This window comes from Phodopus roborovskii, unplaced genomic scaffold (assembly GCF_943737965.1).
Source record: "Phodopus roborovskii unplaced genomic scaffold, PHOROB, whole genome shotgun sequence".
In the NCBI taxonomy this organism is placed as follows: domain Eukaryota; kingdom Metazoa; phylum Chordata; class Mammalia; order Rodentia; family Cricetidae; genus Phodopus; species Phodopus roborovskii.
Genome location: NW_026126585.1, coordinates 18,031,874 through 18,099,493, shown reverse-complemented (window position 1 = coordinate 18,099,493; position 67,620 = coordinate 18,031,874). Strand labels below are relative to the sequence as shown.

General features: G+C 53.5%; 4 protein-coding genes across 6 annotated transcripts; 2 read left to right on the top strand and 2 right to left on the bottom strand.

Annotated features, from left to right (window-relative positions):
- Positions 1-12,569: 12,569 nt before the first annotated feature.
- Gpr37l1 (G protein-coupled receptor 37 like 1) lies at positions 12,570-17,136 on the top strand. The gene is made up of 2 exons (XM_051204075.1): positions 12,570-13,291; positions 16,327-17,136. The coding sequence occupies exons 1-2, from the start codon at positions 12,662-12,664 to the stop codon at positions 17,134-17,136; spliced, it is 1,440 nt and encodes a 479-aa protein (XP_051060032.1). The 5' UTR covers positions 12,570-12,661.
- A 3,905-nt stretch (positions 17,137-21,041) lies between these two features.
- On the bottom strand, positions 21,042-30,108 carry Arl8a (ADP ribosylation factor like GTPase 8A). The gene is made up of 7 exons (XM_051204001.1): positions 29,760-30,108; positions 24,523-24,603; positions 24,182-24,255; positions 23,084-23,177; positions 22,899-22,966; positions 22,531-22,601; positions 21,042-22,121 (listed from the first exon to the last, which is right to left on the bottom strand). Exons 1-7 carry the CDS (start codon positions 29,880-29,882, stop codon positions 22,072-22,074), a joined length of 561 nt encoding a protein of 186 aa, XP_051059958.1. The 5' UTR covers positions 29,883-30,108; the 3' UTR covers positions 21,042-22,071.
- Positions 30,109-31,880: 1,772 nt separating this feature from the next.
- On the bottom strand, positions 31,881-43,658 carry Ptpn7 (protein tyrosine phosphatase non-receptor type 7). Of its 3 annotated transcripts, none has more exons than XM_051204085.1 (10): positions 43,530-43,658; positions 42,374-42,550; positions 41,717-41,900; positions 41,424-41,508; positions 40,216-40,292; positions 38,798-38,935; positions 38,384-38,494; positions 37,348-37,502; positions 34,957-35,070; positions 31,881-33,510 (listed from the first exon to the last, which is right to left on the bottom strand). In XM_051204085.1, exons 2-10 carry the CDS (start codon positions 42,496-42,498, stop codon positions 33,417-33,419), a joined length of 1,083 nt encoding a protein of 360 aa, XP_051060042.1. In that variant the 5' UTR covers positions 42,499-42,550; positions 43,530-43,658; the 3' UTR covers positions 31,881-33,416. The 3 variants fall into 3 exon arrangements, with proteins under 3 accessions (XP_051060042.1, XP_051060040.1, XP_051060041.1); XM_051204083.1 differs by having other exon boundaries at positions 42,374-42,499; positions 43,530-43,572; XM_051204084.1 differs by lacking the exon at positions 43,530-43,658 and having other exon boundaries at positions 41,424-41,505; positions 42,374-42,851.
- Positions 43,659-47,513: 3,855 nt separating this feature from the next.
- Positions 47,514-66,644, top strand: LOC127236426 (receptor-type tyrosine-protein phosphatase V). The gene is made up of 35 exons (XM_051204054.1): positions 47,514-47,586; positions 47,982-48,098; positions 48,990-49,057; positions 49,423-49,471; positions 49,640-49,912; positions 50,107-50,376; positions 50,584-50,847; positions 51,506-51,760; positions 51,865-52,113; positions 52,239-52,514; positions 53,457-53,729; positions 54,811-55,074; positions 55,245-55,511; positions 55,798-56,079; positions 56,386-56,526; positions 56,740-56,950; positions 57,380-57,447; positions 59,218-59,344; positions 59,453-59,500; positions 60,972-61,065; positions 61,224-61,314; positions 61,424-61,500; positions 62,527-62,661; positions 63,264-63,386; positions 63,849-64,009; positions 64,129-64,264; positions 64,595-64,662; positions 64,798-64,885; positions 64,967-65,045; positions 65,129-65,205; positions 65,363-65,491; positions 65,608-65,724; positions 65,832-65,995; positions 66,232-66,367; positions 66,585-66,644. The coding sequence occupies exons 3-35, from the start codon at positions 49,001-49,003 to the stop codon at positions 66,642-66,644; spliced, it is 5,109 nt and encodes a 1,702-aa protein (XP_051060011.1). The 5' UTR covers positions 47,514-47,586; positions 47,982-48,098; positions 48,990-49,000.
- Positions 66,645-67,620: the final 976 nt, after the last annotated feature.

The following is a 67,620-nucleotide window of genomic DNA, read 5'->3' as shown; positions in this document are numbered from 1 at the left end:
TCGCAAATCTCTGAGTTACCATGGTGACATCCCCTGCCCATCTTTATGGAGGCTTTCCCCGGGATCTGGAATTAGTTTCTAGAATGTTTATCCACAAATACTTTATTGTTGCCAGTCAGTCCAGGGCGGGTCATCCAGAGCTGAGGGAATGGCTTTTGGCTTTCCTAGGTCACAACCTGCTAAAATCACTCCCCAAGAGCATGTCCTGTTTCTGTCACTGAAGGTCTAAGGAGTCGGTCGGAGTGTGATGAGCTCAGGGTAAAACCAGCACACATTGCTGGGAAAGCTACTCTGAGGGCACGTCCCACTGACCTGGAGTCAGCAGCCTGTAAGCGTCACTGCCAATGCGGGGAACATTGTCCGTCTGGGTTGGCAGGCAAGAGAAGGCCCTAAAGATAAGGCAGGGCATGAACCCGACTCCACGACAGCCCATTAGCTCCGCTCCAGGAACCCAACCGCCGTGACTCACCCACAGCCAATCAGGAGGCCCAGCCAGGCACCACTTTCAGCCAGACACACCTGTAGCCTGCTGGCCATCTGTTGGACCACACCCTTGCCCCAGCCATTCTAGAAAGGAATAAAAACTTATACAGCTGCATGTGTGGAGCTCTGTAACTCTAAGATGGAGGGAGCTGCACGCTGGTACAAAGTGATTCTAGGCAGACACACAAAGTGCGTAGATGTGTGCCTGCATAGCTCAAAACACGCCATTTATAGCCCTGTTCTTTCCTGTCTCTGCCAGGGTTGCCACCATCTCCATTCTCCACCCCCTACGTCAGAAATGGGTAACACAGATAAAACCTATGATACTGTAATTGATGTAGACGTCTCTTCCAGCAGTAGCTTCTTAGGAACGTTTCCCGTTAAAGTCTCCCTCATTCGTGGTCAGCAAATACACCGAACAAAGTAAGCAACAGCAACTGAAGTCATCCAGAGAGGTTACTCTGGGAACACTGCACTGGAAAGACTGTGAGAGCTCTGGCAGAGCCTGCTGTTACAAATGGGGATTCAGGCCCAGAGGGTGGGGTTCCCAATGCTGAGGAAGGATCTTCTCACTGATAATTGGACAGGTTCTCTTGCCAAAGTTCCAGGACGGAGTTGAACACTGGCTGCTGCTGGGCATGATGGTGCCCAGCTGTCAGACCCAGCACCCGGGAGGCAGAGGCAGGCCGATCTCTGTGAGTTTGAGACCAGTCTGGCCTACAGAGCGAGTTCCAGGACAGCCAGGGCTCCATAGTGAGACTCTGCCACAAAACAACAGAACATTGGCTCCTACCTCAGTGGCAGCTCTCCTGGATGGGTACTCCACTGCTGGTGATACATCACGCATGACCAGACGATGGCCTGGGGAAGGGGCACTGAACCCTGCTTGTACTGACCTCTCCACCTCCTTGCCTAAAACCGGCACGTGCAACTGGGGAGAAATGTTAGGTCAAAGGCACTGGGGCTTGGTGCTGTGTTACACAGGGCATTCAAGCAAGCTAGCTGGGACTGAACCTTAGGCCTTGATGGGAGCCTGACTCACCCTCCAGCAGAGGCCTGTAGAGGCAAACTAGCAGTGCCTACGAAGTCCATGTTTACTATGGATTAACTGATTGTGTCAGCGTCAGAGTCAGGGGCATGTGCAAGTGTTCCGCCACCGAGCTCCATCCTGGGCTCAAGTTCGCACTTCGTGTCTGTCAGTCGTCATAGGGAGGCAGGGATGAAGGAGGGGCTTCTGTCCCAGAGGTTTGCTCGAATAGGGGGTAAGCATGGCAGCTTTAGCAAAACACCCTTCCGCTGTCTAACCCCACGATCCCAAACCCAAGCCCAAGGCAGTAGAGGAGTCCTGCATCCCCATGGGACTTTGGTGCTAGATTTGACAGAACGGTCCAGAAGAGGGAGCTAGCCTGGGGTGGCATGGTCCAAAGCGTTAGCCTGGTGTGGTTAGGGCCCAGAGCCATAGGGAAGAGCCAGGGGAGATTTCACCTCGAACAGGCAGGTGCACAGCAGGCCTTGGTGCAGAGAATTTGGTCTGTGGCTGGAGATCATCCTGCCCTGAGAGTTTGGGCAGCCAACCTGAGCCCTGCCTATTCTAGGGAACAGAAGTCGGGCTGCGATTCCAAGGTGTGACAGGATAGATCTGGGGGGGGGGGTGGATCTTTGTGTCTAACTTTAGTTTCTTTTGCATGCCGGGAATTTCCTCTGTGTTTCCCACAAGAAGGTGTGACCAGGGACCTTTGCACCCTACTTTAAAGTGCAAGCTGAGTCACAGCCACAAGGCTAGCATGGCCTACTGGGAGCCCTCCCACCTCTTGCCTGGCCAGGGGCGCCTGGTGAGGATGCACAGTGCTCAAGCAGGGTTCTTAGTGTGATTGGGGAGGAGATGGGTGTGGCACTGGGAGAGAGGGACAAAGGCTCAGAGACAGAGAGAGAAGGAGGGGTTGACATTGACTGGACACTGAGGCAAGCACATGCAATCCCAGCACTGCGGAGGTTTAGGCAGGAGCATTTGGAGTTCAAGGCCAGCCTGAGCTACTATCTCACGCCCTGGGTGGGGTAGGAAGAAGATCACTTAAGTGACATAACATAGTTGCCCAGGGCAATGTGATGCAGGCACATAAAAGCATGGCATCCAGTCTGTGCACAGTGTCCTAATCCCAGCACTCGGGTGTTTGAGGTCAGCCTGGTCTACATAGCAGGATCTAGGCCAGCCAGGGCTACGTAGTGAGAGTCTATCTCAAAAACAAACACACAAAAAAACTGGAGAGAAAAAAAAAAAAAAAGGAGTGGCTAGTCTGCAGGAAACCAAGGAATTTGTATTTTCTTTTCTTTTCTCTCTCTCTTTTTTTAATTTCTCCTGCTTTGCTTTTTGTTGTTTTGCTTTTGAGACAGGGTTTTTCTCTGTGTAGCCCTGGCTGTCCTGGAACTCACTCTGTAAACCTCGAACTCAGAGAGATCCGCCTGCCTCCTGGGCTGGGATCAGAGACACAGGACACCATGCACAGCCTGAGTTCAAGGCAGGGGCCACCAGGGCCCTGCTGGAAATTCACGTTCTTATGCTGTGCTCCGATTGATTTCGTGCTGTGTTCAGAGTAACCACCGGTACAGAGTAGTGTGGTGGCGACCCCCTTCAGCCCAGGGGGGGCTTCGGAGCACGTCCATCTTTCCCATCAGCTCTCACTAAACCTGTCATGAAGGCCGCCCACGTTGGTCAGATGCTGCTAACCCTCCTCTTTGGCTCTGAACTGCGTTCCTTTGTGCTGAGCTCTGGGGCTGGCAACTGAAGGTGGGACCATCAGAGCAATAAAGCAGAAAGGCCAGGGCCAAGGCCCTTGGCAATCGGTAATCTGCTCACCCCAGCCGGCCCTGTAGCCCTGTGGCTGCGTGGTGCTGGGTGGAAGGGGAAGATGGTAGCAGGGGAGCAAAGGGCTCAGAGGCTAGCCAGCTGACCGGAGGTCTGGGGCTTGCTTCACTCAGCTCGGTTACGATCTAACACAAACACCGTGGTAGCTAGAATTCGGCCCCTTCTAGCTGCTGCCACAGCATAGGACACGGCTCTCCACTGAGACTTTTTAAACAAATAATTTATTTGTTTTTATTTTACATCCATTGGTGTTTCGTCTGTATACATACCCGTACAAGGGTGTCAGGTCCCCTGAGACTGGAGTCATAGACAGCTGTGAACTTGCATGAAGGTGCTGGGAATTGAAACCGGGTCCTCTGGAAGAGCACTCAGTGCTTTTAACCTCTGAGCCGCCATCTCTCCAGCTCCGAGTTTTTTTCTCTCTCTTTTTGTATTTGTGGGTATGCTCTTTTGTTTGTTGAGACAAGGTCTGTACCCGGCTAGCCTGGAAACATTATATAGAGTAATCTGCCTCTCCCTCCAAAGTGCTGGATTATAGGCTGTGCCATCATTTGAAAGATTAAAAGGACTAGGAGGTATGGCCTTGTTGGAGAAAGTGTTGGGGGCTTTAAGGCTTCAAAAGCCCAAGACAAGCCCAGTGTCTGTCTTTTCCTGCTGCCTGCAGATCTGGATGTAAAACTCTCAGCCACTCCTCTAGTACCTTGCTTCCCATCAAACGATAATGGACTAAGCCTCTGAAGCTGTAAGCAAGCCTCAATTAAATGCTCTCTTTGTAAGACTTGCCGTGGTCATGGTGTCTCTTCACAGCACTAGAACACTGACTAAGGGTATAGTATAGAAATACACCACAACACTGGGTTTTTCCGTATGTCTCATGTAGCCCAGGCTGGCACTTAGTTTGTATCTGAGGATGCCTTTGACTTTTGATCATCCTGCATCTGCCCCCTAAGTGTTGGCGTTATGACGTGTGTCACCATACCTAGCTTACCCAGGATTATTGTCCCCCAGCACTGAACATTCAAGGCAGGAAAGCCTTGCGCGTGCTAGACAGATGCTCTACCGCTGAGCTGTGTCTGAAGCTATGTCAGCTGAGACTTTTATTTTTCCGGCTCTCTCCACCCTCCTCACAGATGTAGAACCAGGTTGTAGCTTCCAGAGGATCCCTGAAGCAGACCGAGTTCACAAACCCTCTCCAGGCCTCTGCAGAGAGGCGGAGACATGGCCTCTGCCCACTCCATCCCTGACTGGGCTGAGAGCTACATCTCCAACCCAGAAACAAATACTTTGGAGTAGCGCCTTGCTTTGTTTTCTGTTGACCACAAGCATTTGGGACGGGAAGGGTTTGTTTAACTCACAGTTAGTTCCTCACCACAGTCAGTCTTTAAGGGAAGTTAGGCAGGTACTCAAGCAGGAACCTGGAGGCAGGAGTTGAGACAGAAGACACAGGGGAGCTGCTTACTGGTTTGCTTCCCATGGTTTGCTCAGCCTGTCTTCTTGTAACACCTGGCACCACCTGCCCGGGGTGGCCCTGCCTACAGTGGGCTAGGCCCTCCCACATTAAGTATCCATTAAATTAAAAAAGAAAGACAGTGCCCCACAGACTTGATTCCAGGCCAGGGTGCTGGAAGCATTTTCTCAGTTGAGGCTCCCTCTTCCCTGATGACTGCAGCTTGCATCAAATTGACAAAAATCTATCTAGCACAAAAGGCACGTGTCTAGTACTTGATACATATTCTATAAGCTGTGGACATTTTTTATTTTATTTTATTTTTTTGAGGCAGGGTTTCTCTGTGGCTTTGGAGCCTGTCCTGGAACTTGCTCTGTAGACCAGGCTGGTCTCAAATTCAGAGATCCATCTGCCTCTGCCTCCTCAGTGCTGGGATTAAAGGCGTGCACCACCAATGCCTGCCCATTTTTTATTTTTTAAGTGTTTTTAACCTGTATTTTTATTTTATGTGAGCGAGCATTCTGACTATATGTATGTCTGTACACCATGTGTGTGTTGGATCCCCTTGGGCTGGAGGTACAGACAATTGTGAACTGCCATGGGTGGGAGCTGGGAATTGAACCAGGTCCTCTGAAAAGGCAACCAGTGCCCTTAACCCCCAAGCCATCTCTTCAGCTCCTTTATATATATATATTTTTTTTTGGTTTTGGTTTTGGAGACAAGAGTTTCTCTGTGTAGCCCTGGCTGACCTCTCCTGGAACTTGCGTTGAAGACTAGAGTTTCAGGACTGGAAAGGGCTCAGCAGTTAAAAGCACTTGCTGGTTAAGTATAATAGCACGTGTCTTCAACCCCAGCACTTGGGAGGCAGATGCTGGTGGAACTTTGTGAGTTCCAGGCCAGCCTGATCTACATAGTGAGAGACCCTATCTCAAAACAAGCAAACAAACAAAAACCAAAACAAACAGAGTTATTTGTTGCTTTTGCAAAGAACTCAGGTTTGGTCTCTAGTCCTCACAACTTCTAGTAACTCCAGCTCCAAGGACCTGAAGCCCTTTCCTAGCCTCTTTAGACACACACAGACAAGCAGGCACACATGCATACATATGAATAAAGTTAAACAACAACAAAATCTGCTTTTATGCCTTCCAGGCTGGTCTCTAACGTGCTCTGTAGCCGAGAATGATTCTTCTGGCTCAGTCTCCCAACTGTTGGGACCACAGTCATTTGTCACCACACCTGGTTACGGGTTCTTAAGAAACCATGGGTAGAACCCTACATGCATGCTAGGCAACCTCTCTACCATTTGAGCAACATCTAGCCCTTTAGTTAATACTTGCTTTGAAAAAGAATTTCCATGGCATTTATTTGTTTGTGTATGTGTGTTTGTGTGTGGGCACATATGCAGCAGCCAGTGTGGACATGAGCAATCAGTCGGCAGGACTCAGTTCTCGACTACTATATGGAGTCCAGGGATGAAACTCAGGTGGTTGAGCTTAGAGGCAAGCACTTTTATCTGAAAAGCCACGTTGTGAACATTTTTTTTTCTTTTGGTTTTTCGAGACAGGGTTTCTCTGTGGCTTTGGAGGCTGTCCTGAAACTCGCTCTGTAGGCCAGGCTGGTCTCGAACTCACAGAGATCTGCCTGCCTCTGCCTCCCCAGTGCTGGGACTAAAGGCGTGCGCCACCAACATTCGGCTACGTTGTGAACATTTTAAGTGTTTACTGAGTGCCAGGCATTGGGGACCCACACAGGAGGACATGCTCACCAGATGTTCAGGGACACCATTGTCTGGATTCTTCTAGGATCAGTATACTTCTCCTCAGGGCTATGCTCAAGACCCTCTGATTGAATATGACAAGAACATCTTACATAGTGGATTTTGAACTCCAGCTTGGATCAGAGCATCGTAAAACCCTAGTTGGCCTCTGGCCCCACCCTAACAATGCCAGCCTGCAGGAGCAGAGTGATGCGTAGGAAGGAGCATTGCATGCAACTTGTCAGGTGTTTATGCCCTTCTACACTTTGTTAAGTACTGACGCTTCATTGTCATAGAAGGTTTACCGTTTAAAGTTCTGTTTAATTTTGCCAGGTATGGTGGCACACTCCTTTTCAATCCCAGTGCTTGGGAGGCAGAGGCAGGTGGATCTCTGTGAGTATGAGGTCAGCCTGGTCTACAGCGTGAGTTCTAGATCAGCCAAGGCTATATATATCGAGACCCTACCTCTACTTCAAAAGAAAAAAAAAAAAATCCCTGCCCCTCCCCACAAGCAGAAACAAAACTCCCCAAATTTATTTATTTTGAGTTTTTTGTTTGTATTTTTTTTTCTTTGGTTAGCTGGGGATAGAACCCTGGGCCGTGTGCATTGTAAGCTAATTACCTTCCCTCTGATCCATCTTAAAGTGACAGTGTCCTGTGAGACTCCAAAGCCAGGAGAGCCCTCTGCCTCTTGCCAAAGACTAAGTGAAAGGTGGGGAGGTCCCATGAGTTTTTGTTCCCCCCCAACCTTTCCCTCCATGCATTTCATTATAATTTATGGAGCTTGTTCTCAACTTGTGGGTTGTGACCCCTTTGGGGCCACATGTCAGATAGCCTGCCTATTACATAGTTACATCAGAATTCATAACAGAAGCATAACTAATCTTTCACAGTTATGAAGTAGCAACGAAATGACTGTGGTTGGGGGTCGCTGTATTAAAGGGTCAGGAAGGGTGAGAACCACTGGCTTGTGGTGTTATTGGAAATTAGTGTTTAGTTGCTGTGTCCCTCACAAGGAGGTGAACTTCCCGATCCCTCCCTCTCTTTTTAAAACTTTATTTATTATTTCTGTGTGAATTTGTGCTTGCGCATGTGAGTGTAGAGCCCTTAAAGACCAGTAGAGGGCGCTGGATTCCCTGGAACTAGAGATACAGATGGGTGTTAGCTGCCTGATTTAGGTGCCAAGAACTGAATGTGGGTCCGTTCCCCTGAGAGTAAATAAATGGATGCCCTTAACCGCTGAGCCATCTCTCCAACCTTCCCCTTTGTTTTTCTTCTTGAAACAGAGTCCCGATATGCAGCCCTTGGCTGGCCTGGGGTTTACTGTAGAGTCCAGGCTGCTCCATACTTTGGGTAATCCCCGTTACTGGCATGCACTCTGACACCCAGGTCAAAGGTCAAAGGTGAGTTTCACCAGGCAGGGGGCACCCTCTGCTCCCCACGCTCCCTGTGAGCAGCCAGGACAAAACCTAACACAAAGAGAGTGCTCAACAAATGTGAGAATCTGTCATATTTGACTTTAGTCCTGCCTTTCTGCTTGGATTCCCAATCCTTTTAAATGAAGAAGATAAATAGTACCCTATCTCATGAGGGAAGTCATTCTTGCTAGTGGCTGGCTTTTTCTCTTTTTTCCAAGATGGGGTTTTTCTGCATAGACCTGGCTGGCCTCAAACTCACAGAGATGCGCCTGCCTCTGCCTCCCGGGTGCTGGGATCAAAGGCGTGCGCCACCGCCTGGCTGTGGCTGATGTTGTAGAAAGCGAGTCAGACTTTGCTCCTTCATCAGCCATCTCCTCAGGAGTCCATTGCTGCCCCTTGTGACAGAGTCCAGTGCAGGCTAAGGGTGTTTGCTCAGTGGAAGATGCGCTTGGATTCTTTTCCATGGTGAGGAGCCCTCGCCCGCTTCATTGCCAGGGACAGCCCCAGCCCTTTTCACTCACCTAAGCACCACGGTTTTAGCCACCGCTGGGGGAAACTCCCAGGTGGAAGTATGGGGAATTCCTGTGACTGTGGAGACTCAAGGAGACACATTCCTAGGAGTGGGGACCCTTCAGTGTCTGCCTGGGGTTCTCCAAACAAATGCTCCTCCAGCCTGGTCCACAAACAGTCAAAGGAAGAACCCTGTGCTGGTAGGGTGGACCATCGTCAGGGGAAGTGCGGGCCAATGGGCACACTGCACCATCCTCTCTCTCTGGATCTTATCTGCAGACAGCTCCCAAAAGCTCTGGGTCGGACTTGGAGACCTTGGAGAGGCTAAGACCCAGGAGGAGGACCAGGGCCTGAGACCAGCTTTAACGTCCAACTCTGAATGTTTGGCCCCACCTAGTGGCCTCTGACATTCCAACTGTCTTAACGGAGGCCAGCAAAGGGAGGAGGTGTCCTTTTAGGCACTTGAAGTGTGTGTGTGTGTGTGTGTGTGTGTGTGTGTGTGTGTGTGTGTGTGTGTGAGCATACTCACACCAGAGAAAGACAGAGTGTGTCCTGCTGTATCACCCACCTTATTCCTTTGAGGTCTCTCGGTGAATCTGGGGCTAACCTGGCTGGGCCTAGCATTCCCCAGAAATAGCTCTGCCCCATGACACCGGAGTTATCAGAACATGTAACAACACCTGAGCTTTATTTATTTATTTACTTTGTGTGTATGAATTATTTGCTCAATGCTTGTATGTACACTGCATGTGTACCTGTTGGATCCCCTGGAACTGAGGTTACAGATTGTTGTGAGCTATTATGTGGGGCCTGGGAATTGAACCCAGCTCCTTTTCAAGAGCGACAAGTGCTCTTAGCCATTGAGCCATCTCTCCGGCCCCCAACACACTGGACTTTTTGTGTGGTGCTGGGACTGGAACTCAGATTCTCAGGCTTGCACATCAAGTGCTCTTACCAACCGAGCCATCTTCCCGGTCCCTCAAGGCTGGTTGAGCACCTAGTATGAGCAGGCACAGTATGAAGGGGGATGGGCTATATGTTTGAGGATGAAGGAAAAGCCGAGCCCCAATGTTTGCCTCATTCAGCCCTGTGCTAAGACCCAGATCATCTGGCAGCTGCCCAAGAAGCAACTGAGGATCCCACAGTAGGGATGCGATGATCATTCAGTTTGTCAACTCTCAGGTCTTCAGCTTTCACTTCTAAAAGTAAGAGGCTTGGCGTGGGTCATCTCCAAACTCTTGGCTGTCACAACCCTGCAAACTACAAAGGGGCAGGCGAGGTGTTTCAGCGTTGAGAGCCACACAAACCTCCCTTTGGATCCCTTCAGTGGCTTACTAGCTGTATGTCCTTCAACAGGGTTCTTTCTTTCTCTCCGAGCCTGGTGATAAAGACCAACCAGTAATTATGAGAGTCTAGGACAGAGCCTGGTGAGTGGTGAATGCTCAGTGTGAACATGATAGCAAAGTGTCTTCACCCAGCTAGCCACAGTGTGCGTCAGAAGGTGGCGGGTTTCAGCTTCAGCTCACGGGAGTGGGCAAGGCAAAGAGAGCGGGGTGGGTGGGCATTTGCAACAGCTCTCCAGCTCCAGGAGGGTTAGAAGAGCCTGGCCCCGAGCACAGAGGGATCTGTGGTGCTCAGGGAGGGGTCTTGGCACCTCTCCTAAGTTTTCTGAGGACACGGGATGTGCAGTCCCAGCTTCTTCTCTCTGATGACATGGTCTGCGTTGTGGTGGTGATGAAGCTGATGTCGGGCTGACACGCCAGACATCACACCGCCCTCTGGCAGCTCCTCCAGAGGATGGATGCTTCTGTCTTTCTCTTGGTCTCCTCCTCCTCCCTTTTTTTTTTTTCTCCTGGGGCTCCTAGCTTTACACAGCATGTTGGGGCCTACTGGGTAGGGTGGCAACGTTCCTGGTCAGGAAGTTCTCTGGGAAAGCTGCTTCTAGCTTGACAGTCTCGGTGGGAGTGCTCCATGCTGCTGCCAGGGAGCTCTGTAAATAGCTCCCAGCCAGCCCCGTCTTCGGTTTGCTATGGCCTTTCTCTCTAGCTACAGCACCATCTCTCTGGATCCCCATCCTTGTGACCCCGGCATACAGATTTCCACCTGCACACAGCAGAGTCTGGTGTCCCCTACTCCCACCTCTGTTCTGCAGAGATGAGTGGGTGGACAGAGTCATTCACTCAGCCTCCATCTCTCCCACCCTCCCCGCAGACCCACACCTCTCCTGGAACACTGCATCTCGCTACCTTTACACTTGATTGCTTTATTCTGTCAGGAGCCCACTGCCCATCCTGGACCCCTCTGAAGTAGCTTGGTAAAGTCATTGCTCCCTTGCCTTTGGGATAATTTGTTTGAGACAGGGTTTGTCTGTGGAGCCTGTCCTGGAACTCTCTCTGTAGACCAGGCTGGTCTCGAACTCACAGAGATCCGCCTGCTTCTGCATCCCGAGTGCTGGGATTAAAGGTATGCGCCACCACTGACCATCCTGGGACAAAATCTTAATTCCCTGGTCTAGCAAAAGGCTTCTTGCTTCCTCATCTTCTGGTCCTCTTGCCTCAACCTCAATGACCTCCTCTTTATTCCCTAGTACCCGGCCTCCTGTACATTATTGCTGTTTGGCAGGAATATCACCCACTTTCACTCACTCACACACACACACACACACACACACACACACACACACACACACACACACACACACACCACCGCCACCATTGCCTGGAGCATCCTTTCATTTCCCTCTCGGAAGCCTTTAAGGAAGTCATCTCGCTTTGCAGAACTTCTGACCTTTCTGCTGGTCTCAGGCTCCTCTGACCTTGACTCTGCCTTTCATAACATCTATCATGCCAGAGGTGTAATTATCCATTTTCCTGTATTTCCTTTCAGCATTGAAAATCCTTGGTCTTTTTCCCCTTTGACTACATTTCCATAATTTTTATTTTGTTTTTATTTTATTGTGGTTCCAGTGCTGAGATGGAACCCAGAGCCTCAAACCTGCTGGGCAAATACTGCCACTGAGTCATCCCAGCCATCCCAGATTGTGGTGTTTTAAGTTTTGCTTGTTGCTGCTTTCCTTGGGGAGTTTGTGTGGCCAGGACGCAAGGAATGGGCTCTTGCCTGTTGAGATCAGCATTGAGTTAAAATCTATGGTGTCAGATTCATGCTGTGAGCCTGGTTCTGCCTTGGGTCAACTACATAGTCAATAATTAGCTACCACAAACTTCATTTTTTTTTTTTTTTTTTTTTTTTTTGTGTCTGGGAAATGGATCACAACAGTACTTTTCCACAAAATGTATTAAGAACCCAGCTGAGGCCAGTCGGTGATGGTGCACGCCTTTAATCCCTACACTCAGGAAGCAGAGGCAGGGGGATCTCTGTGAGTTTGAGGACAGCAATGTCAACAGAACAAGTTCTAGGACTGACTCCATAGCTACTGAGAAGCTCTGTCTTGAAAAAACCAAAACCAAACAGACAAAAGAACCCAGCCGAGTGGCACACCTAGCTAATTATCCAACAGTTTTAGCAATTATTATAAATCTGTTTTGATCTCGGCACTTTTTTAAAAAGCAAAACCAAACCAGAATCATGCTTTTTGTTTTGTTTTTCGAGACAGGGTTTCTCTGTGTAGCTTTGGAGCCTGTCCTGGAACTGGCCTTGTTAGACCAGGCTGGCCTCAAACTCACAGAACTCACAGAGATCCACCTGCCTTTGCCTCCCGAGTTCTGGGACTAAAGGCATGTGACACCACCCCCCAGAAACCAGGATTTTGGTGTGCAGCCTAGACTGACCTTGAACTCTTATCCTTCTGCCTCAACCTCCCAAATTCCAGGATTACAGAAATAGCCACCATGCCCGGCCTACCATTCAGGATGGGTCTTAGAATTGGGTAGTTAAGTCCACTTAGCAAACCTCATTTCCCTGGTACCAGTGATTGGAACAGGTCCCTTGGAGGGCTGTTTAGTCTGTCCTCAGAGCCTGAGAAGGTGTGTGAGGACAGCAGGCTGCTCAGTGTCCAGCAGAGGGCCCTGGCCAGACCATGGCCAACAGGATGGGAGGAAGGGCGAGCCATGCCAGCCGCCTGACTGGAGGCGGATCCAGCTGCCAGCTGCCTCTTTTAATTCCAGGCAGCCCTTAGGCTCCTTGCCCTCACCTCTCCGAGGCAGCTGCACCCTGCTTTGCCGGCCATGCGGTGGCTGTGGCCCCTGGCTGTCTCTCTTGCTGTGCTGTTGGCTGTGGGGCTGTCCGGGGCCTCTGGGGCTGTCACCTCACCTTTGGGTGGGCATAGGGCGAAGGTCCAGGAGCAACACAGTCGACCCCGAAGAGGCGCCAAGGATGAGGGGCCCAAGGAGGTCCAGTACTATGTACCTGAGGAGTGGGCTGAGTACCCCAGGCACATTCATCCTGCTGGCTTGCAACCTACCAAGACTTTGGTGGCCACTAGCCCTAACCCAGACAAGGATGGGGCCACCGCGGATAGTGGACAAGAGCTGAGGGCCAACCTGACCGGGACACCAAGTCAGAGGCTGCAGATACAGAACCCCCTGTATCCAGTGACTGCGAGTTCCTACAGTGCCTATGCTGTCATGCTCCTGGCTCTCGTGGTGTTTGCTGTGGGTATCGTGGGCAATCTGTCTGTCATGTGTATTGTGTGGCACAGCTACTATTTGAAGAGTGCGTGGAACTCCATCCTTGCCAGCCTGGCTCTCTGGGATTTCCTGGTCCTCTTCTTTTGCCTCCCCATTGTCATCTTCAACGAGATCACCAAGCAGAGGCTCCTGGGGGATGTTTCTTGCAGGGCTGTGCCCTTCATGGAGGTGAGTCTGTCTTTCCATAGCCCAGTTGCAGGCCTGCAGTTCAGGGAAGGGGCTCCAGTCTCTGCTGAGACTTAGAGAGCAGATCTATAGGTGTGTGTAATCCCTGTACTCTGGGGTTCCCACTCAACTAGCTTTCTCTGTGTCCCTGTGGAAGGAGACAAACTCTATCAGGGAAGGGGACAGACTCAATATTGGCTTCTGGGAGTTCTCAGGGAAGCAAGTCAGGCCAGATGAGTAGGCAGATGTGTAAGACCACTGGGTTGAGTCCAACCTGGGCTCCTGCTTTAGGAGTAACTGCATAGACGTTTTACCCTTTTTTTGGGTTCTCTCTTTCAGGATCCCCCTTTTCTTTTATTGCGCCTCCTGGCTGCCCTGTACCCATGCCTCTTTTTAACCCTTCTGCATCCTGACAACCTAGCAATACCCAAGGGAGACCTCAGTTTCCTACCAACACCCCAGATTGAGTCAGTGTCTACTCTCTGTGAAAGTAAACACCAGGACAGGCTCTTCCTCCCTCTTGACCAAGTTTATTGTCACCTTTAAGGTCATTTCCACTACTCTCCTCCTAAGGCACCTCTAAAAGGCAAGTCCTACCTTTGGGTTCTAGCGCTTATAGAAACACTAGTTTCAGCCCTGTCACTGTATTTTGTGTGTCACCAGACAGATCCCATCTCTCCCCATTTCCTTAGCTAGCAAGCATGGAGGTAGACCAGATGGCCCTTCAGGATGGCTTGCTCTACAATTCTAACGTGTAGCACTGAGCACCCCTGAGTGCGGACTTCCACATTAAGATAAATAGCTGGGTGAGAATGGCTGTGTAGATCACAAGGAGACACCTTAATCAAATCACTGAACACATCTACTCATGTGTGAAGGCTGCTGTGTCTACGATAGCACAAAACAGGGAGCAGCTTTCCTTTGTTTTTTTATTTTTTATTCTTAGTTTGTAAATTTTCTCTCTCTCTTGTCCTTTGTATTTTTTTTTTTTAAGGAATAGGGTCTCACTCTGTAGCTTAGGCTGCTGTGGAACTCACTGTGTAGACCAAGCTGGTCTCAAATTTACAATGGTTCTCTGTGTCAGCCTGGTTTTATTTAATTGTGTGTGTGTTTTGGTTTGCTTTTGTTGAGACAAAATCTGTTATAGCTCAGGCTAGCCTCAAACTTACTATGTAGTTAAGAATGACCTTGAGGGCTGGAGAGATAGCTCAGCAGTTAGGAGCCCTGGTTGCTCTTCCGGAGAACCTAGGTTTGGTTCCTAGTACCCACATGGCAGTTCATATTCATCCATAACTTCAGCTCCAAGGGATCTCATGCCCCCTTCTGAATTCCACGAGTACAAGGCTCACACATGGTACACTTACATATGTGCAGACAGAAATAATCATACACATCAGTAAAATAAACACATTAAAAACAGATAAACCTCAGCCATAAGGGAAATAATGAAGGGCATAATGGCTTCCCCATGAGTTGGAATCAGGATCAGGCATTTGACACAGGTCCAAATCCCAGGTTAGCTGAGATTGGCCACTCTCTGAGATATAGCCGTTGTGAAATAGTTCTTTCCTGTAGTCCTAGCCATGGAGACCATCTATTTGGTGGTCCAAAGGTCTCCCAGATTAAAAAAAGACCCTATAATCCAATGTGGCCTTCGCATCTTCCTGTTGTTTGATGGACTATGACAGTTCCCAGCCTAGAAGTCAGTGTGTAGACCAGGCTGGGCTCATACTCACCTGTCTTTGTTTCCCGAGTGCTAGGACTGAAGGCGTGTGCCTCCAAGGCAGGACCGTGGCCTTCAAACCTTACCTGTCGTCTGGTTCTCACTGCCTAGGTGTTGGTTGGTTTTAGTCTATATAGGGTCTCACCATGTAGCCTCTGCGGCTGGCCAGAATTGTTCTGTAGGGAAGACCCCAGCATGGCCCCTGGTAAGATTTGGAAAAGTTTCTGAGATGTAGGGGAAGAGAGAGAGAATGCTGTTTTGCCTGGGCTGAAGGCTGCTCCTCTGAGGGCCTGGATTCCCGTGCCAAGAGGGGGTTGGGGTTCTTACAAAGGACACTTGGTAGCAAATAAGCCATGGATTGTGTTACGCCAGCTGGAGAAGGGAAGAATTTAAGCAGCATCAGGAGGAGGAGGAAGCACAAAACCCCAGTGAGACAACGGCACCAGCTAGCAGCTCAGGACGGTTCTCCTTGCAGGCTTACGCTTCCGTCCCTGCTGCTCTGGCCTCTTTCTCTCGCTCAAGGGGGTGATTTTTTTCTGTGCGTTGCTGGATGGACAGTGCACACGGATGGTGGGCTCAGCTGCTTGCAGGGACGCTCCTCCTCACCGCCCAGGATAGCACAGGCAGGGTGAAAGCAACGGAGAGTAGGCCACATTCCCTGGCACTTAACCCAGTGAACTCACGCAAGCCTGTGTGGGAAGTAGGAGTTGCGAACTTCTGAAATTGGTCCATTCATTCTTTCCCTCCCTCCCTACTTCATTTCTTTCCTTCCTTCCATTTTCAGACAGGGTCTCGTATACCCTAGGTTAGCCCTGAACTTTTTGCTTGCTCAAGGTTGGCCTTGAACTCCTGATCCTCCTGCCTGCGTCTCTCAAGTTCGGGGATAATAGGCACGTACCATCACGCCCAGGCTAAGCTCAGAGTTTCTGTCTTCATCCTGGCTCTTCCTCAGAGGTGACTTCCAGTGTCTGAGGGACATCAGGGTCTGTGGGAGGTCGGCCCGGCACACCCTAGCTAGCTTGGGATGTGGAAAAAGGAGCAAGGGATGTGTACCCACCTCAGCTTTCCCATCCATCAGCTGTGTGGTTGTGGATAAGTCACTTTTTATGCCTGTGCGATGGCTGACGGGAGGGCTAGGCTCACAGGTGTGTACTGACTCTTCAGGGGGGCGCAGCTGAGAGTTCACGGCACATAGGGGTTGCCTGGCGGGTAGGCAATGCTTCACCCATAGCAACCATTATTACCGCTGTCGTCTCCTGCTCATGTGTAGCTCTTGTTCCTGTTCAGCCGGAAACTTCTACGTCCTTGTTCACAGGTCTCCTCCCTGGGAGTCACAACCTTTAGTCTCTGTGCCCTGGGCATAGACCGTTTCCATGTGGCCACCAGCACCCTGCCGAAGGTGAGGCCCATTGAGCGATGCCAATCGATCCTAGCTAAACTGGCTGTCATCTGGGTGGGCTCCATGATGCTGGCTGTGCCTGAACTCCTGCTGTGGCAGCTGACACAAGAGCCTGCTACCACCGTGGGGACCGTGGACTTGTGCGTCATGAAGCCTTCAGCCAGCCTGCCCGAATCCCTCTATTCGCTGGTGATGACCTACCAGAATGCCCGAATGTGGTGGTATTTTGGTTGCTACTTCTGTCTGCCCATCCTCTTCACCGTGACCTGTCAGCTGGTGACATGGCGGGTGCGGGGCCCACCCGGCAGGAAGCCCGAGTGTAGGGCCGGCAAGCATGAGCAGTGTGAGAGCCAGCTCAACAGCACCGTAGTGGGCCTGACTGTGGTCTATGCCTTCTGCACACTCCCCGAGAATGTCTGCAATATCGTGGTGGCCTACCTGTCCACCGAGCTCACCCGACAGACCCTGGACCTCTTGGGCCTCGTCAACCAGTTCTCCGCCTTCTTCAAGGGCGCCATCACCCCTGTGCTCCTCCTGTGCATCTGCAGGCCCCTGGGCCGGGCCTTCCTGGATTGCTGCTGCTGCTGCTGCTGTGAGGACTGTGGCGGGGCCGCGGACTCTTCAGCGACAGCCGGCGTGGACAGCAAGCTTAAGACCCAAGTGTCTTCCTCCATCTACTTCCATAAGCCCAGGGAGTCACCCCCGCCCCTGGGCACACCTTGCTGAGTCTGGGGGGGGGGAGCATGGGGGGGAGCAGGTGGGGAGGGGTGCCATCCCAGCTCCACAGCCTGCCGATTCTTTCCCACAGGTCTCCCTTCGGCTTCTCATCTGGCCGTTTAGAGGTGGACTTGGCCCACTTTGTCAAAGTTTGGGTTTGTCAAAGCGCCATCTGCAAACAGTGCCGGTCTTATGCTCCCAGGGACCCGCCAGCCTTGTCCCTCCCACTTGTAGGAAGAGATCTGCCTAGGCCATTAGAGTTGCCCAGAGTCTCAATCTGGCCCCGTCAGAGCCAGGGCTTGGCCCTCTCCCTTCCTCTCCCTTTGGCCTTGTGATCTGAGTATAGGTTGGCTGAGTCCGTCTCCCACCACCACTTGCCTAATGCCACCTAGGCCCCCGTCCTGGACCAGGGACCTCTTGGGGACCGCTCTCTGAAGGGTCTCCTCCCTTCCCCAGAGTGCCTCTCTCTCTGTCTTCCATTCCCCGAGGCGCCCCGGTCACAATGTCCGACCCCCACCTCCTGTTAGGCGCGTCCCTGTAGAAGGCCATTCTGAAAAAAAAGCAATAAAGTAGGTACCACAACCCTGTGCCCACTGAACTTCCTTGCCCCTAAATGAAAATATCTAGACATGCAGCCAGGCCTTTTCCTGGACCGGGCAGTCACCTTGGCCTGGGCCTGTATTTATTTGTGGTCCTGACTCGGGGGGGGGGGGGAAGTTTCCAAGGATGTTATACAGCTTTTGAGGGACAGAGAAGAAAAAGGCTCTGGGAACTGGTGAGCAAACCCTTATCCAGAGCTAACTAAACCCAGCTGCCCCTGGGAAGTCAGGCCGCTTGCCTCTGGAGTCCCCGCCTCTGCTCACCCTCTCCACAAAGCCCCCATTTGAGAAAATCCAGAGGCCTTCCTTTCGTGAGCCACAAGGGTTCTCGGCCTCCTCACTCTAACAGTGGCTCTTGTTCCATGTCTTAGATGGACTGTTTGGCTCTTAGATGGTCCAGCTGCCTACCCCCACCACCCCAACACACCACCCTTCCCAGCAGAGCTCTATAGTAGGTTCCTCCTACTGGTTCCCCGCCCCTGAAATCAAGTCCCCCAGCTCTACCCCTGAGGCACTTTCAAAGGACCCATTCTCTCTGCTGGGCTGTCGGCCAGAAGTGAAGCCCAGCCTGGGCCACCAGCATTTTTGAAAAACCATGTGCCCAGCTTTCTCTGGAGCCACCTGTATGTGGGGCTCGGCTCTGGGCCCCACGAAGACTTGCTCATCAGGCCAACCAGAACCTTTTCCAGCTTAGGTGCCCAAGGGCACAGGGTCCTGAGCAGCCCAGTTCCAGTCTTCTTTGCCCAGGCACCCATACCCTTGGGCTTCGGTCCCCTCAGTGTCCCTCCCACTACTCAGAATCTGAGCAGTCTTGTTCTCGATCCCTGACACACTCACATCACCCCCCCCCCCCCGTCCTCCCTTCTCCTGGGCCAGTGATGCTGGCCAAGACAGAGGGAGGCTGTTGCTAAGCGATGGAGCTGCCGTACGCACACCCTTTGTGCTGGAGAAGGAGACCCACCCATTTCTCCCCGGCAGACCTGCTACAGTGACCAAAGTCTCTAGCTTTGTCTTTGGAAACTCTGTGTGTGTGTGTGTGTGTGTGTGTGTGTGTGTGTGTGTGTGTGTGTGTGCCACGTCTCTGAACAGCACCAGAAAGGGGGTGCTTTCCCAACTCCTCCCCCCCCACCACTCCAGTCCGGCATGCACCAATAGCTTTCTGAGGGAGGAGGAAGTGAGCCGGGGTGAACTGAGGTGAAGTTAGGGGCATGGAGAGGATGAGGATGTTAGGCTCCGAGGGGTGGTGGTGGTGGTGGTTCTGCATCCTGTTTGGTGGCCTTTTCCACAAAGGGCACACTCTGGACCTCCCTCCTGCCCGCTGGCTGGCCCAGAGCTAAGGGGGAGAGAAGGCTCCTAGACCGTACCCTGCTGCCGCCTTCAACGTGAATGGCTTGCAAAACTACTCAGCAGGCCGGCCAGCCTTGGGAAAGGGCCACTATCCCTCCAGCCTGAGCCAGCTGGGGAACAATGTGGGGTTTGTTGCTCAGGGGTCCCAGGCTTTGGGGGCGGGGAAGCTGGCTCAAGGGTGGGCAGTGGACTTGAGCTGTGATGCTCAGAAAGAGATTCTGATATCCACGTAGGAGGGCAGTCCTAAGAGCCTGATGCCAGTTGGCAGGGGAGGGGGCGGTGTCTTTGTCCCACCTCATCTCTGCCCTTTACCCTGGGTCTTGAGTGTACCTGCTTAGCAACTCTGAGTTTCCCACTCTGGGAAACACAACCTCTCCTTCACAGAGGCCTAATGGTCGAAATGAGGCCGGGCATGACAATGTCCTGGGGTTTTGGTTTAGTGGCAGACTGCTTGCCTAGCATGTTCAAGGCCCTGGGCTCTACCTCCATCACTAAAAAGGGTGTTGGGAGTAGTGGGGGGTAAGCATCTGGCCTAATGCTTTTGGGCTCCATGCTTTTGGGATTCCAAATGTCTAGCAATATGGAGTAGACTTAGCCAGGAATTTGTAATATTTATTTTTTTTATAATTTAAAAATTGTGTATGTGTGTGCATGACTATGGGGAGCATGTGAACAGAGTACAGAGCCTATAAAGGTCAGAAGTGTTAGCTCCTTCTGGAGCCACCTGACATGGGTATTAGGAACCAAACCCATATCCTCTACAAGAGCAGGACATGCTCTTAAACTCTGAGTCATCTCTCCATCCCCCTGGCCAGGCATTCACTGAAACATCATGGTTTTTATAGATAGTATACATCATGGTTTTTTCCCTACTCAAGGACAGGTGGTTTGGACCCCTGCAGTGTGTCTATCGCCTGAATCTCCTGTGTAGGGTAATGGCTTTGCAAGTGCTGATAATCAACATCTTTTCTCATGAAATCTCATCTGGAGAACACAAGCTCCAAGAAGCAGCTCAGTGTTGAAACTTCTCAGTGCATGAGAACAGTGATCCTCTCCCAGATGCCGGCCTAGCACACCAGCTCCTGCCCGCCCTCTTAACCAAGGGGCACACCTTATACTCCTAAGCAGAAAGCACTGAGAAACAGTTAGCTGGTGGCAAACTCCATCCAGTTTTTCTTCAAACCTTCTTCTCCCCATGTAGTCAATGGAAGCCAGGGCCTGTGCTGTTGCTAAATCCCCAGACCCTGTCTTCAAATCCCCTCAGCAACAGGAAGTCCTCATAGCTGGGCATATTCACGGCTGGATAGTGGCCTAGCCCAAGTCCTCTCACAAACCGAGGGCAAAGGTGGTTGCTTTTTCTTGCAGACGGAGGGTGATAGGAGAGTGGGCATTCTACAGAGGACGACTCCTGTCTCTTTTCCAGGCTGAAAGGAGGCAGAACAAGAGGGAGTTGGGGGGGGTGCTCAAGAGACGGAGGAGATGGATGTAAAACTAGGTAAGGTTGGGTTCACATTGAACCAAGGAGGGGACCATAGACCCTGAGGCTGTGGGCCGCAGCTAGGCAGACAGTGTAGGAGTTGCATCCATAGAGTGACAGTTGGACCCTTTCTCAACCACTGGCGCAGCTCTGGCTACGGGGGGCAATGAAGCTTGGAATGGAGAGGGGCCGTGGTTGAAGCGGCTGTTAAGAAACAGCAATTCTGTCGGAACACTGCAAGCACGGGCCGGGTCTGAGCAGTCCTCAAACAGACCTGCTTAGTAGCACTTGGCAGCTGCCAGCCCACTTGAGACCGAAGGGAGTGACGGAGCAGAGGCTGTTTTGTGACAGGCCATTGTGTTGCCAGCTTGAGCACGTGTGCCCTGTGGGTGTGGCACCCTGTGGCCTTTCCTGTGTGAGGGGTGTTGCTGTCCCTGGGAATTTGCTGGTCAGTGACATCTGTGGAAAACAACCAGCACCACACACGCCCCCAACACAAAATTGGTAATTTATTGTTGTCATTATTAGGAGGCAAAAAAAAAAAAAAAAAATGTACAGTTACAAGAATCATTTCCCAAACAGAGGTTAAATATGAGCTGAAAAGTGTAAAAAGGAAGAGGAACATCACTTTACAAATCATTAAATTAAACAAACAAACAAACAAAACCCAAAAAAACCAACACCCCCTCCCCCCATGCTGAGTTCTCTCCTTGTACAACTCTGTGAAATGGGAACAGAGAATGAAACGGACCATGGAGGTGGGGGCCCTGGGTAGAGGCAGGAGCTGGGGGCCAGGGACAGTGAGGATGGGGGTCGCTGGGGTGGCCCGGGCATTGACTTCTCCCCACGTAGGCCTGGTGGTCTCTGCTATCTGGTTTCTGCCTGGTGGCCCTACCAACGATGCAGGGGACAGAGAAGGAGGCTCCTGCTGGCCTGAGTATTCAGGCCCTATAGTGAGAGGCAGAAATACTTCACCAGGCATGGGACAATCTCCAGTGGCCAGGCCAGTGCCCGCCCCAAGTGCCAGCCTTCACCTTCCTGTACAGAGCTGGCGCCCCAAGCTGGCCGTGCACCTCGTTCCCATCTTTCCAGCCTGCCCCTCCCAGGCCCTGATTGGCCCCTGCAGCATCAAATGGTTGATCTTAAGTCTTTGTTTAAATTAAAAAATTAAAATATATATACATATATATACTGTACACACAGGACGATAACAGGGTGTTGAAAAGGGGGGGAGGGGGAGGGCAGGACAGGGGTTGCGGGGCCAGGGCTGTGGAGAGGGCGAAGGGACAAAGAGGGGCAGAGAGGCTGGGGGGCCAGATGGAGGGAAATTTATTTTACAATAAAAACAGGAGTTCAAACCTCAGCAGAATGGGACTCTAGGAGCCCCAGAGGGCCCTCCCCACACTGGGTGAGGGCAAGGGCAAGTGGGTTTGGGGGGGGACAACAGAGTGGGCTGGGCGGGGAGCTCGGCTTCAGGTTAGGTGACTGTGGTCCCTGGTCCCAAGGAGCCGGGCCACAGTCTCAGCTTCTCCGTGACTTCGAGTGCTGAATAAGCCACTGTAGGGTGATGTCTGAGGGGAGACAAGAAAGAAAGGCTTAAGGCCCTCCTGTGTGCAGGAAGCTAGACACAGTTAATCCCGGCATCCTGAAACTGCAGCCAAGACCAACTCTAGAGCTGTGACCCCCTCCGACCCCACCCCCACCCCAACAGCACGGAAGCGAGCAAAGGCGGATGGGCCTGGAATATCCCATCCAACCTAAGATAATCTCAGAGGTAAAAGAGGGAGTGTGGGTGGCTCCTCCTGGAAAGCAGAACTGGGCCCTGGAGGCGCCTGCTGCATCCAAGCACTAAAGGCAAGTGGCAGGCCAGGAACTCTGCAGAGCCCCGTGCTACCACATCGGAAGTACAGCCCTCCTCTCCCTTCCAGACGGCCACTCCTGGTAGAGTGCCCGCAACTTCCCACGCGCCGCGCCGCGCACCTATGTTGTCCTTTTCCTTGCAGGAGATGGAGTAGCAGCAGATCTCTCGGTCCTGGATAGCAGACAGATTCCTGCAGGCGGGAGATAAGGAGCAAACTCTACAGGGGCCGGGGCGGCCAGGGGTAGGGGCCGGGGCGGCCAGGGGTAGGGGCCGGGGCGGCCAGGGGTAGGGCCCAGGGGGAGGAAGGGTCTTTTTCATGGTCAAAGGCTTGGTTACAGGAGGGCGAGGCTCCTGGAAAGATATGTCCTGCTGCCACCATGTGGTGAACACTGAGGATAGCAACAAGCCCAGCCCAGAAGTGTTCCTTGGACAGCAGGGGAATTTGGGGATCTGAAGCATACAAAGAAAGGCCGGGCACCCAGCTCACATTTTCTCAATCAGCTCCTTCTCATCTAGAGCTCCTGCGAGGTCTCGCTTGTTACCGAGGACTAAGACCTATTCAGGAGAGAAGCCACGTAAGGTTAGGACCAGAACGCCCCTGCACGGAGCTCCGTCCTGCCTCCAGTGACTTGTGGCCGGCCCCCTCTCCCACCCACTCCATCACTGGCTGACCGGGATGCCTTGCAGCTGCGGCTTGTCTAGCAGGTTGTGGAGCTCGTTCTTGGAGGCTTCAATCTTCTCCTGGTCTGCAGCATCCACCATATACCTGAGGAAGGGCAGGCAGGGACAGCATGTGGACACCACGGGCTGAGGCAGGCAGGAAGAGGAGCTACTGAGGGGAAGAAGGTCTGGGGTTCCTCCTCCTGAGCCTCCTGGTCACCTCTGGAGAAATGGACCACTCTGGTCTGGCTCAGACAACAATTTCTCAACCCACAGGGGCAAAGCACAGCAGCTTCTGTCCTCTGGGGAAGCTGGGCCTGTCCAGCCCCAAGTGGCCCACTTAATTTCACAGAAAGCCTAGAAAGGGCTAAAGAAAAGGGTTCCCTCCTGGGGCGCAGGGCACGGTGCTTCTTTCTTTCCTATTTCCTCTTCCTTCCTTTTTTCTTTTCTTTCTTTCCTTCTTTCTTTTTTTTTTTTTTTTTTTTTTTTTTTTTTGAGACAGGGTTTCTCTCTGTAGCCCTGGTTGTTCTAGAACTCACTCTGTAGGCCAGTCAGTCTGGCCTTAAACTCAGAGACACACCTGCCTCGCAAGGGCGGGGATTAAAGGCCAGCCACCCCCCCCCCCCCAGCTATGAAGCTTGTTTCTTAAAAAGTCTAAAACCCCAGCTTTAAGCTGGGCATGGTGTACATGCATGGAGGCTTGAGAGTTGGAATCTGTGAGTTAGAAGCCAGCCTGTCTACATAGTGAGATACAATGAGAGGCTGGCTTTCCAGGGTTGCACAGCGAGACCCTGCCAAAAGAAAAAAACTAAGCCGCGCATGCATTTCCCCCTGACTTTCCTTTTCTTTTTTCTTTTCTCTTTGGTTCGTGTGTGTGTGTGTGTGTGTGTGTGTGTGTGTGTGTGTGTGTGTGTGTCGCTCTGGAGTTGAATTCAGAACCTTATGCACACTAGGCAAGAGCTTTCCGACCAAGTTAGGTGCCATGGCCCAGAGTGTGTGTTTACTAAGATAAACAGCATGCAAATATAAAAGCAGGCCATGTCCGGGTACCGATATGCACCAGAGACCATGTCTACGTGCAGGCGCGGGAGGGCGGGAGACCCTACTTACACGATGGCGCTCACTCCTCTGCAATAGCGCTCCCACATGCTGCGGAAACGAGGCTGTCCCCCAATGTCCCAGAGCTGAGTGAAAAGGGGGGGGGGAAGGCCGCCTCAGGATCAGGGAGGCCACTGAAAGCCACCTGGGTCCCCAAGCTTCCCTTCCTCTGTCCCCGATACCCCGTGGGTCACACCTCTTTCTCTCCCATCCCTCCGCCTTTCATATTTCCAGTTCTCTGCTCCCAGCTCCCCGGCAACAGGACGTGGCTCTGCCCTCCCCTGGCTGGCTCTTCCCAGAGGCCTCGGTGCCCTCCCAAACACATGCGGTCCTCTGCAGCCCCCTGCCCTCACCTTGATGGTCACGTTCCCTTTGGTGATTTTGCGCATGTTGAAACCCACAGTGGGGATCATGTCCTCATTGAACTGTCCTGACTAGAAAGAAGAGCCAGAATTGGAAAAGATGCAAACAGCCACAGGACCCAAATATGCCCTCCCTGATGGGTTCACAACAAGAGGCTGCAGGGTGAGGTATCAGCCAGACCCGACTTGCTCAGCGTAGTCACGGGAGGTGTCTCTTGGATGTCTCCTACTTTCAAAAGGCAGGATGGCTGGTCACCGACCGAGGTACCCTCCATACCTGGAGTTCTATGGGGGAAAGGGCCACGATCCATTGGCAATCTCAGAGTCTCTCAGTCTAGGCAGGGAAAAAGGGCTTCCCAAGGTCTAACCTACACTTCTTGCTACCAGAAGCCCTTTTACTCAGTCTCCAGTTGAGCTAGGACAATAAATTACTTCTCAGGGAAAGAGGCCCCACACAAGGCACACCAAGGGAAGCAGACTTATTGTCAAACTAGTAGTAAATTGTTTTCTTTTTTTTTATCAGGAGGAGTTGAGCATGGTGGTACATGCTTTTAATCTCAGCACTGGGGAGGCAGAGGCAGATGAATCTCTGAGAGTTTGAGGCCAGCCTGGTCTACATAGAGAGTCCAGGACAGCTTGAGTTATATAAAGAGACCCTGTCCGGGTTGGGTGGGTTGGGACTAAATTCACCACCCTCGAAATGCAATGCATCTAAATAATTCCAGGTCTACTCAAAGCGTCGATTTGTTGTGCCCTACCATGGACAATCCACGATGTCTACCATTTACCTATATGTGTGTCTCTCTACTGGGTTGAAAACTTCCCGGGGGGGGGGGAGGGGTCCAGGCCTATAGTTACAGCAGCAGCGCTAGTGAGTGTCTGGGGGCTGACCATGATTCCGCTTCCCACAATCCCTTTCCATTTCTAGGGACTTTCCCTTTCCCCTATCCACCGTTTCTAAAATCTCGGAATTATTCTAAAGTAGCCACAGGCTTCAAACAAGGCCAGACCCACCTCCTCCCAGGCTATCTTCACATTCAAGGGTTAGACCAGGACAGAGGGTGGAGGCCACAGGGAAGGGGGTTGACTTCACTTTTAAGCTGACAGTGACTTGACCACATCCTTTTAGGTACTTTTTAGTGTACTTTTTAGTTGTACACTAATTTGCTTGCACCCTATACAGAGGCCATGGGCTCTACACTAGCCAAGGAGGAGGAGGTAGCCAGTTCCCACTCAGTGTCCAGAAGCCTCCGAGAGGTCGAGGACTGGACAACTGCTATTCCCTTGGACCTGCAGGGGCCACCCAAGGCCCAGGGACAAGCTATAGCGGGGTGAAGAATTTGAGAACCATAGCCGGATTTGGGAGGCCCCCTGGATGCATAACCATCCAGGGTTGGTCCAGGGCCCACCTCAATTACCCAAATCTGAAGATATTCAAGTCCCTTATATGGAAATGGCATAGTAGTGTTCTACAGGGTGCAGTACCCTCCTGAAACCCCAGCATTCAAGAGGTAGAGGGGGAAGTCAAGAGTACAAGGTCAGCAGAGGCTAAACCGTAAGTTTGAGGTCAGCCTGGGCTACATGAGATCCTATCTCAAAAACCCAACAAAACAAAACTACGCATCTTACCACATAATTTATATTTATCTATTCCCTTATCTGTGTGTGTGCACGCGCACCACAGCATGGCTGTGGCGGTCAGAGACTAACTTCTGAGAGTTGATTCCTTCCTGCAACCTTTGTGGAACCTGGTATTGAATGCAGGCTATGCTGCCAGGTTAGCTTAGAGATAATTAAGCCGCAGGACCCTCATCATGCCTGATCTTGTCTGATCTCAGGAGCTGAGCAAGGCTGGGCCTGGCTAATACTTGGATGGATGGTAACTCCGGTGTTCAAGTAATCCTCCTTCAGGACCCTAGAGTAGCTGGGACTGGGGGGCTCCTGATGAATACAGCTCACAAAGCTCTTGCGAGTGGCTCTGATGCAGCATGGGACTGTGGTCATTGGTCTTCAGGAACTAGAAGAGCCATAGGCTCCCAAATAGATGAGAGAGGACCCTTGGAGAGTGTGACCATGGATGGACAGCCAGGCCCTCCAACACACCGAGTTTCTGCTCAGTTGTGAATTGGAGCTACGCTGCAATCAGGCTATGATTTAATTTCCCCGCTAATGACTCAAATTCTTCCTGTAAGGATGGAAGCAACTTTACGTCATGGAATCTCATGCTTGAATCTACTCTAGGTCATTCTTTCTTTTCCCTTTCTTTCTTCCCTTTTTTTCTTTCTTTTTCTTTTTTCTTTTTCTTTCTTTTTTTTTTTTTTTTGAGATAGGGTATCCTGTATCCCAAGCTGGTTTCAAACTGGCATGTAGCCAGAGATGACCCTGAACTTCTTATCCTCCTGTGTCTGGTTTTATGTGATGCTGGGGCTTGAAGCCAAGGCATTATGCGTGTTAGGAAAGCTCTGTGCCAACTAAGCTACATCCCTAGCTCCTCCATTTTTAATTTTTTTTTTTTTTTTTTTTTTTAAGATGAGGTAGTCCTGACTGGCCTTCAACCCCTAATCCTACTGCCTCGGTCCCTGAATGGCTAGGACTATAGGTGTGTACCACCGTGCTAGACTTTCATTCCCTCTTGGATTACTTCAAATTATCAGAAAGTTCTTTATGACTCAAAATACATCTTCCCATGACCTCTCCCCTTCGTCCCATTGGGTACCCCAAGACTAGTTCTTCTATGGTGATGACCTTTCATATTTTAAGGCGTTTGAAATGACCCCTTTGACGGGCACAGCAACAGGAATGAGAGCTCAAAACCAGACTCGGGCCTCGAAGAAGAAAGAATGACCTTTTGTTTCTCTCGGACAAAAACCTATCTGACGCTTTCCTAGTGTCACAGCTTTCTTGGTACCGAGTAGAGTTTCGGTGTCTCAGACATGCTGCCTTGGTTCTGTGTGTACTGCCTTTCCAGTTCACATTTAACCTGCCGAGCACCTGTGCTCACTAAACTCAGTTTCTATCCATAGCCAGATCTCAGTTGGGAGGAAAACACAAGCGTTTTCCTCTGTTTGCTAAGACAAACAGAGGCCAAGTAACGGGCAAAGGCAACTCAGGAAGTCAGTGGCGGGCATGGGCACGGAGCCCAGGGGTCCCCAATCTTTCTGTATTGTAGGGGAGTGGCAGAATGCCTGTGGGGACTCTGGTGGGCCTTGAGACTGCTGGAGTTACCCGGATGCTAGAATTCCCTGCAGCCCCCCAAGGGGTAGTTAGAGTCTCTTCAGAGAAGGAAAATTTGACTTATCTTTTAGTGGTAAATTTTGTATTGAAATGGAGAATACAGGAGCTGGGGAATGGAGGTTATGTTGAACATCATACAAACTTTCTTTCTTTCTTTTTTTTTTTTTTTTTTTTTTTTTTTTTTGAGGCTAAGTCTCTTTCTCTCTACGGCCCAGGCCCAGGTTGCTCTCAGCCTTGGCATTCTGTCTCAACATCCAGAGTGATGGGTTACAGGCATGTTCCATCATGCTTAGTTTCGGAGAACCTCTTGACTCTGGCAGTAGAACCTGAGAATTTGGTTTCCATCCCTGACCTGTCATATCCTTCCATACTCCGAGGAGATGCTGGTCTTGAAGGGCATGTCCAGGCCAAGAAATTGACCTCACCTAGGTATTTGTGTATCCCTATACAAAAGCATGGCTTTACTAACACTCTCTAGGGACAGGAGGTGATGTCTAGGTTGAGTCCAATTGGCTAGTTCCTCCCTTTGAGAAATATCTAAGTCCCAAATCAAGCCACCTAGGTCTACAAAGACAGGTGGAAATCCAGGTGTTGATTTCCTGCTCTGATAGCCCAAGAGGCAAGCCAATACTAAGCCTAACCAGGGTTTTCTGATCCTAGGGGCACAGGATGGCAAACAGAAGCTAGAGGCACGTGTTAGTTCAGAAAAACACGTCCCAAACCTCAGCAGAGGTCCCGTGGAATAAAAAGAGGCACTGAGTAGAAAAGCGTATAGAGGTCAATGGCAGAGCATGTTTCGGGGAGAGAAAGAGAGAACGCCCATGCCCAATCCATTAAGTCCCAAATCCATCCAGCTTTCCATCTGCCCAATGAAGGGCTCTCCAGCAAGGATGCTGAGCTCTGTGGGGCTTCAAGGTTGGACAACAATACAATACAGTCAAGTGGTGGTACCGAAGCTGGCTGGCCACACACCTTTCCAGACCTACACATCAGCATTTTTACCGGTATCTGGCTAATTCACAGTTCTCTGGAGAAATCCATCTTTGGGAACGAGGCTAGGTGCTGGGAAAAACTATGCCCCTGTCCCAAGCTTTCCCGGGGTCCCAAAAGCCCAGTCTGCCTAGCTTTGAAATACAGGCTGCAGCCATTACTGCAGCTCGGCTCACACACCCAGGGAGCTCATCTTCCTCTTTTTTAAAGAGAAAATTTAACTCCTTCTACCCCACTCCTCTGGTACAGATATACAACCGCAGTCACCCTCACCCCGCAGCCCTGACTCCCCAAGGCCCTCGGAGCTGCTCTGTCCCCTATCCCCAGGTGGATGGCGCCCCTCCAACTCATCCTCTCGGGTCCACGGTACCTACTCCTGCAACTTCTGAGCCAAGCGGACTCTCCCAGCTTCCTTTATGGTGCCATCCTTCCTGGACCCCCGCGATACCGCAGGCCCGGGACAGGTTCCGGGGAGGAGTCTGGGCTGGAGTCAGGACCTCAGCTGACTCCTCAGCCTCTGGGGATACCTTCCCCCGCCCCAAAGGGCTAGGGCTTCCGCGTGCAGCAAGGGGGAGACGGAGCCCTAGGGTGGGGCTGGGCTGGGAGGACCCCCGGTAACACGCTCGGACCGCGCGTCCCGTGACCCTCCACGCGCGGATCGCGAGGGCCCGGGCACTTTCGCCCTGTCATGCCCCCTGTGCGCGAGCCGCGGGGGCCTGACAGCCTGCGGCGGGTCCCCGGTGCCTGGAGACCTCTCGGTACCACCAGCCCCATAACTCCAGCTCGGTCCCTTCCTTCTCGCCATCCCGGCCCCAGCTCTGCCATCCCGGCCCAGGCCTGAGAACGGGTAGCACGCCAGCTGGTCCCCCAAGAACCGTGCTAGGCCCCAAGCGCCCGGAGCCGGCTCCTCCCTGCCCAGCGCCCGGCTGGCGGTGCCCGGCCACGCCAGGCGCCGACTCGGGCTGCCCAGGGCGCGGCGCGGGCCGCCACAGCTGCCCTCGTACCGCGATCACGTTGACGAAGGTGGTCTTGCCCGAGTACTGTAGCCCCACCAGCGTGAGCTCCATTTCCTCCTTCCAGAATAGGGCCTTGAACCAGTCCAGCAGCTTGTTAAACAAAGCGATCATGGTCGCTGCCGCCGGCCGCGCCCGGTGCCGGGTCCCCGCCGCCCTCGCTGCCCTCGCGCTGCGGCCCGGAGCGGCCCCTCCCCGGTGCGGCCGGGTCCCGCGGGCTCGGTGCGGGCGGAGGCTGGAGCGCGGCGGCCGACGACGCGCTGCCCGCGGATCCGCTCGCCGATGGGTGTGGCCTCAGCGCCGCCTCCTCCTCCCCCGCCGCCGCCGCCGCCGCCCTCCCGCGGGCCGGGCCGCGTCCTGCTCGCACCCGAGCGCGCTCCAGTCTCGCGCGCGGCCTGGGCCAGCGCCCGCGGGCGGGGCGCCGGGGACCCGGGAGGAGCGTGACGGGGCGCTTGCGGAGAAAACCGTAATTTTATTTTTCTCCGTTGCCCTCGTTTGCCCCGCCCTGACTGCACGGCTGTCTGTCTCGAAGGGTTGGCCCGCCCGAGGCGAGCAGCTAGAGCGTTTCCAGACTGAAGGACGGTGGCAGGAAGATTTCCGAGAAAGGGCGACGGCGGCGGCGTATGGTTTTGCTCCCTCTGAGCATCCCTGGGTACCGAGTCCCATCCCCCGAATTGCCATGGAGAGTAACAGCCGGATTTAGAGCCTTTAGTACTCCATCTTGTTTTGTTTACCAGGCCACTTGTTTAGGAAGCCCAAAGTGAGAAGATAGATGTCTGAACTTGAATCTGATCTTTACCAGTATTGTCTGTCACCATATGGGAACAGGCAGAATTAGGGCAGGGGACTCCCAGGGAGGAACGTTGGTGGCAGAAGAGAAATGTGTGCTGATTTTGTGTTAAAAAAAAAAAAAAAAAAAGTTTCTGTAGTGGGGGGGGGGCTGCCAAGATGTTCCCACACTCCCTTGCAGGAGCTAATCCCAGGCAGGGCCTGTCCCTTTAACTGGCTGTACCTTCCTGGTCCCAGGATCCCAGGGCGGCTGGGCTCCTACAGTGTTCCCACCAAGCCTTTGGGTTCGGTTTTCAAGCGGGTACTCAGATGGGCTCTGTTGTCCTAAGTAAAGGTGCATTGTTAATATCAATGGTATGAATCAAACCTACCCAAGAGTTAGATATGACTCCCGACATCTTGGATCAGCCCATTGTTCCTACTTATTAAGGAACACCTGCCCTGCCTTTGTAAGTTCTTCTATTGTCCTGAAGGCACGTGCTGCAGTTGGATTTTTTTAAATTAAAGTTTAAGCCAATAGGTTTCATTGCTCAACATTTCTGTCTTTCCCCCAGATCCATATACTGCAACCCAACCCTCCAAGTGAGCTTATGAGGTGACTAGGTTATGAGGGTGGAACCCTCCCAAATAAGATTAGTACCGTTATATATAAGTCGAGGGCTAGAGACCACACCCATACTTCTCCCATCATGAGGCTGAAGCCCAAAGAGTGAGTCCTAACTAGACTCTGAGTATCTTGACCAGTGGCTTTCCTATCTTTTAAGCCATGAACAACACATTTCTGTTGTTAATAAGTTACTCAGTGTATGGTACTTTGTTACAGCACCCTGAAGGGGTAAGGTGGTAACCCCATGTGCCACTTCTACATTGACTGTAGTTTCATTTTGTCACCTGTCCTTAGAAACACTGGGAAAGAATGTATCCCAGGGGTAAAGATGCAGCAGCCTGTTCTGTATTGCTAGAGAGAGCCCTAGAGGCCTAAGAAGGTGGAAAAAAAGAATTAACTGGGCATCCAAAAAAAAAAAATCTTTTTTTCCCTCCTAGTGATTGCTTTTCTAGAGCCTGTGCCCTCTAGAACAAGGAGGGTGCCCATAGGGCTGGGCAATCGCTCCCTTCCAGACTGGCTCTGAGCTCATGGCAGCATCGGGTACTTTAGAAGCTATTGTGGGGGTAGCACAGAGCTTCCAGGGAGCTTCGGAATGTGGAAATCCAAGTGCCATCACCCCAAGGCTAGAGTGGAGTGCCCAGGTAAGGTGAGGCAGACCATTAAGAATTGTAACCTCAGCATCATACTACTTTTTTGTTTTTGTTTGTTTTAGTTTCTTTTTGTCTCTTTGTTTTTTAGGCAGGGTTTCATACAGCCAAGGCTAGTTCAGAGCTCTTGATTCTCCTGCCCCCACTTTCCAAGTGCGGATCACAGGCTTGTGCCACCAGGCCCAGCAGCTTTGTGTGTCCTTCAGAGAGATGCCACGAAGCAAAAGAGCACTCACCAGGACCGAGCTCCTTGTGGTTTTCACAGAGGACTTATGCCAGCCACAGCACATCCAGGAGCTGAGGCTCAGACAGCAGGAATGGTGTCTCACCTCCGTCCCCACAGTCAGCCCAAATGGGATCAAGGACGACTCAGGGTTTGTCTGACTTTCTGGTGTATATAGTTCAACCCTGAGATAGGTTCTGAAAATTGTGCCGTCCCTGAGATAGATGAAGCCTGAGGCTCGGTCTTAGCCCTGTGCTGCATGCAGTGTGACAGCCCAGCCTGTTTCTGGAGCCAGCTAAGCTATCCAGGTGTGCTCTGCAAATAAATACAGGCCCAGGAAGGATGGGCAGGCTGGTTTTCCAGAAGCAGACACAGCCCTTCGTTTCTCCTTCTCTCCTCTTTCTTTGGTACTTCATGGGTACCCAGGGAATGCTGTAAAGTCATGCCAGCAAAGCAGAGTGTGCCGAACTTCCCTGGAGAGTGGCTGGGGAGCAGATGGCAGGAAGTCATAGAGTCATAGAGGCAGCAGGAACCCTCCTGATCTCTGAATGGTCCCCATACATTACCTCTTCCAGGGAGCTCAAGAGTGATTTTTTTTTTTTTTTAATTTAAGAGGTCTTGCTATGTAGTTCTGGCTGGCCCAGAACTCAAAATGTAGACCTAGGCAGCCTCAAACTTCTGCTCCTGGGATGACAGGTATGCATCATCACACCTGGGCTCTTCCAGCCATCTCAGCTGCTAGACTGGCTTCCTCTGCATCTCCTTTTGTGACATGTGTAGAGGCAGGGTCCTTGTTTTCTTCTGAGGGGGTCACCTAGCACTCCCAGGTGGATGGGCAGCAGCAGTCTATGCGGGATGCAGAGGATTTCGCCAAGGTTAGACAAGACTTTGCTCTGTTCTTGCATTTGGCCTGTGTGGGGCCAAGGCCTTAATGGAAGAGGTACACTGCAGTGACTGTCTCAGAAGCCCCAGGAGCGGCACCACATCTGGAATGGCTTTCAGGAACATTCTGTTTGCTTCTATGACGGTAGCCAAGGACGGACTCTTTGTGTCACCAACAAGGAAAAAAAGGCCACAGAGAGGGGACACCAGCAACCCAGCTTCTTTCTCCATTCATTCCAAGTAGCAGCTCCTATCTGTAAATTCAGAGCCACCAGAAGTTGCGCTGTAGTCCACTGGGGGCCGCTGGAGGAGGCAGGGCCCCTGTGGCCTGGCCCCTGTTGTTTGCTGGGATAATTCCCTGGGGCTATTAGTATTCTCACCACTGGGGCTCCCTTTCCAGGATGTGAAGAAACAGCCCCAGAGCACACAGTCCACTTCCCCAGATCCACCGTCCCAGGCCTGAGGGGAGGTTGGGCCCTGGACTGGTGGAGGGCCAGGGGTCAGGGGCTGGGCTCCTGGGTCAGCTGGGCGGCATACAGGGCCAGTGTTTGGTGCAGGAATTGGTACTGCTCTGCAGTCTGGATCATGCCTCCTCTGTAAGCAGAAGCACAGGGTGAGGAAGAATGGGCACCTGCCCTGTGGCTGCCTGCGGTTAAGCATTCCCTCCCATGCTCCTGCTGCAGAAGCCCTGACTCTCTCCTCCCCACATACTCACCCTTCCCACTTCCTCTTTACTGCCCCTCCCAGGGCAGCCCCCCAGGAGGGAGGTGCAGGGGGCAGTACCCCATCATCGGGATGCTCTGTCCCTTATCCATCCAGATTTTGAGCAAAATCAGACCTGATTTGTCAGTTTGGGTCAAGAATGTGTTCTGTTCCCATGCTCAAGTTCTCCACTTGTTAATAAAAACCGTTAACCCAGGGCTGGGGAGACGGCTCAGTGGTTAAGGGTATTGGCTGCTCTTCCAGAGGACCCGGGTTCAATTCCCAGCACCCACATGGCAGCTCACAACTGTCTGTAACTCCAGTCCCAGGGAATCTGACACCTTCACACAAATGCACATAAAATAAATAAAAAAAGTTAACCCCACATGTGTACAGCAGGTCCAATTTCTAGAACACTCAGATAAGTAAACCCATTTCTTCTGCCAGTTAGGGGAATAGACATTACCTCCCTAGATAAAAATGGAGCTACTAAGTGCAGTGGCACATACCTTTAATGCCAGCACTTGGGAGACCAAGGCAGGCAGATAGCTCTCTGTGGGTTCGAGGCCAGGCTAGTCTACACAGTGAGCTCCAGCCTACCCATGAATGTGTAGAAAACTTGACTCAAGACTACAGAATTATGGCGACAGCTAGTGGCTCACACACACCTGCTTATCCTCCTCTAAACCCAGCGAGCATCTTAGCTACTTTGTATCTAGAACAAGTTGTATCTTTTTAGAAAGGAAATCAACAAGAGTCACCCTGTGGAGCCCACATTGAACTCCCTTCCACCTGCCTCAGCTTCCTGAGCGCTGGGATTACAGACATGCAGTATCTACCTCTCCATGACTGTGTCTTGTTCCTAGCTTTACCCCGAGGAGAGAATTTGGGGGGCATTGAGGGAAAATTCAGGGTGACATGTTTAACTCCAGGTTCCCAAGTTAACATTTCAGATGGTCTTTCCTTTCTTTCTTCCTTCCTTCCTCTTTTTTTTTTTTTTTTTTTTTTTTTTTTTTTTTTTGGTTTTCCAAGACAGGGTATTGTTTTGGAGCCTGTCCTGGAACTTGCTCTATAGACCAGGCTGGCCTCGAACTCACAGACATCTGCCTGCCTCTGCCTCCCGAGTACTAGGATTAAAAGGCATGAGCCACCAACACCTGGCTATTCATATGATCTTTCATGCATGCAGGCTTAGTTATTGGCAAAATAGGAAGCTTTTAAAATAAAACGGGTTCCCTGCTTGCTTCTAGGAGGGCCTGAAGGTGATGTGCCCAGTACCTCCGAACCACCAACGTCACTGCCAATTAACATGGCTGCCCCTGCTTCCTATGGACCCACCTGTCTAGGCGCAATTGGCACACGATGCCCAGAATGTCTACTTCCCCTCGGGCCTTCAGCTGCTGGCAGCCGATGCGGGTGGCAATGAAGCAGCCTGTCCGGCCAATCCCTGCACTGGACATAACCAGAGAGAAGACCGGCATGTCACAGGAGCACAGGCAACAGGGAGACAGGTGAGCACGGAAGGGTGGGGGTAGACGTGGAACAATGAGCAAAGAAATGGGGCTGAAGTTTACTATTGGTGGAGCGGAGTCCTCAAACCTCCAACTTCAGCATCCACGGCGTCCCTGAGGGAGGCAGATAACAGACCATCCTACACAGGTTTGTGAGCCTTATTAGCTTCATTCTAGGCCCAGCCCAGCGCATGGCTTGCCTTCTGCTTCCTACAGACTGTAAGTAATTAATTCTTGTCTTTTTAAACAGGACCTCACTGTGTAGCCCTGGCTGTCCTGCGATTCACTATGTAGACCAGGTTGGCCTTGAACTCACAGAGATCAACCTGCATCTATCTGCTTTCTGGGCACTGGGATTAAAGGTGTGTACCGCTATGACTGGCTCTATGAACTTTAAAAATTGATTTTTTTTTTTCAGATAGAGGCTCATGAGCCCTGCTGGCTTGGAACTTGCTATGTAGTCCAGGCTGGCCTTGGACTCCTGATCCAACCAAACCTCCACGTCTTAAATGTGGGGATTATATGTGTACATCCCCATACCCAGGGTTTAGTTTGGTTTCCTTGAGGTAGCCCAGGGCTGCCTGGAACTTACTATATAGCCCAGACTCCCTACTCGCTGGTTAGAACACGCTGGCCTCAAACGCACAGATATCTGCCTGCCCCTGCTTCCCAAGTGCTGGGATTAAAGGCCATGTCTGTCCTTTACCCAGGTTTTTAAAGAACATTCTTTATTCACTTTGTGTGTGGTGAGTGTGTGCATGTGTACATGTGTGCCATGGTGCATGTGTGAAGGTTAGAAGGCAACCTTCATGAATCACTTCTCTCCTTAGGCCATGTAGAGCCCAGAGATGGAACCCAGGCTGCCAGGCTTGGCTGCAGGCGCTTTACCCACGGAGGCACCTCAATAGCGGGATCTAGCCAGGTAGCCCAGACGGACCGTTAAGTAGCAGCCTCACTGCCGCAACCTGGAGGATGCTCAGCTGTGGGTGCACCGACACGCCCTATTGCAGTGCACACTTTGATGACTGCGTCTGTGTTTATGGTCTGAGCCGTCTAACGGACAGTGCCTGCCTGTGCACTGGCTGTCCCCTGAGTACCCCTTGTCTGGCCACAGCTCCTCCCAGCTTCAGGCCAGCTTCCACAGATGCTCTGGGGCCCCCATCCTCTTCTGATGTCTTCTTCTTGGCCCTATCACCTTGAGAATTCTTTTTCTCTTCCCTCACACCCCTTTCTTGATTTCTCTGCCCCTTAGCTAGGCCTCACACGTGTTTCTCACAGGACTCACCAGTGACCCCCACCCCACCCCACCTCTGCATGGGTTCAGACACTCCTTCTTGTACTTTCTTGCCTCTTCCTTTTTCCTCCTCCTTCTCCCTTCCTTTCCCTTCTCAACATGGTATCATGTAGCCCAGGCTGGCCTTGAACTCCCTATGCAGTTCAGAGTGGCTTTGAACTCGAAAGCCTATGCCCAGGGAGTAAACTGAAAAATACACTTGCCAGGAGCAGGGTCAGAGGGCAAGGCTGGAGCGCATATGTGCAGACACTGGTAGGAAACCAGTCTTGAAGGTGGGAAGGACCTAACGAAGGGACCTTGTGGAATTGGCAGAGACACCTAGATTTGCTAGTTTGTTTTATTTTTTGTTGATGCTGGGAATTGAATCCAACACCCCAGACTTAACCATTTAAAATTAACGCTCGGAGCTGAGCACAAACAACAAATCTAACAAAACCAAAAACAGCTGTGTAGTGCTGGCGCAAGCCTTTAAGCCCAGCACTCGAGACAGAGGCAGGTGGATCCCTGTGCGTTCCAGGCCAGCCTGATTTACAGAGTTCCGGGACAGGCTCCAAAGTTACAGAGAAACCCTGTCTCAAAAAAACAATTCCAACCAACCAAACAACAACAACAAAATCTAAACTGAAAAGAAAACAAAACAAAGCAAAAACCCCAACCACTAGAAGATCCCAAGCAAACAAAACAGGGTCCAATGAGCCTGTGAGCTTCCTAACAGTGGAGGCCATGTCTATCTCTTCTCTACCCGATAGAAATGTCCCACAAGGCAGGGCTTGGTAGAAAAGAGGTAATAACACAGAATCTCTTGGATTGGACATTCCTGTCCAGGCAAGGGTTGGGTCTGTCTGGTGTGGACACCTCCCCACGTGAGTCCTAATGGGCAGGGAAGGCAGCACTGGTTCTAGGCTGAGGCTAGGGACGCCCTACCTGCAGTGGACCACGATAGGCCCAGAGGTGGCCGCTGTCTCTGGGCTCTCCACCTCAGCCACCAGGCGCAGCAGAGGCCCAGCCGATTCCGGAGTCTGGTGGTCCGGCCAAGCGGAGAAGAGTATGTGTTTCACTGAGCGGCATTCCTCTTGGTGCTGGGACAGGAGAAAACGAGAGAATAAGGCGAGAGAACCCAGATGCGGGCGTGGCTGCTGCCTACTCCTGGTGTCGGCCGGTGAGTACCAGCTGGCTAGACTCAGACGGGCAAAACTGATTCTCCTTCTGCTTTGCTATTCTACCCGACCCACTCCAAAATTCACGGAAGGGGAGCGTTTTGTGAGAGAGAAAGACCCAGGCCCAAGTCTTGGCTTTGCCTCTATCACACAAGCATGGGTAAGTATGTTGATCTCATATTCTTCTCTAGTAAGCAGGATGCTTGGGAAACAATGAATTGACACAAAAGTAATTTGAAACTGTAAGAATGTGTATAGCAACAGAAAGCTCTTCCTGCCTCCCTCCCTCTCTCTCTTCTTCCCTCCTTCCCTTCGCTCTAGATGGGAGTCTTGCTATGTGTCCTTCCAGTCAGTTCCCTCCTCCCACTATGTGGGCCCCAGGGATCGAACTCAGGTTCAGGCTTGGCAGCAAGCACCTTTACCCACTGAACAATCTCTCTGGTGCCTAGAAAGCATTTTTACAGTACATCCACGCGTGTTGGCGTATCTCTTTTGATGTCTCCTCACTCTTCCAGCATTCTCCTGGGTCTATCCTCTCTCCCATAGTCTGGATATGTAGCACGGGGAGAGGGTGCTTCCTGACGGTCCATATTTGTTCGCTTTTTTCTTTTGGGTGCATCCCCATTAAATTAGAGGTGCCCTGGAGGGTTGTACCCGTTTCTTTTTCTTTTATGGCATCTCTTTTAAGTGTAGGAGCAAGGCTTAGATTTGTAAACTTGGTCCTTAGTGAAGCCGGAGTTCCAGAGCTCCAGAGATGCTAGAGTGGCCCAAACCTCCCGTTGGTCGGTTTCAGGGGATGGTACCTGGATGGTAAGCCACCTCACAGTATATTCGGGGTGTTCTTTCATCTCCTGGATGCGGATCTGGAAGGGCCCATAAGTTTCCTCTTCTGTGGGCCAGTAATGCACACATTTCTAGAAGGGAGGGATCTGGGAGTCAAAGTGGGAAGGTCCGTTGGTGGGGCAAGGCTAGGGCAGCAGAGAGAGGCCCTAGTGTTTCTTTCTATCTCACGTCATGGCCCGGGCCAGTGCCTGGAGTCTGGCTCTCCCACGCTTCAACTTTATAGTGTCATCCCACCCGCGTTTGGGTCTCAAGAGTCTTTCCCGGAGATGAGTCCTGGGCCTTGTCGTCAGTGGCCACCGAGGCTTCCGGTGTGCTCTGCTTGGGTGCTGTGGGAAGGCAGGGTACAACCCTTTCTGGGTGACCCTGCCTCCTACCTCTTTGCCCTCTCGGAGCTGGGTGAGCATGACAATGACACCCACTTCCTCTTGCCACACCATCTCCCAGAAGTCTGCGACAGTGTTTGGCATGGGGCCCTGGGTGGCAATGTAGACCTTCTCCTGTCCATCATAGCCCTGGGGAGACAAAGCATGGAAGGACAGAGATGGTGTGAATTCACACTCCACAGGTGCTGGGGTCAGGCTAAAGCCAGGGGACGGGAGCACACAGACACACCCCCCCCCAGGCCACATGTTGGCGGAAGACACGGGAGCCCCAATGAGCAACACCTGGGTCAGATCCCGGCCTGTTTCCTCGCTGTGAGACTCCGTTTCCCGACCTATAGACTGGGCCTAGCAATTGCCTCATAACACAGCGTGAATTAAACTCAACAAAGTATATTGGCTGTCTCTCACAGGTGCCGTACGCGTGTTTACCCGTCCTCTGTTGCTTTCTTCTGGTACGAGGTATGATAGTCCTCAATATTTGTAATCGAACGTTTCACATTCCACGAATCACTTTTATATATTTGGCACCAAAACCCAGCATACTCTCCCTAACATGTTCTCCCCTGTTCTATCATCCTAACCCTCCCATCATCCTTCCAGCATCCATGCACTCCCTGTGTGTCTGCTTCCTGCTGCCAAGCAGAGGACCCACCTGTCTACTGTTTCCTGGCTGACAGACCCTTGCTGTCCTATCACATTTGGCCACCAGGGGGCACTGCTTTCACATCACAGGCCACACCGGGCTAGGTGGTGTCTTGCTTTGAGGGTGCAATTAGCTGGACATCAATCTGTCTCTACAAAGGAGTTACTACTTGGTACAGGGTTGGGGGGGGTGTCGGGGAGGGAATGAGTACGGGACGGGAGATGACAGGGACATGGATTCACACTTGTGCTGGCTTTGTGCAGGTTTTAAGAGACACCCAGCCTTGAAGAAAGTAGTTGACTAGGTTCAGCCATGTCAACTTTTTGCCGTGTTTAGAGGGTTGTCATGAATAGGATAACAGCCAAGGTTAAGGTGGTTTGGAAATCTTTTTAAATTAGTTTTATTTTGTATACATTGGTGTTTTGCCAGCAAGTGTATCTGTATGGGGAATCCGATCCCCTGGAACTGGAGTTACAGACAGCTGTGAGCCACCGTGTGGGTGCTGGGAACTGAGCCCGGGTCCTCTGGAAGAGCAGCCGGTGCTCTTAACTGCTGAGCCGTCTCCCCAGCCGCAGTGGTTTGGAAATTTTAACGCCTTTTCTAGGTTGCTTTGGGGGTGGTCCAGAGTGTCCTCTCTCCCCACCCCCTCAGCCTGGCAGAGATAGGAAGAGACCAAGGAGCGAAACGCAGGCCCCTGGACGGCGTCATGTGGCATTTTCATCTTTAAAAACAGTCTGCCCCCACCGGCTGCAGCAGCCAGACTCACTCGGATGTAGTTGGCATTGATGTAGCCCCCATCTTCCTGGCTCTGTGCCCGGCCAAGACAGACACGGCTCTGAGGATCTAGGAAGTGGAGATCAACGAAGGTCAGAGGGTGCCAACAGATACAGACTCTGGCAGAGTCAGAGGGAGAGTACCCTCACACTGCTTACCATGCTTTGTGAATTGCAGGCCTTCAACTGAATTATTTTATAGACCCATGTTTCATAAAATATAGTATTTCGTGATGATAGGGATCCACAAGGTTATTGGGCAGGAAAGGGATACAGTCAAAGAGGAAATATTAATTGAATGATGCTGTATAGGACAGACCACAGAGCTGCAGAGACCAATTGGGATATTGTCATATTTTAGCCTTGGGGATCAGCAAGGGGATAAAATGGGAGGGGACTGTTAGGAATGGGAAGAGATTCTGCAGAGGGAAAACTTTCTTCTGATTGTGAATGCAAGCTTCAGATGAATACATTGTCTAAGATATCACTCAGAAACCAGGGACACGGGACACTGGCCTCTCTCTCCAAAGGTGTGGGTCTTTCCCCAATCAAACCGGATGAGGGATGAAGGAACTGCCTTCCCATCTTGGGCGGTGGCAGAGCTTGCAATAATTAGGCCAAGGCCAGAGGCTAACAGACTCACTTTGACGAGTGTTCTCAGAGCTTTGGTCTATTCAAGCAGGCAGTGAGCAAGCATGGAGGCTCAGCCCAGGGCAGGGCCCATGTGCTGGGCTGAATTCAGACCACAGTTCTGGAAGCCCCTGTAGGACTCAAGCCTGAAAAGCAGGAGGTGGCGAGGCCTGGGTCTGTCTATGTGAATTCACCCCTACCACACAGGCCCACAGTAAACTTCTGCAAATGCTATCTTGTAGTCGCTGTCTATCTCCTATCTGCCAGGGTGGTGTTAGTATTTCTCTGTTGAAAGATGATGTCTCAAGCATCGTTGTTCCTCCTTGGATGAGGTGAGTTTTTTTTTTTTTTTTTTTTTGTATTTTAATTTTAATTTTATTTATTTTTGCCAAGATCTCACATAAACCACGCTAGCCTAGAACTTCCTATGTATCGAAGACTGGCCTTGAATTCCTGATCCTTTACTTGTACCTCCAAGTGCTAGGGTTATTATAGGCATGTCCCTCTATGCCTGGCTTCAAAGTTCTTCACCCCAAGGACGCTACCCCTTCACCCCCACTGCGGTCCTTACTTGGCAAGATGGTCTTGTATCGGTCCTTGGAGGCATGGCCAGGGATATCTAGGTCTTCAGGGTTGACAAAGTTTGAGGGGATCTTCTGGTGGGGGAGTAAGTGAGTTAATATCTGACCCCCTTCCCACCCTCCCTTTGTCCCCCTGCACACAGAGCAAGGATGGGGACTGCCCTCCCTCCTGATCCCTGGAGTTCTTCCCTAAGGACCACAACGAGAAGAGAGTCCCCAGGAATCCACGCTGGCCTGACATATGCAAGGGTAAAGTGACACGATGGGGACCCCGACTTCTTACCAAGAACTCCTCCTCTAGCTGCTTGGGGCTGGGTGGCTGGTGCTGCAGACCCCAGCGTGTAAGCGGGCGTCCGGCTGTGCGCAGAAAGTGTAGAGTGACCTCCCTGGGTGTGTTCACTGAGCAGATGGGTTCCACAGCACCCAGAGACCGCACATCCAGCATCAGAGCCACGCTGGAGCCCCTCCTGCAAGCAAAGCCATCCAGTGCCCGGTGAACATCCCGTGTCAGTGGCTTGTCTCAGAGCTTGTCTGAGGCCACAATTCGCCTTTCTCTTGACCTAGAGGCCCAGGGCACTCAGGGGTCAGGCCCTCATGACGTTCTCTTTCCTTTAATCAGATAGAACAGAGTAGGCTGCAGCTCTTAACGTCTTTTCATGTTGCCTACCCCTCGACACTCGAGCTGGCGCAGAGGGAGGCTCTGACCCAGTGCCGTGAAGGCCCCTGGGCTTGTCCCAGAGATTGCTCGTCACAATTTGAGACTTTGGGAGGGAGCAGGCCCAGGGATGACATGGAACAAGGGCAAGCAACATGCAAGCGAGCATTGCTAGTTTTCCTTCCAGCTCTCGAGGGCTCTGCTGTTAGAACTGGAAGGCTGGGGATGAGGAAGGGAAAGAAAGCAGCCCAGGGCTAGGAAGACCCTCTCCGTGAGCCACCTCACCTCTCCTGCAGCAGCGCATGCTTCTTGGCTGGAGCTTTGGTGGGTGGAGGTTGGGTCATGGCTGCCCCCAAAGACAAGGTCGGTGGCTGTGGCGGTCGGGAGCACCCCTCACAGGTCTGGACCATGCTGGGGTAGATTGCTGGGCTCAAGGAAGGCTCACTCAGCCATGAGGCCTTCCTGAAAGACAAGGTCCTGCCTTTGCTGGCCTCTGGCCTGCCTCACTGGCTAGAAGGAGGCTCCTAAGCCCAGGCCAGCCACCCTCTTGGTTTTTACTGGAGGCCTAACGTTTTATCCTGTAAGTGCAGGGGCTCTTTGTTGGGATGCAGGACAGGGGACAATCTGGGGTTAGAAGAGGAGGGGGATAGAGAGGGTAGGTATGGGTGAAGACAGGAAATAATCCGGAAGGAGGAAGAGAGAGGGTACCCAACTCCACAGGGCTCCAAGCTGGGGTCCAAATGAGAACAACAGACGGCCGGCCACACTGAAGGGAGAAACTCACAGCTCTCTCAGCGGGCTTTTTCAGACTGAGAAACTGAGGCCTCTAGTAGCATTAGGACCAGTTGGGGGCCCAGGCAGGCCACACTTCTGCTAGGGTCGTTTCCTAATTGCTGGCAGCTCTACTCTAAGATCACTTGTGGCTTCTGGGGTCTCTATCCAGGGCGGTAGGCTAGGGGTGTTTCCTTCCTCCTCCTTCCCATCCCCCAGTCTCCCGCCTCGGTAACCGTCACAGGAAATGGCCTCACCAAGCCTTAGAGCACCAGCGCATGGTGAGGGTACAGCTGGAGGTGGGTGACGAAGGCATCTCCTTTGGGGGGCAGTCCCTACCTCCCAGAGCTAAGTCACAGGTGCCGTGGTGGTGGCATTCGAGCTGCTAAGCTACAGGGACAGAGGCCTGGAGCAGAGGGCCCATGCAGGTGTGCTGTGGACAGCACTCCCTCAAGACAGGAACAGGCCTTTCCCCCTCTCTCCAGGCATTCTGTGTGGCTACCTCTGCCTTCCAGCCACAGGGACACCAAATCCGCCACCACTCATGCCTGGCCAGACATGGTAACCCAAACTCCTGATCCTTCCCTCCATCCTCGGAGACGCCCTCCTGTTTCCAAGGCTTCCCCACCCCAGGGTCGGGAGTATGCCTGTGCCCACTTCAAGTACTCACTGAAGCAGCTGTGTCCCCCAGGCTGCCTCTTGCCAGCTGTCTGTCAGTCCGTCTATCTTTGAGGACTGAGAGGCTTCAGGAAGCCAGCTTCCTCCCTCCGCCCCTCCTGGCTTCCACCCACGCACACCCAGCTGCCCTCCCGCGGCAGCGCCCGCCGCAGCTGCCACCAGGGGTCGGGCGCACCCTCCCTGTGCCCTCGGAGAGCAAGCCCGGTGGTGCCACCCATGCCGGGTGCGGAGGCGCCGGGAGAGGACGAGGGATGAGGCTTTCCCTGATCACTCCGGGTCCGAACCTCCGGGTCCTTTATCAAGCCCGCCTCTATCTCCTTGCTGAGGAGATAGTCATAGGGAGCCCTCCGTTCCTCTGGTTGAGTCCTTGGCTAGAGACTTATGTCCATGTCTTGGCCTCTGCTACTGTAAGCCCTTGCAGCTTCAAAGTCTGGCAATTTGTGGCCAAGCCCAGGCCATATCTGCCCGGAGCAAAGATGTGGGGCAGAGGGGTGGGGGTGGGGGGGAGAGGAGGGAGGACTCCTTGTTCTACACAGGAAGGACGGGCCCAAGTCTGAGCAGGGAGGACCCCTTCCAGGCTCTGAGTCCCTCAGCCTGCAGGCGCAGGGTAGTAGCTGGAGAACAGAGAGCAGAGCTAAACTGGGGAAGAATCTGGGGTTGCTCTCTGGGAACCCTCAGACTGCTCTCAGGGGAGTGTCTCAGAGCTCTGCACCCATCTCCTTAGAACACTCACAGGCGGGTGAAAGCTGCGGCCCTCACATCAAGGACTTCCCATGTCCTCTTCAACACTGGGCCACTTGGATGCTTGGGGTGTGGGGAGGGAACAGAACCCCCACCCCTGACAGGTCCCTTGCTGGCCTAACTGGCTCCGAGGTTCATGCCTGCTTGCAAGACTTTATTTTTTTTTAACTCTGTAATGTTCCCAGCACCCTTCCTGGCCCCCAGAGCTCACACTGTGCATCCTCTCTCTCTCTTCCTCCTACTTCTCTGATTCAAACTGTCAAACGGTGACACCAAAAAAGAATCCCTGTGCAGTAGGCACTGGGGTGGCACCTGAGGGGGGCGGGAGGGGGGGCTGGCCTTCTTCTGGCCCGCGGGGAGGAGGCGAGGGCCAGGGATGGCCTTTTGGGATCAGAAGGCTTGGGACACCTGTCTTCGTTCTTGGCTCTCCAGGGATGGTTGGTTCTGGCTCCCTCTTCTTCTTCGCCTCTTCTCCTCAGAGGAACAGGCCGGCTTTCCTCAGGAGAGCGGGGAGGTAAAGGCTGGCACCAGCCAAGATGATGGCGGAATAGGAGCAGGAGCCTGGGAATCCCTGCCTTGACCTCCCCACAGGGCTGTTAGAACGCGGGCAGACAGCGTGGGGGAGGGAGCGCAGGGCAGGGCCACCCGCCCTGGGCCACCCGCTGGTGACAATTAAGAAAAGGAAGTGAGGACACGCCACAGGGGTAGGGAGGAGGAAGTAGGAGAAGCCCCTCCCCCACAGGTCTGCCCAGTGTCCTCAGTTCACAGCCTTGGCCTGCTGGCTGGCTGCGAGCACCTCTTGATCCTCACACACGGGGGCCCAGTGGGGTTCAGGAAGTCAGACGCTGAGCTCTGGGTCCAGCAAAGAAGCTGGGGGATGGGGGAAGGAGTGGGTGGGGGGAGGGTCAATCTAGGCCTGAAGCAAGACCCTGACACCACACACATTCTCTCTCTCTCTCTCTCTCTCTCTCTCTCTCTCTCTCTGTCTCTCTGAGTGTCTGCTCACCTCCCTGTCCACTCTCCCTGGATGCCTGAGCATCCATGAAAGCTTGTGACCAGAATCTCCACGTTAGGCCTCAGGTGGGACAGGACCCATGTCCTTTCCTGCATCTGGCCTTCCCTGCTTCTGGAGCGGCCTCTGCCTGGGGGCTGAGGGCACTCTGCTAGCTCTCACCCCGCAGATGAGCCTTGCTGACTGAGGATTAGGTTCCAGTACCTTCACTTTAGAGAATGTAAAGTCACAGTTGGAAGTCAGAGGGACCTGCCTACTGAGCAAGCTGGCGCTTCGAGGCGGTGGGACAGTAACCCCGCGTCAGGAAGGTGGAGTGAGGCCTGCAAAGCGCTTTGCCCACAGCCCGCGTTTGGAATCAGGGGCGTGAGTGTGCAGGGGAAACGGAGCAGGGCTGGGAGCTGGGGAAGGGCCCGGGCTGGCTCTTGCCTCTGCCCAGCTCATCCCTTCCTCCCCTTCCCTTTTCCAGCCAGCCTTGATCTTTTTCAGGAAGTTCCACTCTAGCGGTGGAGAGGATCTAGAACGAGCTACTTCCAGCAGCCCACAATGGGCAGAGCTCCTTCCTTGCTTCAGAGTGGACACAGAATGTTTGTCTGCCTGGATCCCAGTGGGAGCCCCTTATCCCACCAAATCCCACTCGTGGTCCTGTGACCAGTCCGAGAGTTCTTCTTTCTTTATCTCCGCCAGAGATTTATTTATTTATTTATTTATTTATTTATTTATTTATTTCCCTTGACACCGGTCTCCCTCTCATCATTTCCATCCCAAGGGCCACAACTGTCCCTAAGTGCCCCTGCAATCCCCAGAAGTCCTTGTACCTTGCAGCTCCAGGCAAATGCTGTCAGGCATCCCAACCCCTTGTAGCTGCTTATGTCTGAGCATGGAAAGGACTGGAGGAGGCCTGGGTCTGGCACATTCTACCTTTCACCCTCCCCTCCTGAGCTGGCCTTCCCAGTGCCTCTCTCTCTGGAGAAGCCCTAGGATGCCAGGTGGCCGTACCCCAAGCGTTTCCACCCCCCTCAAATACTGAGGTAGCGAGTCTTTCCTATCCCTGCAAGCAGGGGCTTGTCCTCGGTAGTGTGGGGGAGACAGAGCTCACCAAGGAGGAGTCCAGAACGTAGCCAAGGAGGCAGGGAGAGTGGGATAGAGAAGGGCAGTTAAGAGACAGCATGAAGGTTGAGGGGTACCCAGCGCGTCCCAGGCTACTCCTCAGTGACAGGTACCTATCCCTGACCCGTTTCCCCCTGAGACCTTTTTGATGCCTGCGGGTATAAGGACTTTCCCATACCCCTCACCCCTGGTGGAGAGGACCAATGGCCCATACCAGCTCAACACAGAGGAACCATGGCTAGCCCTCCCAGAGTGCCAGGAAATAGCCCTGCGCTATGCCTGCTGCCAAACTCAGTGCCCTGGCAGCATGACTTCAAGCTGAAGGGGATTCCCTTCCTTTCCCCCAAGTCCAGGGATGGATATCTGTCCCACAATGGCCCTTCCCCCAGGGTCACCTGTGTCCTTCCCACTTGTCAGCTCCCCCCTCTGCCCCCCCCCCGCCCCTCCAGTCCCTTGCTGAGCTCTCTCTACCTGCTCAGTCGAAAGTAGAAGGTGGACCTTCTCCCTTTCCTGGTGACCTTCCCCAGTCTGTGGGAGGGAGAGGGGATGCCTGTTCTCATCTGCCTGGTAATTATCTTCCTTTAGTGTGGGGGATGCCCAAGGCCTGGCTTCAGGCTGTGGGAGAGCAGAGGAGGAGCCGGAAGAGCAGCCTACAGCAGCTGCCAGGAGGGACCAGGCTAGTTTACACTTGGAAGTTATGATGCCAGGACCAGCCCTCTCCCGTCCTCTGCCTCCTGGCCGGCTCACTCCACACTGAGACGGTAGGCTTCAAGACCTTGGGAGGACCCCAGGGGTTTTCTAGGCAGAGGATGTGGGTTTGTGTGTGGGGGTGGGAGGGATACAGTTTTGCTGAATGGAGAATCTTTGCTGGGGCACAGGGGTCGGGGTGGGGGCTGATTTTTTTTACCCTCTTTTGAGCCTACCACCCGTCCCCAAGGCTGCTCTAATAGGATGAGGCTGGTAAGGGCCTTCCACAGCCCAAACCCTCAAGGCTGGGTCCATAGGATTGGCTATGAAGTATGTTCTGTCCCCACAGGCCTCTCTTTTGCAGGGACTTCGGGACCCCAACCCTTTACCACCCTCCTTGTCTCCTTGGCTCAGATTCTGTTAAGATGATTTCTTCCCACCGCTGCCCATCATGTCTGCTCACAGAGACTCTTCGGGAACAAACAGAGTGAGGTGTCCCCAGGTGAGGTGGGGTTGACGAAGGACAGGGTTAGGATGTTTCCTCGACATCTTGGCCAGACTGAGGCCTGAGCCATCCTCCCTCACCCTCCAGTTTCTCTGCCTCTTTCAGAAGTGCCATGTGAGCACACACACACACACACACACACACACACACACACACACACACTCATACACACACACAGCCTGGAAAATTTGATGACTCTGCAGTGCTAAGTTTCCAGGACCCCATCCAGGCCAGTGGGAGGCTCTGAGGTTTGGGGCTGGACAGAGCTGTGGTTGGGGGTGGAGCGGGCAGCAGCCCCTGGTGCTGGGCAGAGGGAGCGGGTAGGCAGAGCTGGTTTCAGATGCAGGCTGCTTCGGCCTTCAGATTCCGTACCTGTCTGTTTTTCTGCACAGCCTCCCTCCACCCCCCACTCCCGAGCTTGCTGAGTTCCGGGCTTCCTTCCCAGGGCTCAGAAGCCTTCCCTTCCCACGGCTGAGTTGGCGCAGGAGCATCTGGGTGAGCGGTGCCAGGTGAGCAGCTGAGTCTAAGTTCTTGTGTCGGAGGCCAGGCCTCGTCTGGGTCTCTGCAGAGCCTGTGAGGGCTGGGAAGCCAGGTGGGTACTGCTGACCTAAATAGAAGAAGTAGGAAGAGGGTGGCAGAATCCCCAGGAATGCCAATCACTCCCAGGAGCTTCATAGCGGAGAGGATTTGAATTGGGCATGGGAACGCCTTCTGCCTTCTCTGCTCAATGAGGTCAGAAGTCCCGGGTTCAAATCCTGCTTTTTTCCTCGCACGCACGGGACTTCAGGTTGGCCTTTGGATCTCAGCTTCCTGTTTGGGCAGTGAGGGATGTGAGACCTGGGTCCCAGGGCCAGGTGAGCTCTAGACCCACACGATGGACTTGTGCACCTCCAGCTACTAGGACAAGTGGCGCAGACAACAGCTGGCTCACACACAGCTGGCCACCTGCCTCATGTGGGCAGCATGTCCCACCATGTCTGTTCGGTCACCTCGCCTCTGGAAACACAAAAAGGCCCGGGGGGGGGGGATGGACATCCAGACCTGTGCCAGGGACAGAGTGTGGGGGAGTCCCTGTGTTCACTTTCAAGGCCGCCCCTCCTTCTGGGCACAGGATACTGTCCTTCTCCAGAGGAGCCCTAGGAGGGGAGCTGCTTGCTCATATCTAGGAAGGGTGGGAGGAGCAGGGGAAGGATGTGAGCTGCTGGACCACCTGAGGATTCAGTCCCCTCTGGGCCAGAGGTTGCTTCTCTCCCTGCTCTCAGCCTTGCCCAGGCCAGGCTGCCTTAGGGTCAGGATCTGCTGCCTGGCACTGATGTGAAACTCCGCCCTTGCCTGCCTGCCCATCGCCAGGGCGAGGGAGGCTCGCGCCACCTTAATGCCCTCCGATTCTGACTCTGCAGGCTTCATCAGGATGAGGGCCCTGGTCCTGTTTGCTGCCCTCCTCTGGCTCCAGGGCCTTTGGGCAGAGGTAAGGTGGGCATGGGGCGGGGCGGGGCGGGGTGGGCGGGTCTGTTCTTTGAGGCATGTCGAGGCTTCCCACCTCTGTATGGGGCCCCACAGCTGGTCTCCATTATGAAAGCCCCTGCTCCCTTCCCACCCAGGCCAGCAAGGAGGCCAGGAGAACAGATTGGCCCAGCCTTCCAGGTTGCCGGCTCCCGCCTGCTGGCTGCACAGTGGCATGCTTTTAGGAAATGTCTCTTCAGTCCTGTGTGGTGGGGGATGGGGGAGTCAGACACATGGGGACTCCTGCCTCTGGTCTGGATCCTCACTCCACGGGCTTTCCCAGAGGTCTGGGCTCCACATCTGCTTCCCCTACTCTGTTCCTTCCTACAGGAAGATGCATGCCCATCACTGGAAGGGAGCCCAGACGGGGAGGGTGGAGGTAGGTGTCTTCAGAGCGAGAGGGAGAGGGCTCTGGAGGCGGGCAGTGGGCGGGTCACAGGGCTGATTTCTCTGCTAGATCCTGCCTCCCCCTGGTCCCTGGTCTCCTTAACCTTTTTGAGGGCAAAGGGGTGCTAGATGACTGAGTGCATGCACCCCTATCTCCCAGGTCCACCCCTGAGCGTGAATGTCAGCAGCCAAGGAAAGCCTACCAGCCTGTTTCTGAGCTGGCCTTCCGTGGAGCCAGGTGGATTGGGCTACGCCCTCAGCCTCAGGAGTCTGAACCCCTTGGGCTCTCCAGAAGGGCAGCAGCTCTGGGCTCACACAAACGAGTCCAGCTTTGAGTTCCATGGCCTGGTGCCAGGGAGTCACTACCAGCTGGACCTGACTGTCCTCAGACCCTGTGGGCAGAATGTCACTGTTAACTTCACTGTCCAAACGGGTATGAAGTCGGTGGGCTGGGGTGTGTGTGTGTGTGGTCTTACCTGGGGTTGGGGCAGGAGGCAACTGCTCTAGAGGACTAGTGGCAGGAGTTGGGGTTGGGGAGGTGGCTGCCCAGAGAAACCAAAGGGGACAACTCCACGGATGGCGAGCCCTTGGTATAGACTTGAGTGCTTCTATTGACATTTGGCACAGCTCCATCAGTGGTCCATGGGCTGCAGCTGCATAGCTCTGGGAGCCCAGCCATCCTGGAAGCCGCATGGAGCGATGCCCCTGGGAATCAAGACGGCTACCAGCTGCTCCTCTACCACCTGGAATCCCAAACACTGGCGTGTAATGTCTCGGTGTCCCCCAGCATCCTGTCTTACAATTTCAGCAACCTCTTGCCAGGAAGTCAGTATGTCTTGGAGGTTATCACCTGGGCTGGCAGTCTCCAAGCGAAGACTAGCATCCACCAATGGACAGGTAAAGTGGGGACCCGGCCAGCACCCTCCCCCCTTTGTAGCAGCTGGGCTGGGGGGGGAGGCAAGAGTGATATTGAGTCTGGATCCTCATAGGCAGCGTGTTGCCGTGTGGCCGGGGTTCTGAGACCCCTCATGTCACATCTGGTCCGGTACCTTGCTCCACAGTCCTTCCTGAAGCCTGGCTCTGCTCTGTCCATACTTCCTGCAGAGCCCGTACCTCCAAACCACATAGAACTACGTGCCTTGGATACCAGTAGCCTGCAAGCCTTCTGGAACAGCTCCGAAGGGGCTGCCTGGTTCCACCTGATGCTCACGGACCTCCTAGGGGACACCAACCTGACTGCGGTGGTCAAACGAGGGGTGTCCAACCACACCTTCCTCCACCTGTCTCCAGGCACACCTTATAAGCTGAAGCTTTGTGCTGTTGCTGGGCCCCACTGGGTTGTGGGGCCCGATGCCACCGAGTGGACCTGTGAGTACCTGGGGACAACAGATCTGGGTCGGTTTGTGGTAGCCACTGCCTGAGGGGATGGTAGTGGCAGTAGTAGTTATGATCGATTGCACCGTCTCCAGGCAGGCTCTGAGCCTGTCACTTTCTGGGTATGGTCCCATTGAGTCCCCCAAAGAGCCTAATATAGGTCTTGCTGTCCCAGAGAGAGAGAGAGAGAGAGGCACAGAGAGAGAGCGCCCAAAGCCAAAGTCGTACTGTATGTAAGTGTGGTGACTCTGAGCCTCGGCTGGACACCTGTCTTTGCCACCATGATACCATATTCCCACTCTGAGAAACAGTTGTGTGGCAGTTAAGTTTCTGCTACCTGTTGACTGTGTGTCTCCGGGCAAGTTGTTTGCCTTCTCTGTGCGTTAGCGAGGGTTGCTTTGTGGGAGGTGCTGTGTGTGGGTTACTCCTGAGCATGCTGGCGGGCACACATGTGAGCACTCGATCAGTTATTGTTTCTGTTACCGTTACCCATGGCCGGCCAGTTGGTAGCTGCCAGGCAGGTCTTGGCATTCATGTGGAGTATGGAAACTGCCATTGCTGATACCCAAACGAGGGGCTGGCAAGTACCCACGGAAAGCGGTGAGTGCACAGGGTGAGTTCTTACCCCCTGTACTTACCCCTGTCTCCTTAGATCCCTCCAACCCATCTGATCTGGTGCTGACCCCCTTGCCCAGTGAGCTCTGGGCAAGCTGGAAGGCAGGGCTTGGGGCCCGGGACAGCTATGTGCTGAAGTTAAGTGGGCCAGTGGAGAATAGTACTACTCTGGGCCCCGAAGAATGCAATGCTGTATTCCCAGGACCCCTGCCTCCCGGACACTACACCTTGGGGCTGAAGGTTCTAGCTGGACCTTACCAGGCCTGGATGGAGACCAGTACCTGGCTGGCTGGTGAGTCTGCTTGGAGTAGGGCTCAGTCTGGGAGACTCCCACGTAGGGAGTCTGCAGCCGGAGGGACCAGGGTTCCACTTTCTTAGTGTCTGTTTCTTCTCCAGAGCCTGCTGTCCTCCCCAAGGAGAGCCCTGGTGCCAGACTGTGGCTGCATGGACTACTGGAAGCTTCCAAGCAGTCAGGGAGGTGGGCACTGCTCTATGCTGATGGTGCCCCAGACCTCCTAGGAAACGTCTCTGTGCCCCTTGGTGCCACTGATGTCACTTTCTGTGGCTTGGTTCCTGGCGCCCACTACCGGGTGGACATTGCCTCATCCGTGGGAGACATCACTCAGAGCATCGCAGGTTACACACGTGAGTGCCAGCGTCTGGGACCTTTGGGTGTCTTGGGGAGGGAAGTTAGGAGAGGCTCAGCAGAGCAGGGCAGAGGGTGTCACGGGGCTGTGACATGGCCCCTTGCCGAATTTCCCCCTCTTCAGGTCCCCTGCCACCGCAGTCGCTGGAGGTCGTTAACAGGAGCAGCCCATCTGACCTGACTATCCACTGGATCCCAGCCCCAGGACAGCAGGAAGGCTACACGTTCACCTGGCATCAGGATGGCGGCCAGAGGTCACCTGGCAACATTGTTGCCTTGGGCCCTGACAATTCCAGCCTGACCCTGAAGTCTCTGGTACCTGGCTCCTGCTACACTGTGTCAGCGTGGGCCTGGGCTGGGAACCTCAGCTCCAGCTTGCAGAAGATCCACAGCTGTACCCGTGAGTTCCTGCCCTGCTCTCGGGAGGCTGCTGGTCACTGCACGTGTGGGCTTGTATCATCTGCTCCCTGCTCTACTCTGTGACAGGAGAGAAAATACTGGCATCTCCCAAATCAAGCATCTTCCACCTCCTACCTTCCACCTCCCGTCACGCGGTTGGCTAGTCATACCTACTCACCCATGTGCCCGCTCATCTGGCCATCTATTCATGCATCCCTCTATCCTTTTATCTATCCTGCTTACAAGTAGCTATTTAATGCCTCTCATTTTTGGGTATAGGGTTAGGTGCCAAGGCTAAAGATTATGGACAAGTCCAGAAAGGAAGACTGACAAATATGGTTCATATACTGATGATGTATATAATTTTATACATCATATTATTATAAATGTAAACGTATCAGTAGGGATATGCGTGTTGTACCAATTTGAATCACACAAAACCGTCTTCTTACAGATTAACATGGCTGCGTATCTGGGATTTTACGTGGCTTGACTTGATCTTTTCGCACTCATAGACGGGACACCCTGCTTGGGGAGTCAGGCAGGGTTCCAAGAGAAGGAGGAGGGAGATGGGCTGAAAAAGAAACCTGTGTGGCTAGGCAGGATGGCTGGAGGGCCTGGGCTAAGCTTGCTCAAAGGTCCACAGTCTAGAGATGTTTCGACCGACGCCATGCCAGTGCTGTCAGAGAATGGCCCTGAAGGGAGAGGCCCTGAACTGGCTGTAGAGGAAGCAAGGGACACGAACCAGACATGTGCTTAGGGAGCCAGCACACCTCAAGGCAGGAAGCCGGTATGAGGCAAGGGCAAGTGTTAGACCCCGTCTCTGCGAGAGATTTCCTGGGGAGGCTAAAAACTGAGCGTAGAGCCTCCTGGAAGATGGAACTTCACGTGGGAGCGTTGGAAGGAGCATTTGTCCTGAATCTGTCCCTTCCTGTCCTCCAAGGCCCTGCTCCTCCCACCAACGTGAGCCTGGGCTTTTCTACCCAGCCTGGTGCACTGAGAGCTTCCTGGAGCCACCCACCAGGTGGCAGGGACGGCTTCCATTTGAGGCTTTACAGGCTGAGGCCCCTGGCCCTGGAGAGCGAGAAGATCCTATCCCGAGGGGCCCGGAACTTCTCCTGGGCCCAGCTGGATGCAGGCTCTGAGTTCCAGGTACAGCTGGCCACCTTGTGGGGGTCCGAGGAAAGTAGCAGTGCCAACGTTACAGGCTGGACACGTAAGTTAGTCCCACAGCCTTCTTTCCCAGCCCTTTGGGCTCCTAGGGTCTCGGCGCCTGTGAGAACAAAGCTAGGCTGCCTGCGGGGGTCTGTCTCCTGATTCCGAGGCGTCAGGAAACTCCTCAAAGGCGCTTCATAGGGACACCTCTGTTCGTCCCTTACACAGCGCCACACCGTTCTCCAGAAGTCCACCTCTAGCTCTGCGTGGGCTGTGAATCATTAATAACAATAGCTACAGTACTCACGGGGCACCTTGCTTATTTGTCCTAACCCATGTTCCGTCATGTACTCACTGTGACAAGTAGTGACAAGTGTCCCACAAGAAGTGTGACCTTGATTCGTGGGTGAGGGAAAAGACAACTTTTCCTAGTCTCTTTGGCCTTATAAGGAACGTTGGAATTTTCATCCAGGCTGTATGAACAGAACAGAGGCTCTCTGCCATAGCCAACCCCAGCCCTATATAGCAGGGGAAGCCACAGAAACCCTGTAGAGCTGGGTTTGGAAGCCCCCCCTCTCACCAATCTGACTTCCTGGGCTTGTTCAGTCTGCAGAGGCTTGGGGGCAAATGGGTAGCACTCTCCTCTTACTGTCCTTTACACTTCCGCTAAGGACTGTGGGACCTCAGACATCTGGAGAGAGCTAGGTAGAAGTCTGGCCTACCCGGCTTCTAGCCGTTTCTTGGCTCTGAGAACAGACCTATGCTCTCCCTGAGCCTCAGTTTCCCTATTTGAAAAGAGCGGTGTTGCTAGGCCAACATCATATGACCCGGATAACCACCTGTCAACACATGTCAAGTTCCCTGGCTGTGGGGTTTGGGAAGGGCCGCCCATCGTTCCTGGGCTGCTGAGTTTAGCTTTGACTCCCAAAGGGAGGTGGCAGGGACAGAGTGAGCGTGTCCCCACTGCCTAGGATGAATGGCAGGTCTGTTTCAGAGTCTAGTCACTCACCTGCTGCCCTAAACTACACTGAGCTCTTAGGCTCTGGGACAAGGGTAGAGGGAGTGGGGACGATCTTTTGGGGGAGACATGTAATGTAGATTATTTTATCACCGTCTGTGCCCCCAACTTCTTCTCCCTACAGCTCCTTTAGCCCCCACACTGGTAAATGTGACCAGCGAAGCCCCCACCCAGCTCCAAGTATTCTGGGTCCATGCTCCCGGGGGCCGGCACAGCTACCAAGTGTCCCTATACCAGGAGGGTGCCCGGACAACCACCAGCGTCATGGGGCCCATGGCAGACAGGACAACCTTTTTGGGGTTGGCTCCTGGCACTAAGTACAAAGTGGAGGTCATCTCCTGGGCTGGACCCCTTTACACCGCGGCAACCAATGTCTCTGCTTGGACATGTGAGTAGAGTGTGTAAAGGCTTGCGGGGGAGGGGCTGGACACGTTAGCCCCACGTGAGTCCCGTGTCTCCACTCCCCACCAAAGGCCTTGCATGAGCTCGGTGAGCGCCCACACTGTGAGGCAATCAATCTCAGGACTACCTGGCCGCCATGTTGCCTTCTCTCCACAGACCCACTCACACCCAGTGAGTTGCTCGTGTCAATGCAGGCAGGCAGTGCTGTGGTTAACCTGGCCTGGCCCAGTGGCCCCTTGGGGCAGGGGACATGCCATGCCCAACTCTCAGACGCTGGACGCCTCTCGTGGGAGCAACCGCTGTCACCAGGCCAAGACCACCTCGTGCTGAGGCGCCTCACGCCGGGACGTACCGTCTTGATGTCTGTGAAGTGTCAGGCAGGGTCGCTCCAGGCCTCCACGCACCCTGTGGCGCTATCTGTGGGTAGGTTTTGTGTCTTAAGGGAAGGACAGTATGCCCGGGGGGGTCCTGCCTTTCTGCTCCCAGTTACCTACTCCTCCCAGGCAGATGTCTTCTCCATCCCTGCCCCGGTCTATACCTCTTGTGCCTCTCCAGATGGGCAACGATTCCCCAGCGACAAGTTGATGTCCCTTGTATCGGCATAAATGCCAGTCCTTTGTGCCCTCTGGTTTTAAGAGCACCGGGACCAATGGTATATCTTCTTAGAGAACACCGACACCTACACAGTGTGAGCTCTTCTTCCCCCCAGAGCCTGGCCCTGTGGAGGATGTGCTGTGCCAGCCCGAGGCCACCCACCTGGTCCTGAACTGGACGATGCCTGCTGGAGATGTGGATGCTTGTCTGGTGGTGGCGGAGCAGCTGGTGGGGGGAGAGGATGCTCACTTTGTCTTCCAGGTCAACACCTCGGAGGACGCTCTCTTGTTGCCCAATCTGATGCCCGCCACTTCCTACCGCCTCAGCCTCACTGTGCTGGGCAGGAATGACCTGTGGAGCCGAGCAGTCACCCTGGTCTGCTGTACTTCCACTGAGGGTAGGCACTTTCCAGCACTTTCTGTGGTGACAGACTCTTTATCACTGTCCCCTGGGGCCGTCCTGCTAAGCCTGGCTGCCTGGGGCCTTCCTTGACACGGACCTGGCGCCTTCCTCCGACCCCTACATTGTATTTTGGAGTATCATGCCCTGGTATCCTAACCCAAGAACCCTTCTAGGCCTTATTTAATTGTTCACTAGCCAATAGTTACCAGGCGCCATGAGAGGCGCTGGGCAGAGGGAGGCATGCCCCGGAGGCCTGGAAGATGCTGTGTCAAGGTCTTCCTTCCCCCTTCTCTGTTCCTAGTTTGGCACCCTCCTGAGCTAGTCGAGGCCCCCCAGCTGGAGCTGGGGACAGGGATGGGCGTGACAGTCACACGTGGCATGTTTGGCAAAGATGATGGGCAGATCCAGTGGTATGGCATAATTGTCACCACCAACTTGTCATGTGAGTTCTCGGCTTGAAAGGGTCGGGGAGAGCCTGGCTGTGCTGGTCTAGGGTGGGAAGCCAGCGCCTGGGCCAGCTGTAACGGGAAGGAGCCTTGACTGTTACCGAGGCCAAGGGTGGTGTTGGGTTGAGAGTGGGGTACACATCAGAGAAATAAGATAGCCGCCCGACCTACCGCTTGCCTCTCTCTGCCTCCTCCCCAACCCTCTTCAGTGACCCAACCGTCCCGGGAAGCCATCAACCACACATGGTATGACCACTACTATGGAGGACGTGACTCCTACCTGGCTGTCCTGTTCCCCAACCCCTTTTACCCAGGACCTTGGGCTGTGCCAAGATCCTGGACAGTGCCTGTGGGTACAGACAACTGTGGCCATACTCAGGAGATTTGCAATGGGCGTCTCAAGCCGGGTTTCCAGTACAGGTCAGGGCTGTGGGGAGGGGAGGGGAGGGGAGGGGTACTCTAAACCCCACGGAGGGCCCGCCCATGTTCTTTCAGCAATAGATAGGGCCAGAGTCACAGACGGAAGGCAAGTAAGTGCTAGTCATAAGGGTTCAGTTAGTATCAGTTTCCCTGGTACCATTGCGAAAGGAAGCGCCCACCGGTTACATGGTTCGTTTGTTAAAATGAACTGGGGGATGGGTTCTTTGGGGGGGGATTTTCAGGAAAAACCCAAGGCTCCCTATATCTAGAGCATAGGTTATGGGGATGATGGGGGATGGCGGACAGGCTGCCCAACCTCTAAACAGGGCAGGATGGAAACTAGCTGGCTGAGGTGGTCATTGCTGTTTCTCAGCCAGGTTTCTTCTTGGCTGCTCTTTCTCAGCACAAAGTCCTCCTCCTTTTTTCCAGGTTCAGCATCGCCGCCTTCAGCAGGCTTAACCTTCCCGAGACCATCGTCGCCTTCTCTGCCTTCTCTGGTAGGCCCGGCACCTGGCTAGGTTCTGGCTAGACCCTGGAGATGGGAGGAGTTCTGGTCAGAGGTGGGAGGGACTGAGCTTAGGCTCCTGGGGGCCAAAACTGCAGGGAGATGCCCTAGACTTCAGACCTGGATGGGGGCTGGGGCAGCTGTGGGAGAGGCAGAGGCACTGGGGGGTTTGCTACAGTGCACAGCTTCCTGTGTCTCTCTTTTTTTAAAAGTTTATTATTTATGCATACAGTGTTCTGCTGGCCTGTATGGCTGCATTCCACAAGAGGGCACCAGATCACATTACAGATGGTTGTGAGCCACTCTGTAGTTGGTGGGACTTGAACTCATGACCTCTGGAAGAGCAGCCGGTGCTCTTAACCTCCGAGCCTCCTCTAGCCCTCCTGTGTCACTTTCTGCAATGGGCAGCTCCCAGGCCTCTGTGCTCAAGAACAGCTCTGTCTAGAAAGAACCTCAGGGGAGACTCCAAATGTATCCAAACAGTATATCTAACTTAGAATTTCCTGGTAGGTAGGTTGGAAGCTGAAAAGAAAGAGGTGGCTGGGCGTGGTGGCATATGCCTTTAATCCCACCCTCACCTCACCCCCCTGGGAGGCAGAGTCGGGCACCTCTCTATGCTTATCTCCATGCTGCCCAGTTCCAGGCCAGCCAGGCCTTTACAGTTGAGACCCTGCATCAACAAAGAACAGAGAACAAACACAATAGAAAGGAGCAACATTTATCTTCAGTAACTGTTTTATTTAAGCCAGGACACTTAAAATTAAGTTAATATTTCAAAACAGCAATTAAAAGGTGATTGAGAGACTGGGGTGGGTACTTGTCTAGCATAGACTAAGCCCTAGGTTGGGTCCCTAGCCCTCAATCGAAGGGGTACCATGGACCACACCAGTAATCCTGCCACTCGAAAGGAGACTCAGAAGTTCAAGGCCATCCTCAAATATTTGGTTGGAAGCCATCCTGGGATATTTGAGACTCTGTCTAAAAACCAAAACCAAGCAAAACCACTAAGATCTTTTCCGTCTGTTTTCCCCGAGCCTTTGAGCTCTCACGTGTGCTCACACTGTGCAGATCTTAAATCTGTGTAGCTACACCGTGGCTGCTTGAGAACCCCACGTGACTGCTGGTTATTGCAGCAGATGGCATAGTTCTAGAAGGTTCAGAAAACCTGGCCTTTGGCCTGGTGGTGGTGACGTACACCTTTAATCACAGCACTCAGGAGGGAGAGGCAGGCAGATCTCAGTGAGTTCGAGACCAGCCTGGTCTACAAGAGCTAGTTCCAGGACAGGCTCCAGAACCACCGAGAAACCCTGTCTTGGAAAACCAAGGGGTGGGGTGGGGGAACCTGGCCTTCAACCCCATTCCTCTTGAGGGTATCAGGGAGAGTCTGTGGAAGGAAAGCAGTCTGCCTGTCTGATCTCACCAACCCCCAAGCCCAGACAGACATTTCTGGGCTGTTCGGTATCTGGGAGTATGGAGAGAGATCGCTGTATTCTCTGTCTAGAGGAGTTGGTTCTCGACCTTCCTGATGCCGTGGCCCTTTGACACAGCTCCCCATGTTTTGGTGACCCCCCCCCACCATAAGATTAGTTTGTTGCTTCATATTCCTTCCGACCTGTAATGCTGCTACTGTGATGGATTTGTGTGCACATATCCAATATGTGGTCCGTGATGCACAGGTTGAGAACCACTGACCTAGAAGGACCAAGTCCAGGAGAGGCTAGCCGGGCCTGCAGGGTCATGTGCTGTCCCTTCCCTTCCACAGAGCCCCAGGCCAGCATCTCTCTGGTGGCAGTGCCCCTGACGGTGATGATGGGGACCGTGGTGGGCTGCGTCTCCGTTGTGTGTGCGGTGTTGTGCCTGCTTGGCTGGTGGTGCCTGAAGGGGCCAAGGTGAGGAGGAGGCTGTGGGTGGTGCTGGGAAGCCCAGTGTGGCCAGCGGGCTGGCCAGTGGTAACCAACAACCCTCCATTGCCTCCTGTCGCCTCTGCCCTGTCACAGGCCAGAGAAGGATGGTTTTTCCCACGAGTTGATGCCTTACAACCTGCGGTGAGTGCATGGATTGGAACATGGTGATATTGTAGCAGTGTGGTCCTAGGGCAGGGTGCAGGCTGCCCTGCGGAGCTCCCGGGATGGCACCACACAGGGGCTCTAGTCCTCGCCGGCCAGGCCTCCATCTCTCCCCAGGCTTTTCAACCATTGCCCCTCTCTTTCAGCTCTAATTCTTTCCCCTCCTATTCAAACTCACTGTAGGAGCCAAGGCTGTCAGGCGGGTAGGGCCAAACGGTAAGGAGCTGATGAGGTAGCAGGCCAGAGACCCAGAGAAGGGTCTGATGGCATCTGCTGGAAGGGCTCCCTCTTGTGGGGACAGGCCAGTCTTGCTTGTATTAATACTTTTGACTGCTTGGACAAGACCCACTCTGATAGGATCACCACCTGCTTGACCTGCGCAGCTGTCACTTTCAGAGAACCGAAGAGGGCTGGAAGATGGTTCAGTATGTGGAGCAGTTGCCACGCAGGCGTGGGAACTGGGGGTCAGTTGGGCAACGGCAGCCCACCTGTAACGGCAGAGCTCAGAAGGCGGTACTGAGATCAGAGACTACAAGAGCCAAAATGGCCCACTCAGCGAACTGAGGGTGGCGCCTGTTTTTAGCTTCGTGCGACCACATACGGATTCATATATGCCAACCACATATGGATGCACGCCAACCATACATGCCAACCACACCATACTCATACATGCTCCCAAAAAGTTAAAAGATTAATATGATCTGAAGAAAGTTCAGAATAAGACAGACAAGTTAAATGTTGATCCCATGAACAAATGGCTTCGTAGCCTCCAGAATAATGCTTGTAATCCAGGCACCATGAGCCAGCCAAGGTGGTACATATGTTAAGCATCACGGTGTCCCACCTCCAGTCCCTGACAAACCACGTGGACCTTAAGAAAAGGTATTTTGTCGAAAAATACACTATAAAAGGCAAAGTGATAGGAATTTTAAAATACACTATAAAAGGCGAAGCGAAAGCCAGAGAAACTACACGGATTGAATCGGGCCACAAGTCTCTTTTCCTTATATTGACTTCCTGTTGAACTGAGCCCCATGTAGGCTGGGCTGTGGTTAAGAGGTAGAGAGTACTTGCCTACCATGCGCAGTCCCTAGTTTTGATCCCCAATACCAAAGAAACTCAAAAATAAACAAGGAAACAAGCTGTGCCCCTGGCGTGCATGTCCATGACTTCTAGCCTCTGCTCTGTCTCCCTGGCTTCTCCCCTCTTTCCTTTTTTATCACACTATGGGTTTGTGGGTCAGCTGGGTCCTGGAGAAGCTTTTTGTTCTATGCAGAGAGGGCGGGGCAACCCTGGGTCTGCATGTTCGATGCCCGCCTTCCCCGAGGCCACATTGTACAGCTAGTGGCACCTGTCTCCCAGGGCAGTGCTGGGCAGGGCCGGGCAGGGTGGGGCAGGGTGCTACGCACTCCACTCAAAGCTGGGGTCTACCCCTTTCCTCTTCTGCCAGGCGGACCCATCGGCCCATCCCCATCCACAGCTTCCGGCAGAGCTATGAGGTCAAGAGCGCACACGCACACCAGGCTTTCTTCCAGGAATTTGAGGTGAATCCTGTGTCATCCGCTGCTTCAGGGGGAGGGGGCCAGGGTGTCTATGCTGGGCTGGATCTGCCTCCCAGGCTTACTCTTACCACCCTAACCCTGCCTGCTAATGGGGTGAGATGAACCTGCCTCGGCATCTGGGACCTGCCTTGCCTTCGTAGGAGCTGAAGGAGGTAGGCAGGGAGCAGCCCAGACTCGAGGCTGAGCATCCTGATAACACCTCCAAGAACCGGTACCCACATGTGCTGCCCTGTGAGCAAACGCTGGGAGCAGGAGGGAGGGACGGGCCGCGGGTTAGAGTCTGGCCCTAAGGAGGGGCTGCATGCGCTGGTTCCAAAGGTATGCCGTCTCCTCTCTGCAGATGACCACTCCAGGGTCAGACTGAGCCAGCTGGCAGGGGAACCTCATTCTGACTACATCAATGCCAACTTCATCCCAGTAAGGGCCACCTGTGGGCCTGGGGGCATTCTTATTGGGGTTTTGTGAGGCTGTGTAGTTGTCTAGGAGTATCAGCAGTCTGTGCTTCTTTAGGCTAATCTGCTAAGTGTGCTGGGCTCTCTACTGGGCCCCCAGGAGGCAGGGCGGCTTAACCTTATACATACCTGCAAAGGAGCTCATTGTGTGTGTGTGTGTGTGTGTGTGTGTGTGAGAGAGAGAGAGAGAGAGAGAGAGAGAGAGAGAGAGAGAGAGAGAGAGAGAGAGCATGCACAGTATGACAGGTGTGTAACAGAGGAACAAGCATGGCACTCGGGTACATGAGCGAAGGGAAAAGTTGGTACTCTTGGGTAATCAGGAAAGCGTTTAGAAGATGAGACACTTGATCTCTTGAAGGATGGAGGGAATTTTGGTAAGAGATCAAAGGAAGGATAGAAACATCTAGAAAATAGACAACAATCAATGCATAGACAGGCTCTCTCTCTTTGTCTCTCTCTCCGTTTCTCTCTGTCTCTGTGGCCAGTGGGCTGCAGAGTCATGTGGTGGGAGGGTGGGTTTGAACTGGATAAAGGATAACCTTGATTGCTACACTGAAGACTTTGATTCCATCTGCCAGGCAATGGCAGGCACAGATGACTTGTGTTTATATGAAACATACTCAATATAAATTTTCACAAATAATGCACACACGGTTTAGCTTTAGGGAGGTCACTCTGGAGCTGGACGTGATGGCACACACCTGCAAGCCCAGCACATGGGAGAAATGGGGTCCAAGGGCAGCCTGGGCCACCTCGTAAACCATTGGATCTAAATAACAAAGCTGCTCAAAGCTCAGTGAAAAGCGTGGCTGGGGAGACTGTTTCTAGCATGTCAGAATCTTGTATTTCCATGGATGCTTTCCTTACCCCTTCCAAATGGGACGTGGGTGGTGGCAGTGTCCGCCAGATCGTAGTTCCTGTGGGTCCACTGCTCAGTGTTTGATGGTAACATGTCTGGTAACGTGTACCTGCCCTGCACCTCACACCTTAGGGTTACAGTCACCCACAGGAGTTCATCGCCACCCAAGGGCCGCTCAAGAAGACAGTAGAGGACTTCTGGAGGCTCGTATGGGAACAGCAAGTCCACATCATCATCATGCTGACTGTGGGCATGGAGAACGGGCGGGTGAGTGCCTGCAGCTTCCCAGAATGACCACCAGGTGGCGTATTCCCTCCTTGCAGGATCTCTCCCTCTCCCGCATGCATCTCCCAGCCCAGCATCCCCTTCCCTTGCAATCTTGGGGCATGCATGCAAGCAGTTGGTGGGGGATTCTCAGGATCACCTAGGATGGGGCAGTATGGGGAAAGGACCAGGCTCATAAGTTCCTGGCTTGATTCAGTTCCTCTTGGTCACTTACTCTAGGCAGTGTAGGGTAGAGAAGGTAGAGAAGGTTCCTCTGGGAGCCCAGGACCACCTCCTGTCTGAACAGAGGCGGCTACGTGTGTCCTCCTGTTGAGGCAATGGGGAAAGGGTAGACTGCTCCTAAGTCAGGGCCGTCCAGTTTCCCAAGGGAGCCGGAGCCAACACTGAGTCATACGAGGGCTGTAAAGGTACTGGAACGTAGCCAGAGGAGGGAAGTTTCTGGAAGACGTGGTCTCAGAGGAGCTGGGTGGAAGCAAAGAGCAGAATTTCGTTAGAATCGGAAGCACCAAAAAGATGGGTGGGGATGGTTGAGTCTGGGGACAGCAGCATTGACGAGGCTCTTCTCTCGAACGCCCTCACCCTAGGTGCTGTGTGAGCACTACTGGCCAGCTAACTCCACCCCTGTCACCCATGGTCACATCACCATCCACCTCCTGGCGGAGGAGTCTGAGGAGGAGTGGACCAGGAGGGAATTCCAGCTGCAGCATGTACGTGTGTGACCAGGGGACAGGGCTGGTGGGAAAGGCGTGAAAGCCGAGACTCCTTCTCCGGGTCCACATGAGGGTCACAAGCTCTTGGCCACTAGCCAGGGTGGCATGTGGGTTAGGAGTAAAGGCACAGTGAAGGATAAGGACTGGCCCAAGGTCACTCTGACTCAAAGACCAGGCCCTTCTACCCTGTGCTCAGCTCCGAGATGCCCGCTCACTCCAACTCTGTACTGTCACCACAGCTTGTGGGCCTCTTGAAGCAGGAAAGCCGGACGGTAGAACAGCAGACTAGAGGAGGGTCAAAGGTCCATGCTGGGGTCAAGGACCAGGGCTATGTGGCCATGGCCCTCCGTTTGAAGCAGGAGCTAACTAACCTCGGCCCTGGAAGGGTCGGTGAGGGTTTCTGGGATTAGGGAGAGGTTAAGAAGATCAACACAGCTGTCCCCCACTGTCCTCACTCAGGCTGTTCAGCAAAAACAGCGGCGGGTGAAGCAGTTACAGTTTACCACCTGGCCAGACCACGGGGTCCCAGAGGCTCCCAGCTCCCTGCTCACATTTGCGGAACTGGTGCGGGAGCAGGTGCAGGTCGTTCAGGGCAAGGGACCCACCCTGGTGCATTGCAGGTGAGGACAGGTGGGGTGAGGTGGAGGAGGGCCGGCCTGGCCCTGAGTGGGGGAAGGGCTCTGGATTTCGAGGAGCCCTTTCCCTCCAGTGCTAAGCTCTTCAGGGGCTGTCCCCACAGTGCGGGCGTGGGCCGGACGGGCACTTTTGTGGCTCTCTTGCGGCTACTGCAACAATTAGAGGAAGAGCAGGTGGTTGATGTGTTCAACACCGTGTACATGTTTCGGCTGCACCGGCCCCTCATGATCCAGACGCCGGTGAGGGCCCCATGCGCTGGGCTGGGCAGCTTAGACCCAAAGGCATGGAGGAAGAGGGTAGATGGTCTCACAGGAGCAGGAAAAGAAGTTCTGGGTCACGCTGAAGGGCCTGGGTGAGGGGCAACCTAGACCACCATCTTACCCAGACTGCCACATTCCTATCTGTAAAAGGAGAGAAGGCTCCGGCCAACCTCAGCACTGGGGCAACTCAAGGAAGTTCCCCAAAGGCTGTCTAGTCCCACTGGCCACATCCCTGCCTGGTGGGTTGGAGCCAGAGCTATTTCTGTCCTGGACCAAGGACACCTAACAGCCAGAGCCCTCTCCCTGCAGGGTCAGTACATCTTTCTGCACAGTTGCCTGCTGAACAAGATTCTGGAAGGGCCCTCGGACACCGCAGAGTAAGTCAGCTTCCTTCAGGTCCTGCTGGGTGGGCACTGGTGTCCTGTGCTTTCCCAGTAGGGTCCCGGCTCTGGTGCCATGACCCAGCAGAGAGGACAGGCTGAACAACCGCGTACCTTCTCCCCCTCCCCCAGCTCTGGCCCCATCTCCGTGATGAATTTTGCACAGGCTTGTGCCAAGAGGGCAGCCAATGCCAATGCTGGCTTCTTGAAGGAGTACAAGGTATACTTTGGGCCGAGGGCTGACTGACAATGGGGACACAGTTCTACCTGCCCACCTTCACCTTTCCCGTCGCTTTCCCAGCTCCTGAGGCAGGCCATCAAGTATGAGACTGGCTCTCTGATGCCCCCTCCTGGCTACAACGAGAACAGCATTGTCCCCGGTGAGTCTCACTGCATACAATGTTGGTTGGGTGGGGGTGGATCGAATGTGTACTGGAGACTCACCCTCACCCTCCTTCTGCAGGTGATCCTTCTCAGACGCAGTTCTCACTGGTGGAGGAGAGTCCTGCTGACCGCACGCTGGAAGCCTGGCTCTTCCCGGTGAGAGGGTGCTGACATTCACTCGCTCTGTGACCATTCGCGCTTTCTGAGCCGGGGCTGGGTCCTAGGGGCTCCCTTGGCAAGAGCAAGTGAGGGACGGACAGGAGATAACCTCAATCCCCCCCCCCCCCCCGAACCAACGAGCTGCTCCCTGCAGGGTGGGCCGTCTGGCCGGGACCACGTGGTGTTGACTGGCCCTGCCAGACCCAAGGAGCTCTGGGAACTGGTGTGGAAACATGGTGCCCATGTGCTGGTCTCCCTGGGCCTGCCTGATACCAAAGAGAAGGTGAGGGGAGTGGATGGGCAGGGATGGGGCCCAGGAAGGGGAAGTATGCGGTGCTGTTCGGCTGGGGCGTGGGCAGAGATTTGGGAAGCTGACTGAGAGGCCCCTTTTGGTCCCAGCCACAAGACTTCTGGCCGACGGAGATGCAGCCTGTTGTCTCAAACATGGTGACGGTGCACAGAGTGGCGGAGAGCAACACAGCTGGGTGGCCGTGTACCCTCTTCAGAGTCATACATGTAGGTGTTGAGACCACAGGGCATGGGGTGGAGGATTGTGAAAATGAAATCCCCGTGCTGGCATCCCCCCCCCCCCAGCACCAACGCTGACCTTGCCCTTGTTCCAGGGGGAGAGTGGAATGGAGAGGCAGGTTCAACGCTTGCAGTTTCCATGCTGGGAGTCTGGCTGTGAGCTCCCAGCTACCACCTTGCTGCCCTTCCTGGATGCTGTGAGCCAGTGCTGCTCCCGAGGGAAGAGCAAGAAGCCAGGGACTCTGCTCACCCACTCCAGGTGCCGTCAGCAAACGCCCGCCCGTGTGTTAACTTGGGCTATGGCTCAAAGGGTAGTCTCCCAAGGCCTCTGCCTCCTCTGCTCCATCCCCAAGGGTTTGGTAGAGTTCTAACTCGGCTGGTTAACTAAGTACCTAGCATTCCTTCCCAGTGCGCAGGGCTAAATTTGGTTTTCCCGTGTCTCCAGACACTGGCCCTTTCCCAGAGGCCCCACGTCTAACTCTAGGTCAATTACAGCAAGGGCACAAACCAGCTGGGCACCTTCTTGGCCATGGAGCAGCTGCTTCAGCAAGCAGGGACGGAGTACACCGTGGACGTCTTCAGTGTGGCGCTGAAGCAGTCACAGGCCTGCGGCCTCATGACCCCAACTCTGGTGAGAAGGGGACAGGGAGGGCCTTGCTGTGAAAGGGATCGAAGCCAGGCAGGTTCTGTCCTAGCTACAGATGACAGTCAGGTAACCCCATTCGGGTGGCTCTGTGGAGCAACCCCCATGCCCTTTCCAGATGGAACAGGGGTTAGGAGACCCCTGGAGCCCCTTTCTGTCGGACCTGGGCAAGTAGGTGACATAGCTTGTCCATGTCTGACCACAGGAGCAGTATATCTACCTCTACAACTGTCTGAACAGTGCACTGCTGGACGGGCTGCCCTGAGATGGCCTGTGCTCTGCCCGGCGGCATGTCCCAGGCCTGGCCTCGCTGGAAGAGATCAGCCTCCACCAGGCAGGCCTCATGCTGAGAAAGGGCAGAGTCAGGAAATAAAGACACAAAGACACGGTCAAACTCATGGTTTTGTTCTGTTTCTCCATCCTTCAACCCTGGACAGGGGTGACAGCTGGGGCCTGCGTCTAGCTGAGCCGGCTGACCTGCAGCTGGCAGCTCTTGGCATTTTCCTGGCGTCTCCTCTTCTCTAACCTCTGCTTTTCCAGTGTGTTCGGACCTCAGCCTCTCTACCCACAGTGTCCTGCCACTAAGCCCCAGATCTGGGTCCCATTCACTCACTGTTTGTCACTGCAAACGTGCAGGACTTACTTAGTGTTTTATCCCTCATCTTGTACCATCTCACCCTCTTGCGACTATTCACAGCCACTGCAGGCTCCTCCACAGCGTAGAGGAGCTAGAGCCACATTGTGACCTTTAAGTTAGGAACCAGAGGTGGCTCTGATTGGACCTGCCAAGTTTCCTGGGTCCTTCACTTTCTTCCCCTCTTTTATATAGAAGAATGGGAAGGATGTGGAGAAGGGAAAGACTAGGAGACCCTTCAAAAAAGAAAGAAGAAAAAAGAAGAAAAAAAAGAATTGTGGATGAGGCTTTCTGTCCCAGACACTAAAGGGCTGGATTATATACTACGGGATGCAATTGCCAACAGCCTCACAAGTTCCCGCCCCCCTCCAAGTCAGATGCTAATGACAGCGAGCCTGATGATTGGAGCCTGATTGCCACAGGAGGAATTTGGGAGGACACAAAGAATGCCCCAACCAACCACAGCAGAGCGCCTTTAAATGGATTTGGCTCCCCGACTGTGGGGGCGTGGCCAAGGCTCTCATTGGCTAACTTGGATCTTAGTAGGCAAGGGGTCAGTCAGATGGTCTGGGAGGGTCCTTCTCGGGTCTGGGTGAAGGAGGGGAAC

What these genes read in the sequence shown, in the direction of transcription:
- Ptpn7 (XM_051204085.1), bottom strand. Translation starts at nt 42,498, where the DNA reads ATGGTCCAGACCTGTGAGGGGTGCTCCCGACCGCCACAGCCACCGACC. An exon ending in AGCTAGAGGAGGAGTTCTTG is followed by an intron (nt 41,509 to 41,716) that starts GTAAGAAGTCGG and finishes CTCCCCCACCAG; the next exon opens with AAGATCCCCTCAAACTTTGT. An exon ending in AGCTCCGAGAGGGCAAAGAG is followed by an intron (nt 38,495 to 38,797) that starts GTAGGAGGCAGG and finishes CCTCCCTTCTAG; the next exon opens with AAATGTGTGCATTACTGGCC.
- Gpr37l1 (XM_051204075.1), top strand. Translation starts at nt 12,662, where the DNA reads ATGCGGTGGCTGTGGCCCCTGGCTGTCTCTCTTGCTGTGCTGTTGGCT. An exon ending in GGGCTGTGCCCTTCATGGAG is followed by an intron (nt 13,292 to 16,326) that starts GTGAGTCTGTCT and finishes CCTTGTTCACAG; the next exon opens with GTCTCCTCCCTGGGAGTCAC.
- Arl8a (XM_051204001.1), bottom strand. Translation starts at nt 29,882, where the DNA reads ATGATCGCTTTGTTTAACAAGCTGCTGGACTGGTTCAAGGCCCTATTC. An exon ending in AGAGGAGTGAGCGCCATCGT is followed by an intron (nt 23,178 to 24,181) that starts GTAAGTAGGGTC and finishes GCCCTTCCTCAG; the next exon opens with GTATATGGTGGATGCTGCAG. An exon ending in CGCAGCTGCAAGGCATCCCG is followed by an intron (nt 22,967 to 23,083) that starts GTCAGCCAGTGA and finishes TCTCCTGAATAG; the next exon opens with GTCTTAGTCCTCGGTAACAA.
- LOC127236426 (XM_051204054.1), top strand. Translation starts at nt 49,001, where the DNA reads ATGAGGGCCCTGGTCCTGTTTGCTGCCCTCCTCTGGCTCCAGGGCCTT. An exon ending in GGGAATTCCAGCTGCAGCAT is followed by an intron (nt 63,387 to 63,848) that starts GTACGTGTGTGA and finishes GTCCTCACTCAG; the next exon opens with GCTGTTCAGCAAAAACAGCG. An exon ending in CCCTCATGATCCAGACGCCG is followed by an intron (nt 64,265 to 64,594) that starts GTGAGGGCCCCA and finishes CTCTCCCTGCAG; the next exon opens with GGTCAGTACATCTTTCTGCA.